Source organism: Scleropages formosus, chromosome 4 (genome assembly GCF_900964775.1).
Source record: "Scleropages formosus chromosome 4, fSclFor1.1, whole genome shotgun sequence".
In the NCBI taxonomy this organism is placed as follows: domain Eukaryota; kingdom Metazoa; phylum Chordata; class Actinopteri; order Osteoglossiformes; family Osteoglossidae; genus Scleropages; species Scleropages formosus.
Window position 1 is genome coordinate 34,549,277 of NC_041809.1, and position 55,570 is coordinate 34,604,846.

General features: G+C 45.2%; 2 protein-coding genes across 7 annotated transcripts; both read right to left on the reverse strand.

The window, feature by feature from the left end:
- Positions 1–17,607: 17,607 nt before the first annotated feature.
- On the reverse strand, positions 17,608–22,925 carry timd4 (T cell immunoglobulin and mucin domain containing 4). The gene is made up of 7 exons (XM_018751835.2): positions 22,486–22,925; positions 21,617–21,955; positions 19,942–20,007; positions 19,178–19,254; positions 18,962–19,073; positions 18,771–18,804; positions 17,608–18,686 (listed from the first exon to the last, which is right to left on the reverse strand). Exons 1-7 carry the CDS (start codon positions 22,541–22,543, stop codon positions 18,602–18,604), a joined length of 771 nt encoding a protein of 256 aa, XP_018607351.2. The 5' UTR covers positions 22,544–22,925; the 3' UTR covers positions 17,608–18,601.
- A 673-nt stretch (positions 22,926–23,598) lies between these two features.
- havcr1 (hepatitis A virus cellular receptor 1) lies at positions 23,599–27,673 on the reverse strand. 6 transcript variants are annotated; one of them, XM_018751640.2, is made up of 7 exons: positions 27,559–27,673; positions 26,655–26,996; positions 25,810–25,902; positions 25,434–25,492; positions 24,882–24,966; positions 24,695–24,731; positions 23,599–24,187 (listed from the first exon to the last, which is right to left on the reverse strand). In XM_018751640.2, the coding sequence occupies exons 1-7, from the start codon at positions 27,611–27,613 to the stop codon at positions 24,058–24,060; spliced, it is 801 nt and encodes a 266-aa protein (XP_018607156.2). In that variant the 5' UTR covers positions 27,614–27,673; the 3' UTR covers positions 23,599–24,057. The 6 variants fall into 6 exon arrangements, with proteins under 6 accessions (XP_018607156.2, XP_018607155.2, XP_018607154.2 ...); XM_018751642.2 differs by having other exon boundaries at positions 24,085–24,187; positions 24,882–25,021; XM_018751639.2 differs by lacking the exon at positions 24,695–24,731 and having other exon boundaries at positions 24,882–25,021; positions 25,810–25,899.
- Positions 27,674–55,570: the final 27,897 nt, after the last annotated feature.

A 55,570-nucleotide genomic window follows, 5' to 3' on the forward strand; every position in this document is an offset into this window, starting at 1 on the left:
GCGCGGTGCCGAGGTAAGAGATTGCCATGGCAACTAGATAGAAATTCAAAGGCTTACACGGCATAGTACCGATACAGAAGAGAATTAACAGAGCACTTGAAACAGAATGCAGTGATACACACTGAGGCAGCACAGTCCAATGCAGCCTGACACAGTTTGGCACAGCTCAGCTCAGCTCAGCTGACCCCTGGTGGCCAGTATGATTCAAGTAGATTAGCACACATCCAGCTCCCTTACTATGTGCCTATTCACATTTACATTTATTTTCCAGGCTCTTTTCTCCAAAGCAACTGCCAATGAACTCTATGTAGGGTTATCAGCCCACACACCTTATTCACCGTGATGACTTACACTGCTAGGTACACTACTTACAATGGGTCACTCATCCATACATCAGTGGAGCGCACACACACACTCTCTCTGTCACTCACACACTATGGGTGAACCTGAACAGCATATCTTTGGAGTGTGGGAGGAAACCAGAGCACCCAGAAGGAAGCCACGTAGACACAGGGAGAACATGCAAACTCCACACGGACTGGGCAGGGACTGAACCCATATCCTCTTGCACCACCCAAGTGCTGTGAAACAACAATGCTACTTGCTGTGCCACTGTGCCACCCGGTATAGCATGCTAAATCCATCCATCCATCCATCCATCCATCCATCCATCCATCCATCCATCCATCCATCCATCCATTCAATAACGCTTTACCTGGTCAGAGCCTATCCCAGAATCACTGTATGCAAGACAGTTAGGTATACCCTGGATGAGTATAAACTGAATCCTTACCTCATTATTTTATCTTCTGAAAAATATGCTGATGATGGTAGAAAGACACAGTAAAATCTAGGCATGTATGGAAGACAAACAGAAGCGAACTACTCTGTGTAAAAGGGGATGTATTTTTGCAAAATAATTCTCCTTTTACCCAAAGTTGATGAGAACAAATGTTAATTCTTTCAAAAATCTTAATGTTAATGCTTTCAAAAAAGTCACTTCCATACTGATTTCTGCATGTTAGTGTCTGGAATTAAAAAAATGGTTAAAGCCAACACTTTAACAGAGCTTTTACATTTGTTCAAAATACTTTCAAGGCAAAAGCTCGTATTAACAGTGTTCATTTATTTGAAATGGCTCTATCTATCTATCTATCTATCTATAAATACAGTGCTGCTTGACAGTATGTAATGCCCTTGTGTCCCGTAGTTTTACCAAAAAATCATTGTTTAACAAGATGCTGTCTTTTTTTAATCTAAGATAATGTGTGTAATGACCATTTCCATATGTTGCTTTAGAGGAGCTCATGGGTGTAGTAGAAACACACAAGTAGTGCAAGTGTAGAAATAAGCGAAGCCCAAGTTGCATTGATTACACCAAGTAGGTAAGTAGAATCATGTGTATAAATCATAATAATGTATTCCATTTATAAGATTTTAATATGGCATTACCATCCCTATAGGGTTCACATACTTTCAAGCAACACTGTACATGTATGTGTATATATACACTATATATACTGTATATACACAAACACACGCACACACATATATATACATGCATATATACATATACGTATATAGATAGGGGTCACGGGGAACCGGAGCCTGTGTGTGTGTGTGTGTATATAGATAGGTGTTCAAAGTCAGACTAACATTACAAACACACTCTCCAACAACAACACACACACACACACACAAAGAAGGCAATAATCGCTACATTTTAGAAACTCCACTACAATTTACATTTACATGTGTTCATTTGTCAGACGCTTTTCTCTGAAACGACGCACATCTCATAGAAAATACGTGTTCATTACATGAGCAGGAAGAGACACTTGGATGCAGATGTGTGATTCTAAAGTGCACTTAGTTTGTTTCTTTCCATCAAATGAACTAATGTTCATCACACGAGTAGCTGCATAAAATTTTATCCGAATATCCACTATTCCAAATCATCTTCCGAGTAATTTTTTATGTTTTTTTGAGATATATAAACATTTATGTTACATTACAGGAGTAGCTGCGTAAAGGTTTATCCGGCATCATCTTAAAGTTATGGTGCATGAACATTTACACCTTACATGAACTTAAGAGATGATGGGCAAAGTGAGTCTGGAAGAGGTGAGTTTTAAGACCCTTTTTAAATGTGGACAGAGATTCAGCAGTTCTGAGTGAGAGGGGGAGGTCGTTCCACCACAAAGGAGACAGAATTGAGAACCGAGAAAATATGTTTTATCTGGTTTTCTAATTTAATGAAATGATTCTGATGATTAAAACTAGCTGGACTTTGAGTGTAACAGCTATTAGTACACTATATCAGGATACTGTTTTAAAAGTTCCAGCCATGTGCTTTTACTGCTTATGGGGTATTTTAGGGTCGTGGTGGTGATGAGAAAATCTCAGAAGGTGTAAAGTTTAAGGCAGGATTTGCGCCGTGGATCTAATCCCAATGCAGTGAGCACATTGCACTCACATTTACACTGCTGATGACACACACTCACACACTAAGCCCTACGCAGAGTCATTGATTCCCTTGAACAGCGTGTGTTTGGAACAGGGGAGGAAATGTGAGTAGCAGGAGGACAGCCAGCTGGACTCAGCAAGAAAATGCCAAATTCACACAGAAAGAAATGGGAGAAAAGCCTGTGAACTACAAGGGAAGGTTTTTTTTTCTTTGCCCATCGAGCCACTATTTTCATCCTGCTGTATCATGTTTAATTCAATCATTTTGAAAGGGACTGAGTGTGTGCATGTGTGGCTGCCATGTGATGGACTGGCATCCCGTCCAGGGCGTACCCTCTCTCACCCTTGCAGCCAACGCTTCCCGAACAGACTACGGTTCACCGCACCCCGGCTCAGGACAAGCGGTTTTTGAAACTGGTTGGATGGATCTAATATTAAAAGGTGTTTTCCTAGCTGGTGGGTACAGACCCAACTGCACGATGCCACAGACATGAATGACTAAGACCAATAAAACAAAATCATCATAAAATACTTTTTTTCGTGAAGCGAGTGAAATAATGCAACAACAACCGAAGCGTCTGAGCCACTGCGACCTCATGGCATTCAGATGTGCCTAACCCAAGTACTTGAGGCGGGAGTGGAGCTGTGTGGTGGGGTTCACCGTGGGCCGTTCTTCACCATGAACGCATGTTGTTTCTCTGGTAGGGAGAATTCTAATGAAACCGGGCTGCGGACCAGGATGGGTGTTTGTTCCACTTTTGGTTTGACTGGTGGAGACAGGATGGGTGTGTGAGAAGGGGGCACGTTGGCAGCCCCCGGGGCTTTCCAGGGCTCGGTTACCCAACATCCAGCAGCGTGGTCACTCTCGGCCCACTGACTCAGCCGCCTGGCATCTCTCCAGGTCGGACCGAGGGGGGAAAACATCTGAGGGAAGGCCAGGGGATTTCTGTAGAAGAAAAACTAACATAACATTTAAAGTTAGAGATTCCATTAGAAACGGGTACAGATAAGTAACGGAGTCCGATCGAACACTCCGGTGTTCTATACACACAACTGCAGTTGGAAACCACTTGTCCCAAGCAGGGTTACAGCGAACCGGAGCCTAACTTGGTAATGCAGGGCGCAAGGAGGAGACACACTCAGGATGGGACGCCAGTCCATCGCAAGGCACCCCAAGCGGGACTCAAACCCCAGACCTACCGGAGAGCAGGACCCGGCCAAACCCGCTGCACCACCACACCCCCTACTCTTCTGTAATACAATACAATATAATATGTTTATGTTTACAGTTACATGTACATGTATTCCTTTAACACACTTTTCTCCAAAGCGACATGTGTGGACAGAGATTCAGCAGTTCTGAGTGAGAGGGGGAGGTCGTTCCACCACAACGAAGCAAGAAATGAGAACTTCCGCGCTTTACCTTTTGTGTGTGGGACCACCAAGCGGGCAGATGTGTCAGATTTGGTTTTTTTTTCTGTTGTTTCTACGCACGGAGAAGATGGCAGGAAGATAAATTGACATGAACTCTGGCTGCAGTAAAAAAGTTCACAAGGATGTTGTTCATTCAGAGTAGAGCATTTTATACCACAGGGAACTTTTTTTTCACCAGTTTCATTAGAATTTATTCTCTGTATGGAACTCAATTTGCATCTGTATGAGATAAGGATCTAAATTGGTTTTTCAAAAGTGGCACTTTCTTTATTCCGATCAGTCCTGAAAGAGCGTTGTTCGCAAAATGACATGACATGAACCATTTATCGATGAATCCCACGCATTTTGGCAGCTTCGATGCATTGCACGGCACAGATTATTCCATTGTGTCTGCCATAAGTGGCGAAGGAGATGGGCTTGAGTTAAACTATCGCAGTCTGGAACAAAGTTCTTGAAATGTAGCAAATCAATCACTGTTAGACGGGGATCATTGAACACACACACACACACACACACACACACACACTGACCGAAAGCGCTTGTCCTGAGCGGGGGTCGTGGCGAGCCGGAGCCTAACCCGGCGCGTAAGGCTGGAGGGGGAGGGGACACACCCAGAATGGGATGTCCATCTGTTGCAAGGCACCCCAAGCAGGACTCGAACCCCAGACCCACTAGAGAGCAGGTACAGGCCAAACCCCCTGCACCACCGCAATCATCAAGCAGACCACTTTAATTCCTTGTGTACAAAAGCATGATATTTTCAGCCATGATGCAAGATTTCAGGTATGTAATACAATTCTTATGTCTCAGTAAAAATATTTGTTGATTCCAGCGCAGTGATAGGAAAGGCGTGTCACGACTGCTCACATCATGACATGTTGAGGCTCAACAGGCTGAACTGAAAGCGCAACCAATTCAATTCGCGATACAGGTGCGCTTTTATTAAATGCACGTATTTATCTCGCCTTCCTCTTTTTTGCTCTGCTTTCCTCTATTTATTCTATTTTCACGACATGCCCCTGGCTTTTCAAAGTACTGGCTCTCTCTTTATTTAACATTTTGTTTTTACATCACATTTATTGATCAGACACTTCTCACCAAAGTGACTTCCAATGAACTCTATGTAGTGTTGTCAGCCCACACACCTTATTCACCGCGGTGACTTACACTGCTAGATACACTACTTACACTGGGTCACTCATCCATACGTCAGTGGAACACACACACTCTCTCTGTCACTCACACACTGTGGGTAAACCTGAACAGCATGTCTTTGGACTGTGGGAGGAAACCAGAGCACCCGGACAAAACAAAGACACAGGGAGAACATGTAAACTCCACACAGACTGAGCAGGGAACGAACTCACATTCTCTCGCACCGCCCAGGCACCGTGAGCCAGTTCAGAGTATTTTCAGTGTGAGTGTGGGAATTCTGAAGCTCCTGGCCCTTTTAGCAGCACATTGAGACTCAATCCATACCGTGGGAAACAAGGAAAAGTGGACATGAAATAATGTCACCTAGTGAACAGATTGAAGGGTTGGCTGCACAAGATGTGTATTTGGCTGAGGCAGGGCTCCAAACCCACAGATGACAGCCTTAAGGCATGAATAAAAGGCCTTTTTCAGTCATGGAGAAGAACAAATTGGCCTTTGTGCTCATAGAGCCTTCGCACTTGCAGGATCTTACCACTACATTTACGTTTATGTGTGTGTTCGTTTAGCAGACACTCGTCTTGAGAACGACTGACAATTCAGAGCGTAAAAGTGGGCCTCCAGCAACAAAGAGCTCTAGACACACACACACACACACACACACACACACACACACACATACTACTATGGAGGCACAGCTTGTTTTGTTGATTCCACACATTCCTGCTGTGCTGCTTTTGCATATTTAGCTGCTGCTTTCTCTAGATTCACCTCTTTATACAACTGGGCAACTTCAGGGAAGTACCTTGCTCAAGGGTACTAGAGCTGCAGGTGGGATTCAAACCTGCAACCTTCGGGAGTAGAAAGGTAGCAGCTCTTACCTCATTGCTACCTGCCGCCTTGGTGCAAACTTGACTGCCGCATGTCGTTTTAGACACCTTTCTTCGAAGCTGGGAGGGGTTCGGTGGTTCTGAAGGAGAGATGCTCCTCATTCCATCATACTGGGACGAAAACTAAGAACCTCGTGGCTCTGCGTGTGCAATCCCTCATGAGTAGGAGCACCACGTAAATAGAGGTGGAGGAGCATAGCATTCTTCCAGGGGCTAAGGCGTGATCAAGCCCTGTCGGTGGCAAAGTGGTAGGTGTCCTTTGACCACCTTATAGACCACAACTAGAGTTTTGAACAACGTTCCCTGTAATAAATACATAAATAAATAAACTTTGTGAGTAATAAACCATTTTTGTGCAAGAAGTTAAATGATCAGATGTTCAGACTGCAAAAGGAAAGAATGGATTGGCAAGAAGAGGGAGACAAAGTAACAGTAACGGTACAGATATACCGACTTATATGCTATGTATGAGATATTGACTCAGCCAATGGGTACTTGCAGGGTAATTTACACTGATTGTCTTTGCAGCGATTGTAGACGCACCATTTATAACCGGAAAACGGATATTTTATCCGCGCTCAGTGTTTCGCCATGTGTGCTCAGTTGACAAGGTGTGTGTGCTCGCAAGCGCACGAATTACATTTACATTCACGCTTTATATTTATCTATGAGATGCTTTTCTCCAAAGCGACTTCCAATGAACTCTATGTAGTGTTATGAGACCCCACACTGCTAGATACACTACTTACACTGGGTCACTCATCCATACAGCAGTGGAACACACACACTGTGAGTCAACCTGAACAGTATGTCTTTGGACTGTGTGAGGAAACCAGAGCACCCAGAAGAAACCCACACAAACATAGGGAGAACATGCAAACTCCCTTAGAGGGAACACTGCTGCGGAGTGTGACACTACTCCTAAACTGGTCGCTGGGTTTGCTTTAGACCATCAGCCATGTCAAAAGGCACACGCACATTTTCTGAACCGCTTGTCCCATATGGGGTCGCGGGGAACCAGAGCCCACCCGGCAACACAGGGCGTAAGGCCGGAGGGGGAGGGGACACACCCAGGGCAGGATCCCAGTCTGTCGCAAGGCACCCCAAGTGGGACTCGAACCCCAGACCCACTGGAGAGCAGGACCCGGTCCAAGCCACTGCGCCACCACATCCCCCCCCTCACGGAATACATTCATCCTTATTTCTCTTTCCCTGCTCTTTTAATTCCTGTAGTGGGACATTTATTTTTATCTCAAAAGCGCTTTTAAAAAGGAGAAGCAGACACAAGATTACTGTCTTTTTACCGTTATAATTTCACTACGCCTCATTGCGCAATCTTACAGTGTTTCCTGGGCACGGCAAAACATTTTAAACAAATTAAGGATTTTTTTTTCTTCATAATCAAAAACATCTATTTCAGTTGGCCTGAACTGGACTGTCCTTTAAAAAACAAACTTACATAAGTTGTTTTAGTTGTCAGAGTGTAAATTATGGTTTAAACAGAATGCACAAGACATGTGAAGCGTGTTTGTTAGTCCAACGAGCCCAAATTTAACAGCCTTGCCAGACAGACAGACACAAGCACGCCTCGGATTTTGTTAGTGTGGGCAATTTGGGTGAACCGCACTAAACACTGCAGCTATTTTTAGCGCTGTATAAATAAAGGTCCCTGAGTAGAATTCCATGTTGCTTGGTCAGGCGACATTTCTGTGCAATGGGAGAGTGAATACACAAGGGTGTGTGTGTGTGTGTGTCTGCATAGGAGCATAGTGGTTACAGCTACTGGTTAACCTACACCTGAATGTTGCAGGTTTGATCCCCACCTCTGGCTGTTGTACCCTTGAGCAAGGTACTTACCCTAAATTGCTCCAGTAAAATTACCCAGCTGCATAAATGGGTAAAAAATTGTAACCTTAACATTATAAGTCGCTTTGGAGAAAAGCATCAGCTACATGAATAAGTGTGTGTGTGTGTGCGTGTGTGTGTGTGAGACTCTCCACAATGTCTGTGAGCATTTCTATTCCAATCCTATCAGTGACAGTGTCAGCCAGAGTGTAAGTCCTCTCTTTATCCCTCTGGGCAGACACACACACACACACACACACACACACACACACACACACACACACACACGTGCTGTTATTTCCCTGTGGTGCTGGGCTTCTGCACCAAACTGGCTGGTTCTGGTTCTGGTTCTGGCTCTGGCTGCGTGGGCAGGCCCGCTCTCCCTCTCTCTCTCTCTCTCTCTCTCTCTCTCTCTCTCCCTGTGTGTGCGTGTGTGTGTGTCGCCCACTTTCTCCCTCTGATGTTTCTGGGACCTTGGAAGCGGCGCAGGGGGAAGTCCAGGGAAACTGGATCCACGCTCAAGGCAGCTATTCCACCTCCGTCCCCCTATCCTGCACAGGAGGACACGTCTCCCGCGGAATGCGCGCAAACAAAAGGTCGGCGGAGACGCCTTTCTTTGATACGCTGATGACACACGGTGTGTGGTGAGTCACACCTAATCTGAGCTCGTTGTTCCACGCGCTGCCATTTCTGCAAGCCGGTAGTTATGGGAGAGGAATTTGGTTTTGTTTGGCTCTGGGAAGACGGGGCAACAGAGTCCTCTGGAAAGACCAAATACCAAGTAATGAAAGTAAATCATTGAACAAATAGTACAAGGCTCTCCTTCAAAGGAAAGGAAATGTAATGGCATTTTTAAGTCTCTGTTATCGGACTCGATAAGCCACCCGACTCCTTTGCCGATACCCCCAAACCCCCCGCCACTCACGAGGGACCCTGTACACCTCCCTCCACGTTGTTAAATACAGCGAACCTAATCAGCACATCAAGATCCATCATCGCCACCACCCATGAAGACTCATTTTTTCCTAATTAACCAACAAGTCGTGAGAATCCACGTCAAAATGGGATTTCCTTCTAACATACATTTACTCATTTAGCTGACACTTTTCTCCAAAGCGGCTTACAATTATTTACCTGTTTATACAGCTGGGTAATTTTACTGGAGCAATTCAGGGTAAGTACCTTGCTCAAGGGTATTACAGCCAGAGGTGAGGCTCAAATCTGCAACCTTTAGGGCCAAAGGCAATCATTCTAACCACTACGCTACCAGCAGACTGAACTCACGTGGGATTCATTTCATATTTTGTGTTTGAATTATGGCACAATTTATTATTATTATTTGTACAAGACTGATTGTGCTACGTGATGCAGTGGGTTACGCCGGTGCCTCCCAGCTGCTGTGCTTTGGGTTCAGATTCTGCTTGGTCTGTTTCCACGTTCCCTAAGCGTTTGGGTGAGTGTCTTCTACGTGCTCTGGTTTCCTCCCGCTGTCTGATGATGTGTTTCGGCTGAAGTGGTGACTCTAACTTGCTTGCAGTGTGTGTCTATGTGTGTTGCTTTCAGGTGTGCTGCCCAGGGTCCACCCTGCCTCTCGCCCCATAGTCCTGATACAGGCTGCGGACCCCGATGGACAGAAAATTTCTTTACAAGGCAGCCTTCACATGCATGCTTTGCCTCCAGAAGCTCTATATTGTTGTATATTGTTTTGCTGCAAGCCGGACAATAATATCCTTGTCACACACACACACATTTTCAGAACCGCTTGTCCCATACGGGGTCACAGGGAACCGGAGCCTACCCGGTAACACAGGGCATAAGGCCGGAAGGGGAAGGGACACACCCAGGACGGGACGCCAGTCCATCGCAAGGCACCCCAAGTGGGACTCGAACCCCAGACCCACTAGAGAGCAGGACCGTGGTCCAACCCACTGCACCACCACACCCCCGTCACACATTCCATTATTTAAAAAACTTTTTCAGTGGGTGAGTTCAATAGCATTCACACACACACACACACACACACACACACACACACACACAATGTCTACAAGTGCCTGTCCCACTTGGGGTCATGGCAAACTGGAGCCAAACCCAGGAGCACAGGGCACAAGGCTGGAGGGGGAGGGGAGACACCCAGGACGCGACACCAGTCCACCGCAAGGCACCCCAAGCAGGACTCGAACCCCAGACCCTCACACAGCAGGCCCTGGTCAAACCCACTGCGCCACCACACCCCCTTTCAATAGCCTTCAGCTCCAAATGAAAATTTTTCACATTTAAATTAATTTTAATTTATGAGAACTTGATTTACAAACAGTTTTCTGGGACATTTGCATGGGTGTAGTTTATTTGTGGAAGGTCTGTGTCCCATTTGTGCTGGCAGGAAATACTTCATTACCATGTTGCTGCTCAGCCAGCAGTTTTATTTGAGAGGACTTTCAGTTTCAGTCATTTGTACATCTGGGTTTTGAACTAAACCAGTTGGGGTGAAGCAAAGGGCCCCATGAGCAGAGTTCACCTTCCAGCTCTTACCTACCTGCTGGGAAGATTGGCTCTGAACCCATGAAGCCATCTCTCTCATACTTATGGTGACCGCGTAATGGTAATATATATTAAATATATCATTTTGAGTATTTATTGATCTCCTGCCCACTTTAAAGAGACAATGCTGGGTGGTCCTCTACCCTCTGAAGATTAATCTGGTGTTAGACAAGGAGGAACTGTTTGTACAGACCCCACCTAGTGACTTACAGGGACAACTGGTAGCATAGTGGTTCTAGCAGCTGCCTTTAGATCCAGAGTTTGCAGCTTGGAGCTCCAGCTCCATGTTTCTCCAAAGCAACTTGGAATGTTAAGGTTACACTTATTTATTAGCTGGGTGATTTTTACCGGAGCAATTATGGGTAAGTACCTTGGTTAGGGGGTACTACTGCCAGAGGTAAGGCTCAAGCCTGTGACTCTCGGGTTCAAAGGCAGTTGGTCTTACCACTACACTAGAGGCTGTCCCCAGCTGTAGTACCTTGGAGTAAGGTACTTACCCTAGAATTGCTCCAGCAACCCTAACCCAGTAGTCTGAATGGGTAAATGACTGTAAGATGCTTTGGAGAAAATCATCACATAAATAAACGTGAACATTTACTCCTCTGAGCAGCCAGTGCTCATATTTACATAGGATACATCATTCTCACTGCGTATCCCAAACACGCTACTTAACACGATGATGTCACTAACCAGGGTCGTATGCAATGAAAATTATGGCGAAACGTCAAAAAAGCAACAAACTTGTCCTGAAGCTGCCCAGAGTTATTCAGTATCACAGATTATTTTACAAATTAAAAGGAAAAGAAAGAAACCAGACAGGAAGGAAGGCGTGAAGAACCGTCGTCTGAGGTTAATGTTCCAGACTTGAGAGTCGAAGCCCAGTTAATTTAAGTTTAATCGTGGCAATAAATTTTTTAATGCAATTGTTTTCAGCGGAGCTTCAGCAGAGACCCTGACAAACGACAGCCTGGGTGTGAAAGAGGAAAAGCTGCAGTAATGATTGCCACTACCCAGTCCTGATAGGTACCCGAGATCCTTTTTATCCGTCTTCCATCGTCTAATTGAGACCAGCATAATTTCACTCCGCAGATTTCCACTCGTGAGATGTGCAAAGAGCATAAAAGCGGAGAAGTGGAAATGAGAGAAGGCAAGAGCGGCGGCCGCGCGGTCTCTCCCCATGATCAAAGCGTCCTTCGCGTCTCACCCGCAGGTGCCGGGAGAACACAAAGCCGCGGTGCTCGGAGGACGAGTTCCGCCCGTGAAGAAAAGAAAAGAGGCGAACGGAACTTGTGAATACTTCGGTTTGATCCATATTCAAGTGGATCATAAAAGGTCTCGTTTTCATCGGGCCCTTGTACCTCGGCCCTGCTGCGGGAGGGGAAGAGGTCGGTCCGGGAGGCCCGTCTCCGGCCGGACATGTCCTCACGTCTGCCGTCAGCTGGGGGTCCCAGGTAGAGACCCGCACAGCCGTTGTCGCTCGAGTCACGTGCAGCTGCTTGGACCTCTTCACATCTGTCTGGACCGGGAGCTCCTTGGGGGGGGGGGGGGGGGGTTTGCTGAGTGAAAAGACAAAGTGCCGAGATCCCGACTGTATGGACGTCTCAACCGCCGAGACGCTCATCCTGCAGATAATCTAACCGCTGAGATGCTCGCTGTGCAGAACATTGATCGACAGAAATCCGATCCTAAACACCGGCTGCTCCCCGAGACCCTCAACGTCAATGTCTTTCATATGATTGCCACCCTGTAACCAACAAGCACCGCGGCGTGTCCTCGGACGAAGCTGTCGGCTAAATAGATAAACAAGTAATCGACAGCCTGAATCTGGACACCTTTTGAGCCGAGACTATTTCAAGTCAAGCCAAACAGCTTTTATTGTCGTTTCAAGCATATACAGCTGGTGCAGTGTACAGTGAGACGAAACAACGCTCCTCCAGGACTGTGGTGTAGAAACAACACAAGGTGCCCACAGAGGAGTACATAAAGTGCACGTGTGCAAGACGTGTGCAAACAGCACAAGACAGTGCAGTAATTAATAAACACAGTAAAAACAAAAGATATTACACACACACACACGTTTTCGGAACTGCTTGTCCTATATGGGGTTGCAGAGAACCAGAGCCTACCCAGCAACACAGGGCGTAAGGCCGGAGGGGGAAGGGACACACCCAGGACAGGACGCCAGTCCATTGCAAGGCACCCCAAGCGGGACTCGAACCCCAGACCCCCTGCAGAGCAGGATCCAGTCCAACCCACTGCACCACCACACCCCCCAAAGATATTACAATATAATAATTAATACTACAGATTTAAATATACTAATTAGCAGCAAAAAAATACAGTTGGTCGGTACAGTATAGTGGAATGGTGTTCAGTTGAGTGTGTGTGTGTGTGTGTGTGTGTCCGTGCATATATGTGTGCGTGGCTTGGTATCAGTTTGGGATTCCAGAGGTTTGGTGTCATCCTCTTTCCATAGATCAGAACCATTTGCACAGAAGCAAGACGGCACCTCGGATAAAGACGTCAGCTAAGTAAAGTATTAATAGGATTCTCGGATCTGGACACCTGAAAGAGATACCCTTCACCCTCATAAAGTCGCAGCACACAGACCTTTAAATATTAGAGTTTCTGTGATCCAGTAATTTATATCACATGAAGAAAATATATTTCTGCAAAGCCTAACATAAAGAACGTGATGTCGCGTGGTGTGGTGTGGCGTGACATGACGTGGTGTGACGTGGTGTGGCCGGGGCCTTTTCTGTGGTGGGTCTAGGGTTCGAGTCCAGCTTGGGGTGCCCTGTGACGGGCTGGCATCCTATCCTAGGTGTGTCCCCTCCTCCTTTGACCTTGTGCCCTGTGTTGCCAGGTTAGACTGCAACCCTGCTTGGGACAAGCGCTTGTAGACTGTGCGTGTATTAGCATAAAGAATAATAAAATCCCATATTTAAAAAAAAAAGAAAAAAAAGATTATTCTCATCATGTTTGCAAGTGGCACAGCGAATAGCGCTACTGTCTCACAGTGCCTGAGAGGATGTAGGTTCGATCCCCACTCAGCTTGTGTGGAGTTTGCATGTTCTCCCCGTGTCTGCATGGGTTTCCTCGGGGTGCTCTGGTTTCCTCCCACAGTCCAAAGACATGCTGTTCAGGTTCACCCATAGTGTGTGTGTGTGTGTGTGTGTGTTCCACTGATGTATGGATGAGTGACCCAGTGTAAGTAGTGTATCTAGCAGTGTAAGTCATCGCGGTGAATAAGGTGTGTGGGCTCATAACACTACATAGATGGAAGTTGCTTTGGAGAAAAGCGTCTGCTAAATAAATAAATGTAAATAACAGTTGCTCTAACCACTACACTACCAGCTGTTCTCAGTGCCTACAGTCTGAGTGAGAATTTCTGGGAAAAAGAAGTGTAACATACAGTGTGAACCATAAGGGTTAAATACTTGATTTGGATTTCACCACACAATGTCTTTCCCACATGTGGTGTGTGCAGTTCCAAATATATTTGTGTGTAGAAATAGATGGTCTAATGAGAGTTTTGCTGCTCTGTTGCCTTTGCTGCTTTATTACGTTTTGTTGCACTTAGACGTATGTCGTAGCCCTGACCTTTCAGAAGGGGTAACAAAGAACTGCTATTAGACGGAGTACAATAAAGGAGTGGAGTCACTTCCTCCTCGTTCCGAGGCCCGTTGTGGGCTGGAAGGGTTCGAGGTAAACAGAGAGAGAGCGGGTGACATCACCTCGACTGTGATGTTGACATAAAAACACAAGAGCTGCGGAAATATGCGCCGGGACGATCCCTTGGCACAGCGGCCCTCGTCGAAAAAAACGAATGACTCTGTTTTAGTGTGACTAAGGAATGAGTCACTTATTTCGAACGCGGGAAGGTAAATCAGGCGTAGCCTTGAAGCGCTTTCGTTCCTTGAAATTAAAAACAACAGCCGAGGACAGAGCGAATGAAAAGTGTCAGATGCGCCGAGGAACAAAGCTGTAACTGTACAATATACATTTCTTTGCAGATTAAACGTCAGTCGTGCTGCACAATGCATTGTCAGTGTCTTCATCTGCATTGCTGTGTTTGTTCTCGACATACCTGTCTGCGGCAAATTAATTCATGGGCGCATATGACTTTACATATTTCCATTTCCGTTTACATGTTCTCATTTAGCAGATGCTTTTCTCCAAAGGGACGTACATCTCATAGAAAATACAATGTGTTCATTACATTAGCAGGAAGAGACAGACACTTAGATGCAGCTCCGTTGTGCTGGAACGACGTCCCCCTCTCACTCAGAACTGCTGAATCCCTGTCCACATTTACAAAGGGTCTTAAAACTCACCTCTTCCAGACTCACTTCATCCATCATCTCTTAAGTTCACGTAAGGTGTAAACGTTCATGCAGTATAAATTTAAGATGATGCCCGGATAAACCTTTACGCAGCTACTCCTGTAATGTAACGCAAATGTTTATATGTATCTCAAAAAAAAATTACTAAGAAGGTGATCAGGAATCGTTGATATTCAGATAAAGTTTTATGCAGCTACTCGTGTGATGGACATCAGTTCAAATGATGGACAGAAACAAACTAAGTGCACTTAAGAATCACACGTCTGCATCTAAGTGTCTCTTTCTGCTCATGTAATGAACACTTTGTATTTTCTATGAGATGTTCGTCGCTTCGGAGAAAAGTGTCTGATGAATGAATACATGTATATATAAATGTATGTACAGCAGACTGAATCCGGGGTTCATTTCATATTTATTGGTCTTAAGGGGAAGATCTGCAACATGTATAGTCTGTATACAACTCCATATCGCTGTTTCTGAGACGGAGATGAACCATTCAAAGTGAACGATGCAGTTTCGGTTTTAGTGACAAATTATCTTTTACATATTTTACATCAGGAAGCTGTTCTGACCTGTGCACAAGTTTTAAGGAAATGCTGACACCGCAGCGTAGAGTTCAGGCAAAGGTGATGCCTCCTTACAGCATGTCCATTGAATGGAGGAGTGAATAAACACACGTTGTCCATTTACGCTGATTATTTTGCAATGCGTCTCAGTCATGGTAGTTTTTCAATACAGACAAAGCAGGTGGAATCATGAGATGTATAAAAACATGAATTCAGCAGAAGTGTTAAATGCTGTGATTCCTATTTTCTGTGACCAGGTTTACATGGTTTTTTTTTTTTTAACAAGCAAAAATGTTCTTCAAAGATCAGCAACATGTTCAATACCCCAGTTTCAATGATTGAGAACCTTATCAAATTTTGTGAACTAGAAAAGAAAAGAATTGGGTTGGTTTAGCAACTGGATTGATTTGTAGCATGTTGGTCTGCATAAAAGATGAGTGTAAATCACAGGGCCGTGAACACAGACCCCCCACCGTGTGCGGATTTGGCAAATTGTGCTTTTCCTTTTCTGTTACAAAAATACTCTTTTATATATGCAATACAAAACATCTATGAAGAGATTCAGCGGCTTATCTTTACAGACATTAGATACAGACTTGCTGTTTCAGGTTTTGGTCTGAGACATGAGGCAGGTTCTCCTGTGAGATGTTAAGAGCACTGTCTCCATCCACTGTCTGTAGCGCTGCACTGCAACAGTGGCGAAGCCAGTGTGTGTCTAACTGGGGCGCCACCAGCGTGTGTGTGTGTGTGTGGCGTGTCCCGTGACGCTCGACGCTTTCTATCGGACTCTTTTATGTCGCTGGACTGGTTACGGGACTCTGTGACACACGTTACCGGTGATGCCGAAGGCTACGAAGAAATAGTCTGAATGTGTAGAGCAGGTGAGAGTAATAACAGAGGGAGGGCGCTTCTTCGATTGAAGGAGTCAGCACCTTGTTTGTGTGGCATGGTGGCACAGCAAATAGCACGGCTGGGTGGCGCGAGAGGACATGGGTTTGATGCCCACCCAGTCTGTGTGGAGTTTTCATGATCTCCTTGTGTGTTCTCCGATTGCTCTGGTTTCCTCCCACAGTCCAAAGACATGCTGTTCAGGTTTCCCCACAGTGTGTGAGTGACAGAGAGAGTGTGTGTGTTCCACTGATGTATGGATGAGTGACCCAGTGTAAGTAGTGTATCTAGCAGTGTAAATCACCGCAGTGAATAAGGTGTGTGGGCTGGTAACACTACATAGAGTTCATTGGAAGTCGCTTTGGAGAAAACACACACACACACACGTCTACCATCGCTTCTCCCGAGCGGGGTTGCGGCAAGCCGGAGCCTAACCAGGTAAAGCAAGGCGGAAGGCCGAGGGGGGAGGGGACACACCCAGGACGGTGCGCCGGTCCATCACAAGGCACTCCAAGTAGGGCTCAAACCCAAGACCCGCCACATAGCGGGCACCAGCTGAATCTGCCATACCCCCCAAAACAAAACAAAACAACAACCCCCAACGTAAATCTCTTCAACAAGCATTTTTGGTTACAAGAGCATAGCAGTGTTAAATTGATTCAACTGTGAAATTGTTATAAATTGCTCCAGAGGATCTGCTATTGCTCTGCGTAGCTGTTAATTCCGCAAGGTTGAGATATTTCTGTATTCTTCCTAAATACAGATCATTAGTCTTGTACACGACGCTCAAAACGCTCGTGACGGCGGTGATGTCTCAGTGTCACTATTTGTCTGTTTTCATACATCCGTCAATTATCAATAATCACTTGTTCAGTGCAGTGGGGTGTAGGGTGCGAGGCAGCGTACAAGCTGTCTTTGGACTGTGGGAGGAAACCAGAGCAGCCAGAGGAAACCAGCACAGACACAGGGAGAACACACAAACTCCATACAGGCTGAGATGGATTCGAGCCCAAGTCGGCACCCGCAGCCCAGGAACCGTGAGGCGCCAGCGCTACACACTGCAGTGATGTGTGTTTTTTTTTTCCAAAGTTTTTGCACAAAAAAAATAGTTCATCTGCCTCATTAGTTATTTATTTCTTTTCTTCTTTTACGAACCTCTAACAAATATATATCTTTGAGAGCAAAAAGACTGAATGCCATCATTAAGCGAAGAAAATTAAGTGCAAACAGCTTCATGGCCGTTTGAACCTTCAGCACTCAGTGTCATATATCCGCGTTTGTTTTCAAATGTGTTGCTTGCAGTTTCCGTGTTTCGCAATTGGAACAAATTGGGGAAAAATAGCCGATGTATTTATAGCTTCTTGTGGTCTTGCAATCCTTGCTATTCTTAGTCTTTATGTCTCGGCTGGTTATTTTCGCATCAGATACATTTATTATAAGGGAACAAGCGCCGAAACCTGCGGAACAAACGGTCTGAAATCACCTACAGGAGGCTGAATCGGATGCTTTCAAAATTGCTGTAGAGGTCAGTGTCTCCACGAAGTGTTAGAATTGCACCAACAACCACGTGAAAAATGGTTTTATTATAATGTACACTGTTAATTATGCGGAAAAGAATTTCTTTGAGTAAGACAACATTATTTGCTCGTCATCCTGTGTCTGTTATTGTCTCCTGCTCACATCAAGCTTTCATTCATAGTGTTTGATCCACAGAAGTGTGTTTTTGGAGCTGAACAAACACTACATTCAAGGATGCAGCAGCAGTAGCGCAGAGCGGGCCTTGAATCAACAACCTTCTGGTTCCTTAACCACCGCACCACCTGCTGCTCCTTTGGGTGTTGACACAGTGTTGTCTGTGAGCTGACATAGCGATTCCTTTGCCCAGGACAGGGGTTCGATTATAAGCAATCTGACTTTACAGTTATGTGATCGCAGTCGTTAAGAAGATGCGTTTTATCCAAAGTTACTTAAAGAGCTTCGGAATTTCACAGTAATATTTACACTCCTGTTTATTTATAGTTCGGGCAAAGATCCTTTTTCAAAGGTGCCGCAGGAAATTTAGTGGGACTGATAGCCTTTTGATTCAAGGCTGCATCCTGAGCACGTTTGTTACCTGCTGCATTCCCTCTCGTCTCGCTTCCAGAACTTTCCAGAAAACGTATGTTAATTCAAAATAACAACGAGTAATGTTACTGGTCAGTGCACGCACGCGCACACACACACACACACAAACACACAGTTCCTAATAATTAGACGACACTCATGAGGGTTTAAACGCTAACAGACTTTTCTGGGAAAACGAGAAACTTTGGTTTCCATGATTATTCTTCCTCCTGATCAAACACATTTTTGGACGGGAAGATGTGAGTCGACCTTCGGGATTTCGTTTTCCAGAATGTAGGGTCATGCAGACAAACTCAGGCACCGTCCACCCCGAAGCCTTCTGTCCGGAGGAGTGACGGTCCGTGCCGACTCAGTCTAGGGTGTAGATGTTCTCCTCCACCGGCTTTCTGGTCTGGATCTCATGGATGATGTGAGGTGGCTCCACAGGTGTCTGGCTACAGATACGCAGAGCGACGTCACGCGTCGAGCGTGTGTGTGCAGTGCAGGAATGAGAGCGCACGATCTTCCACGCTGCTTACCTTCCCTTTCCGAGGCGTCTTTTCTGCACCTCCCCTGGAGCAGTGACACAGATGAGAGTTCAGTCATTCGCCCAAAGCCAAGTGCGGCTTTCACACACGTTACACACTCTGATTCACAGCTGCGGTGACATTGCGGTGTGTGTTTCTCCACAGGCTAGTGGAGGAGAGGGATGAGAGAGCGAGTCACCTACGTTTGACTGCCAGCAGCCCCAGGAGGGCCAGCAGCAGCAGGAGGACACTGAGGGAGAACGAGAGCACAGAGACGTTGATCCGGAGAGAAGGTTCCGGAAGGGGGTCCTCCTCCTGGGTGTGAGGAAAGCAGGGAGGTGAGGGGAGCGAGACCGAACAAAAGTCGACGTCCATAACTCAGAACACAGTAACGAGTGATCGGTGCGACGAACGCTCACAATCACTCCAGACGCGGAAGGGCTGGAGTTCCATTTTTTGGCCTCCGGAAGCGACGACTCCATTCCCAGCCGCCCTTCTGCGGAGACAGACCTCAAAGACATGGGCGATGGCGGTGGGCTGTGTTGCCACGCTACCTGCAGTAGAGACTCTGACCCATGTTTTCCTTTCCGTGGAGCTACTCTACCTGCTCGCTTCTATCTGGCACTTGAGCAGTTCTTCATAAATAACAGCATCATGCATGTGTCATGCAGAAGCGGCGGGGACGGGGTGGGGGGGAGTTGATTCACCGTGTTTTCGGCAATCGAGAGCGAACCATTGATGTGAACCGAAACTCTGGGTACGGCCGAGGCGCTCTTGCCAAAAGCCGCTTCACCTCAGCTCTGCCAGGCGACCCGTGATGCAGTTTTTGCACCCGCAGTCAGGCTCACTAGTCACCAGAAACTAGAGAAGTGGAAGGACCCCCCGCCCCCCGACCACAGGCTCGATCAGACTTCCTGTGAGCCGTCTGGAATGCGAAGTGGTGACTTTTTACATCTGTGACTCTCCCGTTGCTTCTGTGCACAGAAAACGTTTGAGTTGTAAAACAGAAAGGCGCTCCGGCCGGGGAAAATGCCGCACAAATTTCCCTGGCGCCTTCCTTCGGAAACGATTTGTGCGCAAAAGAGAGACCCGAGATGGTCCAGCTGACGGCAAAAGGCATGTCTTTGGTGAAATGCAGAGCGGCAGGCATGGCTGTAGAGAAAAACAGAGCTTTTACACTGACCTGTGGGAGGAGCTCGTTCTGTCACATAGGCATCGGTGGCCACAGAGAGCGCCGTCACTACCGGAGCTGGAAAAAAATGATGACCTTAAAAAAACATCAATTCAGGAGGAAACACTTCCTCAGACCAATTAGAAATCATCCTTTATTACTGTACATCACAAGTTGTTGGTAGTGCGGTGGTTATAGCAGCTGCCTTTTTCACCCAACGGCGATAGGTTTGAATCCCACCCCTAGCTGTCATGCCCTTGAGTAAGGTACTTACCTCAATTTGCTCCCGTAAAAATGGCTCAGCTATGTGAACGGGTGAATACCTGTAGGTACCTACAGGACATGTAACTGTCAACAAATGTCTTGTTCGTAGGGATAGCTGGTAGCGTACTCGTCCGAGCTGTTCCTTTGAAACCAAAGGTCACAGGTTTGAATCCCTCTGTAGCTCTACAGAGGTCACCTTCTGTTGAGCAACATGAGCCATTGTCCATGTGTTGAACTCTGAACACACATTAGACCAAAGACCTCAACAGTGTCCCTCTGACTGTACATCCTGCCTCCGGGTCCCCTTACCTGGTCAACTGGGACACTTTGTCTAGTTGTTAAAGCTGAATTTTTCCTGCAGCAAGGAAGGCAAAGCACAGTGAAGCTGGTCCAGCTCACGAGCTAAAACTGATGCTGTCACTTTTCACCCAACTGAGAGCATTTGAAATAATCCCTCATGGATTATCATCTATGTGGCAAATCACTTGGGGCAAAGTAAACCGCTGAAAGACGTTAATGAATCCATCAGCTCCATGGGACGTTATCCGTATCCAGGTGACAGTATACAGTGCAACACTGGTTGGTTACAGTCGCAGTGAGAACAATGAACCCCTTCGTCATTTTCCAAGCAGTTCACCTCCTTTACCTCCTTTGCTTACATCCTAGATCTCATTTCTTCTTCATCATGGAAGAAGGGAGAAAGACGGAAGCTTCTTAGAACTCACTTCAGTAGGTTGTTCCTCAGCTCAAAGATACTGTAGCTAGTGGTACATTTAGGCTACCATGGGAAATATAAAAGTTGCCATTTACATTTTACTTATTACAGTATCAGATAATGATTGTCGGGTAAGTGTGCGTCTTCTATAATGGGCCAAAGTCCTCAGGGTACCCTGAGTCTATCCTAAAGGTGTCCTGATGGTATCCCAAGAGTGTCTTGAGGGTACCTGAGGGTATCCCGAGAGCATCCAGGTGTATCTTGAGGGTACCTGATGGTATCCCGACAGTATCCTGAGGGTACCTGAGGGTATCCGAGGGTATTCCGAGCATATCTGAGGGTGCCTGAGGGTATCCTGTTTCCAGGACTGGCCCCAGATCACTGCAGCCCTAATCGAACTACCGAAAATAGACCACTGACAGGATGGATTGATTTTCTGTATTTTATGTTACCTTAATTGAGGCTTCATGTGCCACGACAGCACTAGTTTTGTATTATTAATATTCTAGTAATTTTATGTGATTTAGGATGACACAGATGTTAATCTATTTTCCTTACGACAAATTCTTCAAGATCATTTTTTGGCTCATTGTCTATTCTTGATCAGAAGTAAACCTCAGTGATGGCCCTGCTCTCTGATGTGTGAAAAATTACATTTATATTTGACCCCGTATTAGAAGCAACTGCAAGAAATTGAATTCCACTTGCCTTTCACAACTCTCAGTGTGTAGGATACCTTCTTGTCATTGAAGTAGCCATCAATGTCCACCCTGCAGCAGTACTGTCCACTGTCCCTGAGGGTCACTTTCGGTATGTGGAGGTCCATTTCTCCAGCAAGGACGTCACCAGCAAAGCGGTAGTGGTCTGAAACCTTGGAGATGACACCGCTGCCGTCGGCCTGAGCCAGGATCCCGTTGCACCAGAGCGTCCCGCAGCTACGCCCCCAGCACACGTTGCTCACACCGTATCGCTTCACCGAGTAGCGGCAAGACAGCAGGACAGAGTCTCCCTCTGTCACCGTTTCGGACTTCGCCACTGACCGGGTCACTGTCGGAAAGAAGGACAGTTAGGGCCTTGAATCACTTCTTATTGTCTGGACACCTCATTGTCTAGCTTCTTCAGATACCCCTCGAGCTTCGTTCTGGAGGAGACAAGATACCTCTAGAAACGAAATGGGAAAACGGAAAAGTGGAACCATAAAGAGACGAAAATTCAACAGCAATGATGAGTATAGTTAACGGTCTTTTTGTTGAGAAATAAATGCCTCCAAAGCCAACGAGTTTAGTAGGAAGAACGATGCATTCTGAGCCTTCCTTATGATCATGGCAGCCTTTGTGATTAGTTCATTTCATCGTCTTGTACGGCTTTCACGACGACTGTTTCCTGCTGAGAAATCGTGAGGAAATAACACCTGCAGTCGTGGTAAAACCCAAGCGGCTGCATCAGGTTCGGTCGTACGGTCCTCAGCGCGACAGTGCTGCTGTGCAATTGTGTGATGATGTACGGAGCACATGTCCGAACTGTGTAACCACGACTACAGATAAGCCTGGTGGGCCAGCTTCGTCTGTTTTCCTTGCCTGCCATCGCACAGAAGAGGGTCCAGCGCAGCCGAAGCAGAGTTGCGCTGACAGCCATCCCGTCGAGGAAGCAGATCTGCGGTGCGGACAGCCCTGCCTGGTGGCTCGCTGCGCTCACTCCTCCTCAGCCGCGCTCGGGCCTCAATAGGCCACTGTTTTACCGCCCATGACTGTGACATTGTTAGTCAGAGCATCCGAGGGGAGCTCTTTAACCCTTCCCGTAACTCGGCGGGGGGGCTCGGAGAAAGGAGCCTTTGTTAACGGAGCGAGCCTGGTGGGTTTTCTTGTGTTTACCATCTGTCACTGTTAACAGAATGTCACCGTGGGTCAAGATCCCACGAGAGCTGGTCTTTTCACTCAGCTTTCTGCTAGTAGAGCTGAGAAGCACGGGAGTCAGTCCCATAGTCCTGCAGTTCTTTACATTAAACACCAGCATTCATTCACTTATACATCTTTACATGAATTTACATTTATTTATTTAGCAGATGCTTTTTTCCAAAGCAACTTACACTGTTTACCTGCTTACAACTATTTACCTATTTATACAGTTGGGTTAATTTACTGGGGAAATTTAGGGCAAGCACATTGCTGAATGGTGCTATAGTCAGAGATGAGATCTGAACCTATGACCTTTGAGTTCAAAAGTAGCAGCTCTTACCACTACACTACCAGCTGTTCCCTAGCTGCCTCATATATGCATTACATAAAAATGTAATAAATGTATAAATATATGTATACATACACATGTAACTGTGATGATAAAAAAAACGTGTATAAAATAATGCATTTTTATCTTTTGTCATAACAAGTGTATGTATATGAATTTATTTCTGTGTATGTAATTATATATTTATTCAGATCATGTATATATATATTTATATATTATATATCTATATGGAGAAATACATATAAAACATTATATATACATATATCGTTTGAAATTTTAGTCTCACAAGTTGAAATTGTATACAAGTCACTACCTTGCTATCTATGTTGTTATTTTGTACGTGTAGTAATTATGCAGTTGCCTACTTGCCTGAATATAGCACTACTGTATACAGCAGATGTATGTAATGCTGCATGTAAAAATGAAAAAAAAATGCAAACGGCCTCGTGAAATTTTTATGAATTCATAAAGTGTTTATCTGGAAACTTTGCAAGTCATTCACTCAATTGTTTTCCAGTTACTCCATGACTTTCTGCAATTTTGCAAGTGCCCTCTGCCTCAACAACGTACAAAATTTTACACCGTTTTAATTTTGGCATGGCTTCAAAATTGCTCACCAGCATTTCTGCACATAAACACTGCTCTCAGTAACGAGAGGCGACGGACACGCGTCTCCCGATATGCGGTAAAACGCAGTAAGAGAAGTCCATCAATGACAACATTCAGTGGACACGGAGAGGTGGGCGCCGTGAAAGAAGCTTCTGTCCTATTGTCCAGCCTCTCCGGCCTCCCTCATTTTCATACACATTCCAGTCACCATAAAGTGCAGTGTCTCAGTCCAAAAAAGACTTTAGGATCATCCGGGCACTTTCGAGTTGTGGCTGCACCCCCTGCGTGGTGGGATCTCAGGGACAGAACTCGTACTGGTTGGAGCTGTCGCACTCGTAGATGTTTTCGACGGTCATCTCCTCGATGTTCAACCCAAGACTGGTGCCCAGGTTCACGTAGACGGACGTATTGTCATACTGCTCGGTCCTGGTAGAAGGACAGATTGAAAGATGAATGTAGGACCAGAGGACCGGGAAAGGCACCCAAGCCGTGTCTCGGCGACTCCTGCTTTCATTCCGGAGAAGTTTCCGTCGTATCGCCGATTGAGACGAACTCGACCGCTCTGCTCACGCCCACATGTGCAAAGAGCGTAAAACTGCGAAACGACTAATAAGACAGCAGCTGAGTGATTCAATGAAATGTTGAAATCTGAAGGGAGAAAACCAAGAAAAACCACAAAGGAATCCCTGCAACGTGTATCTAACCGTCTGCGTTAAGCAGAAGGGACACCATATGTGTGCGAGAAAACGTTGAGTGATGAGTCAGAGTTTGGAAACAGCGAGTCACTCGTGGAGAACCGCTTCGACATTTCAGGACCCTCGCAAGGCCTCGGCAGACAGCGCGCACACCCCGAGCGTGTCCAGAGCGGAGACGATCTGTTTATTCGTTTTTGGGGACATAAAAGCGAAAGCGTGGAAACCTCATGATACTTACACTCCAGAAGCCGTTCCTCTTTTTCGACATCGGTTCCCTTATGGAACGAGAAGGAATCAGAAGACATTCAGAGAAGAATGGATTTGCCGGAAAAAGCAGAACACAGCGTTGCACTGATTTTTGCTCTGTGTTTTCGTGTAGCTGCAACGGTTTTCTCCTCCCGCAGGGTACATCGTCGAGGACTTACACGTAAGGAGCAGGAGGAGCACGGCGGCCGCCGCCACGAGCAACACCGCGGTTATCGCTATCACAACAGGATGGAGCCTGATCATCTGCACACACAAGTGAGAGCTGTAAGCATCTGAGAACTTCCAAGGGATGTAGAAGCTGCAGGAAAAAAAAAAACGCAGATACGTTCATTTACAATATTGTGTGCGGCACCACACGAGCGTGTGGGGACGTCCGCCGGAAACGAGGCCTTCGGCGAACGGATCCGAGCCGGGAAACCGCCCGCACGTCCTCCAGGCTCGTCCGCAGCAGTTCCCAGAGGCGTGGAACCCATGCGGGCTGCTCCGCTTTCACACTTCTGCCCAGTTCATCCCGCACCAGAGTCGCCCCCCCCCGTACTCAAACTTTTGACTGGTGCTATACATGGACAAATTGCTACAACAATTTCCGTAACTATTCTCACGTAGGGCTTTTGTGTCATAGCAACGGACGACGTGATGTCAACAAACGTCAAAAGTCTCGTCTTGCTTTTATGTTACTTATGTTATTGTGTCGGGTTTTGTTCACTCACGACATTTTCTCCATTTTTCTTGCCGTCGCTGATTTCTGTTACATTAACGTCCTCATGACCTGCAGAGAGGTTAAACATGTGTTACACTGCTAATAAGTATAGAAAATGTATTTAATAAATATGAACAAAATAAAAAAATAACTTTTATATATATAAATAACTTTTATGTATATATAAACTGTATATATACAGATCAGTTATTTATTTACAGCCGAAGGAAGGAATTTATGTATGTATATCTATATATGTATATATATATGTTCCTTCCTTCGGTTATGTGTTTATTTAATATATAAATAACTGAGTTTCAAAAATTTGTATTTTAAATACTACATGAATTGCCCAAGAATGGTGTGATGAGAACATAGGTTTGTACACTGTGTTGGAGCACTTGTGGTCCGTTGCGTCGTCACTGCTGCACACGTGGTGGATGGCGAACCGGTCGTCGTCGTCGTCGTGGGCTCCTCTGCTGGTCACACGCGGTCGAATTGCAGCAACGGGGGACAGAAAGGAACAACAGGGCAGCGTTGGTGCCGTTTATACGAAAACTGAGCTTCTGTTAGTATGGAGTTCTGTCCATGACACCCTTCATGGATCAGAACCTGTATTTTTGTAAAAAAAAAAAAAAAAAAAAAAAATGTGCTCAAAATAACCAGGTGACATGAATTGAAAGGGCGGGGAGTGTTTGCTCTGGGGTTTGTGGCGTTGCGGCTCGGCGGGGCTCAACCGCTGCGGACACACTGTCACCCCCGTCAGTTCACATCCTCCCAATGAGTGCAGGATTATTACATGATGAGCTGCGTTTGCAGGTGGCACAGTGGTGCAGCGGGCAGCACTGCTGTTTGGGCGGTACGAGTAGGTGCAGGTCCTGCCCGGTCTGTGTGCTCAGCTCAGTTTCCCTCCACACTGGTGGTTCGGAGCCTCTTCCAGAAACACGGGGCAACGAGGCCGCCCACAGCACAACCTGGACAGGACACCGCTCCACCGCATAGACGTACACAAACGCACTTTGCCACGTGCAAAAAAGCAGTTTTGATTCCCAGTTCACCTGAAATGCATGTGGGAGGAAACCAGAGCACCCGGAGGAAACCCACAGAAACACAAGGAGGGCGCGGAAACTCCGCACGGACTGAGCCGGATTCGAACCCGCACCCAAGCGAAGAGAGAAGTTTGCATTTGGTGCCGAGGAAAGGACTTTAGTAGAAAATATGTGTCACTTACTCTTCTCAACTATCAGGTCAACAGTTTTTTTCTCATCGTTGAACAATCCATGTATTTCTACGCGGCAACCGTATTTCCCGCCGTCTCTCTCGTTAGCATCGACAATGGTTAAGGAGACGTCGCCCTTCGCCAGGTCCCCGAAAAGCTGGTATCGGTCCGATACTCTCCGCTTCACTTTATACCCGTCTGTCTCGATGATCTGATGGTTACAGCCGTTGATGGGTATTTCACCTCTCCCCCAGCAGATGTGCAGCGGCCCGTGGTACGCTACGTCGTAGGAACACGGCAGCGTGACGCTCTGTCCAACAAGCGTGCGGACCGTCACTGCATGGCCGCTGCTTGCTGGGAACGTGAAAGTGGGGGAGGGAGGGAGAGATGAGCGAAAATGAGCTCTTTGGCCACATGTTCTGATCCAGTCCAGGTCGTGGAACTTCTCTTTTAATGTGAGCTTTGAGACAAGAAACCAGCTGTTAGCTCACGTATTCATCCCTCGACACATGTTCTCGGAATAAAGCCGTTGTGAAACAATTTGAATCATCTCTGCGGTGTGTGACAGAACACACGTTTGCACTGTTTACGACCTTCGACATATCAGTTACACTTATCTATTTAGCTGACACTTTCCTCCAAGGAGCCTTACGACTTAGCTGTTTGTAGAGCTTTTCCAGTTGGAGATCAGATTCAAACCTGCAGCCTTCAAGCCCAGAGGTAGCGGCTCCAGTCACGACGCTACCGAGCGCCCTCGGTTCACCCCAGTGCCACTAGTTCCATAGCCAGGTTTGGTTTACAATGTGAGTACAGTCAAAAACATTTTCACTCTAAAGACATCTGTTTCCATCAGTGTTCAAGATTAGATGATCTTTTTGATTTCTTATTGACAGTGATCATTGAGGAAATATCTTACCCCAAGTGCAGCAGAAGAGAGACCAGAGCGAGATGTACCTGTGGTACGTGATCATGGTGCAGCGATGCACACATACAGGAGTCCAGCGCAACTGCGCAGGGACCTGCAGCCTCACACACACACACACACACACACACACACACACACACACACACACACACACACACACGCAGACAGAGCGAGCGCACCATCGTCACACTTCTTGTGCGCACGTGACTTCCTCCGGCTTCCTTTCGCGTCTCTCGCTGCCCGTTCAGCTTCAGCTCTCCTTGTGTTCCAGCTGGTTTCACTTCCCACACTGGATAAGTAAGTTTTTTCCTTAACAAATAATATGACACAGTTGTCATGCTGATAAGCAAGTGCATGTAACAGATTCCTCTTTTTTCATTCCGAAATTGACTTGCTCATTGATTTATTCGTTTAGCAAACACTCTTCTCCAAAGTGACGCCCAATGAACGCTGTGCAGTAATATCTTATTTGTAAGGAATCACTCGTCCATGTACCAGTGAAACACACTATGGGTGATTCCAGAGTCACCAATCCACCGAACAGCAAGTCTTTGGATTGTGGGAGGAAACCAGAGCACCCGGTGGAAACCCACGTAGACATGGGGAGAACATGCCAACTGCACACACACTGAGCAGGGGGTCGAACCCAAGTCCTCTGGTAACCCCCAGGTGCTGCAATACAGCAACGCTACTCACTGTAATGAGTAAAGGTCAACGTGCCGACTTTCAAAATGCTGAGACGCCATCAGTCCTCAGTTTATTAAGCCACAGCCTGCATTTCAGAGAAACACGTCCAGCGTGACGCGCAACTTAAGTCCAAATGTAATACTTACACCTCATGTAACAGTTGGGTCTTTAAACACGGTACATGTTACTGTCTCTGGGTGTTTTAGGGTTTGGGTCGCAGTGATGAAAAATATTTGTGAAGTATCGTTAGACGTCAATGCCGAGAAAATGACAAACCCCATCGCAGATGTTCTTGGTCTGTTTGTACATGAGGAAAAAGAAGATTTGGGATGATAACTAACTGGAGGGAAAAAATGGAAGTAAGTAAAACCTGGTGTAAATTTCCACAACATTAAACTAACAAAACAAACTATTATGGTTTTGCGTCTTTATTACGAAAAGAGTGCAATACATGTTTTTACCGGATCAGAAAAGAGATCCATCCATCCATCCATCCATCCATCATCCACTCAGCCATCCATCCATGATCTTTAACCACTTCTCCAGTGAGGGTCCAGGGTCTATCCCATGAGCAGAGGACGGCTCCAGCACACACAAGGTGCCAGTCCTTTACAGGGATCAGAAACTATATGTCACTAGCAGCCTTTCAGACTGAAATCACAGGTCTGCCACCACCGACCGAGTGCCCCGTCCACAGAGCATGACGGGAGATGATGTAGATGATGTCACTTCCGCAGGTCGACAGTCTCGGTCTCAGTACGAGGAGGTCAGAAGGACTCGGGAGGAAAGCCGTCCATGGCGCCACAACTTGAGAGCCTCCCTTCACCGCGGTGAATCACTCTAATGTGTTACAGTAAAGGAGCACAGCAGTAGCAGAACCCTTGTTGTGACACATTTTACTTCAATCCTGTCTTTTTTTACCATGATGAGAAAGTCTAAGGGAGTTTCAGCCGAGACTCCGGAAAACACATCCATGTCGTCCAGGCTGGAACGCAAAGGTATTTAATGGTCCATCACACCTCCCTCCTTCTCACGTGGAAGAATAAATTAATAATATACCTTTCCTTAGGTGCAAACTCAGAATAAAACCAGCTAATTCCAACCTCTTTATTTATCAAGCAGTTTTTCATAAAAATTCCAGGTAAACAGGCACCGTTGCCTTTACTATGGTAGAACGCTGACATGTTGAGCCTTAATGATAAAGAACGTAAAAGCTGCCGTGGATGATGGGTAACGGTCCTGTTCCGCCTGTAAACCTCTTACCCTTTTGGTCATGAGTCACATTTCTGACTCAGGGCCTTCAGTCGTTTTCCGCTCGACATTTTGTGACCCCGCAGGGGGCATTGCGAAAGCGGGCTCAAAAAACCACAGTGATGTAGCGAGCCGCAGCGTGCGCATATGTGTATTAGTTTATGGCGAGAAGTGTTACATCATGAGTGCCAAACTCAGATCTGCATGGCGCTCATGCGTTTCTCCAAAGTGACTGACAGTGTTCGGTTACCTACAGTTATTTACCCATTTGTACAACAGGGCAACTTTACTGGAGTAATTTAGGGTAAGTAACTTGCTCCAGGGCACTACAGCTGGAGGTGGGATTTGAACCTGCAACCTTTGGGTCTACATTTGCATTTACATTCATTCATTTATCGGACACTTTTCTCCAAAGCGATGTACATGTCATAGAAAATGCAATGTGTTCATTGCTTTAGGAGAAAGAGAGACATAGTTGCAGATGTGTGATTCTTAAGAAAATTTTGCTTGTTTCTTTCCACTTTATGCTAAAGGAGGCAACTTAAATCACAGCAGCACCATCTGTTAGATCCTCAGAAAAGCAAAAAGACCTGAATTGCCTTGCATGATGAGGCACTGAATTATTTTCTCAGGCCCTTTCAGTCATATTTAGCGAATTTACCTTGTTTTGCGGGGCTGAAAACTGTAGAAAAAATGGTAGAACAACCCACTCAGTTCTCAGAGACAGCGACTGCTGTTCTTGACACATCCTTCGTTTCCTTCTTCTTTCTCTGGAGGACATTAACCAAAAATAAATCAATAGCGAAAAAGGCCCAATAAAAGTAACATGATAAATTATTTCGTTTTAATCATTTATCTATTAGACAGTTATAATATTCATAATATTATATTATTGTATATAAAATATTGTAATATTATATTTCATATATAATATTTCTTTTTTATGTTATGGGCTACCATCCAATACACTGAGTAACCCCTCCTTTGCGAACACACAATGATTCCAGGATGGGCTCCAGACCACTGTGACCCTGGCAAGGACGAGCGTTTAATGACAGTGATTGTAAGTGATTTTTTTTCATTCTTATTAGTGTACAGTAATTAGCTGTGATGTTCAGTGTCCAGCGCTGACCCTTGTCCCACTGAGTGACAGGGCCGTTCATTGTAGCTTTCATGATTTAATCGGGCATTTTTCAACTCTTTCTGGCAAAATTATCTTATAATCCCAAGAAAACATCATAACGTCCCTGCGGGTTTTATGCTGTTTTTATTTTTAGTCATTTGAGCAACGTCTTTAGCCGTTTAATTGAGCGCTCCCAGTCCGTCTGTGTAATGAAGGGTGAGACTATTGCCCATTTTCTGCAATTTCACTCTTTGCTTGTGCGCAGTTTCCCACTTTAGAGCCATGTACTGTATATATGTGTGACTAGCAGAGGCATTTTCAGTAGCAATGGCGAAAAATAAAACAAAAGGCCTGCAAACAAACGGGCGAAGCTCTCGGTTTCTGCTCAGTTCCTGCTGAAGGGTTCGCTGTACATTTCGCTGCTGGAGTATTAAAGAGGTCAGGCTGGAGAGCCGACTCGACTGTTGACATCACCGCAACTTTGCAGATCACATCTCGGTCTTCTTCACGTGTCCATTACATCCATTCCTTCAGCAGCTGCATCTCGTGCACCTTTGGGCATTGGGCACTAGGTGGTTAGAGCTGATGCCATCAACCCCAAAGGTCACAGGTCTGATTCCACCTCCAGCTGTAGTACCCTCGAGAAAGGTACTTGCCCTGCATTGCTCTAGTAAAATTACCCAGATGTGTAAAATGGGTAAGTAGATGTTGGTAGGTCGGCAGTGTAAGCTGCTTCGGAGAAAAGCGTGAGATGAATGTTGATGTGCACGCAGATGAAAAACAGGAGAATTTGTCAAAGGCCTAAAAACTTTGCTCGCATCCCTCACAGTTCTCATGGTGAAAGGAAGAGCAAGCAAAACTTGTCCAATGTTGTCCAGTCCTGTTTTCATTTGTTTCTGATTGAGGACTCAGTTCCCTTTTGCGGAGCGCTCCTGCGTGCAGCTGCTCTAGTGGCCACCAGGGGGCAGCACCATTACAGACAGAGTACACGCAGTGTACCATGGTGCGATTCCAGTACTGTACCATGGGCTGTACAATGAACAGAAAGAAGCATTTTTGAAGACGCGGGTGTTCAAAAATTTCTGTCAATAAAGATTGCAACTTCATCTTCCTAATTACATTTTAATTACTTTTATTGTAGTAATAATAAAAGGGTGGCATAGCAAATAGTGCTGCTGTGGGTTTGACCCCCGTTCAGTCTGTGTGGAGTTTGCATGTTCTCCCAAATGATTTCTTTAAGAGCTGCATCATTACTTTCAGAAAACGTTCACTTTTTACGTCACTGCACCATAATAATTGTCATTTAAGTAATGTAATAAAAGGCCAAAGAAGAATAAAATGTGCAGAGGCTGGTTTTGACTTGAGAACCATAAATTCTCCTTTGTGCTTTGAAATGAGCTATATTTTCAGCAAATTGGACTAATTACACCACTGAAGAGTTCGGTGAAGCCCATTTATTTATTAATTTCTATAGCGCTGTGATCATTTCCAAAGTGCTACTATATATATATCTATGATACAGGGTGGCACAGCAAGTAGCGCTGCTATCTCACAGCACCTGGGTGGTGCAAGAGGATGTGGGTTTGAATCCCACTCAGTGTGTGTGGAGTTTGCATGTTCTCCCTGTGTTTGCAGGGGTTTCTGCTGGGTGCTCTGGTTTCCTCCCACAGTCCACAGACATGCTGGTCAGGTTCACCCACAGTGTGTGAGTGACAGAGAGAGAGAGTGTGTGTTCCACTGATGTATGGATGAGTGACCCAGTGTAAGTAGTGTATCTAGCAGTGTAAGTCACCGCGGTGAATAAGGTGTGTGGGCTCATAACGTTACATAGAGTTCATTGGAAGTCGCTTTGGAGGAAAGTGTCTGATAAATAAATGTAAATAATAATAATCCAATAATTCCAAAAAAACTTTGAAATCCAATACACCAACAATCAAACACCTCTCACAATATGCTCCTTTTCTTCAAACTGTGTTTTCACATCCTGCATGATCTCTTTGAACTTTTAACCGTTGTAGTAACTTGTGATTTCTTGCAACTGAACCCAAATCTTACACCCTGGCTGCGTCGGGCCGAGTTAAACCCGTTTAAGACACAGAAGCAAGCAAAGCCGATTATGTTTTGTAAACATAATAAACGTTTCATAGTTAAACAGTTGCGTTCAGCGAAGCGATGAATTAAAAAGTAAAACTAAGTGGCTGTCTGAGCATTTTAATAAAAGAAAAGCACGCTTGGAAAAACAAGGCACAACAGGCTCGACGCCCCCATTCTTATTCAGAGGTGAAGAACAAGCCAACATACACTTGCCATAGCAGGTGGTGGAGCGGAATGTGCTAGAAAGCTTTATATACCAACTGCCTGCCAAAGCATTAGTGAGTAAGCAGTCTTATGGGAATTTTCCATCTTTTTCACCTTTTGTCCTAATTCTGTTTAAAATCCAAGTTGCGCTCAGTGGTTTATAGAGATGAGAAATGCGATTTGCTCCAGGGCGTTTCATTAGGAGAGCATGAAACTGGGCTGCGCATCTCCTTGTTGGAGAAGAATTCAGACTATGGCCACTCGTCTATGAAAAGGGAAGCCGCGGTGAAAGCAAAGTGCCGCACCGCAGCAAAGAAGCCATTAATGCGGACCCTCGTAGACCAAGTTGCATCGTGCCGAAGGCCGTCTCTGTTTACGGATGTGTACAGAGAAGTTGAAACTGCTCTCTCCTCTCCCAGAGCTACGTTTTATTAAATCAGTTAGAGATACTTTGTAATGGAAACGTAAAATGTTCCAGGGCCAAAGGTTAATGGGTTAAAACTCCTCCCTTTTCTTCTCTAATTGTCTCTGTCCCCCCACCCCCCACCCCTCACCGTTCCTCCCCAAAGGTCAGTCGTAAATTCAAGTCACTTGTGTCAAAAGAAGATTGTTAGTGAAATGATGCACTTCATCATTTTCAACCCAGCAAAATCACATTGATGGGTTGAAATCACTTACTTCACTGCAATGAAATTATTGTACCTCACTGAGATAAAATCCCTTCACTGGGATAAGATCACTTGCCACAAAATCACTTCACTGGGATGAAATCATTGCACTGGGATGAAATCACTGCACTGGCTTGAAATCAGTACGCTGGGATGAAATCACTTCACTGAGACCAAATCACTTCACTGGGATGAAATCACTACACTGGGATGAAATCACTTCACTGAGACCAAATCACTACACTGGGATGAAATCACTTCACTGAGACCAAATCACTACACTGGGATGAAATCACTTCACTGAGACCAAATCACTTCACTGGGATGAAATCATTGCACTGGGATGAATTCACTGCACTGGGATGAAATCACTTCACTGAGACCAAATCACTTCACTGAGACCAAATCACTACACTGGGATGAAATCACTTCACTGAGACCAAATCACTGCACTGGGACGAAATCACTTCACTTGGATGAAATCATTCACTGAGACAAAATCACTGCACTGGGATGAAATCACTTCACTGAGACCAAATCACTGCACTGGGATGAATTCACTGCGCTGGGATGAAATCACTTCACTGAGACCAAATCACTACAGTGGGATGAAATCACTTCACTGAGAACAAATCACTGCACTGGGCTGAAATCATTTCACTGGGATGCTGCACACAGATCCTGAGGAGTTTTGAACGGATAATGCCATCAAATGTGTTTAGCTAGAAACCCTGTCAAAAATTTTGGGGGAAGTTTGTTTTAATTTAGAGTTTGGTTCATTCCAGTTAACAAATTAAGTAATGTCTACTCTCTCTGGGCAAAGTTATGATTTGGGGTTATCTCACATTTTAAGTTTTCTTCTCTTGAAATAAGAGCCATTAATAAGAGCAAAAATATTGTGCTATTTTTGTGAATAATGACACCATATTTTTTGAAAATACTGTACCTGCACATGTTTAAATTCATAATGAAGTATATAACAGATTTTTTTATACTGGTTTTATAGACAGCACAGGGTCAAAACATCATACATGCCACGCCCACACCATCGGCATAACCAGCTACACCTGGGACCGGGCAGGATATAAGGCAGAAGCGAACGTAGAAGGATGCGGAACCTTATTCGCCAACTGCTCACTCATCCCGAGTCGGCTTATCCGTCGCTCCTGCTCCTCGTTCCACCTCCCGAAACCCCTTCCCTTTCCGTGACCTGATCAGTTTACTCGTGTTTTGACCTATCGCCTGTGTTCACCGACCACGATTCTGGATTTCCTGTTGTACGACGTTTGCGGTCCGAAGACCCAAGCCTGTCCCTGACTACGGCTCCTGTCTAGCCCCTGAATAAATTCCTGCGCGCTCCGCAATTGAGTCCGCCTTCTCCTTCCCAGACGAAACCATGGCAATACAACTGGAACACCAAGAAAAATCGATAAGTCCACATAGATAAAGCGAGGGCTCAGGGTCAAAAGGTTACAGTTTATCACAGGTATGATCATGCAGCACATTCTCATGATCACATATTCCAGCATTCGTCAGAATTGACATGCAAATTAAATCTCAGTTTTTCCAGTGGGAGAAATGTAAACACTTCAGACATCCACAAGTTTAGAGAAGAAACTTCAGGTCTCGACCACAGCAGTAAAAAGAAATTTTTTTCGCCAAATATGTCAGAGCGGATGTTCTATGTACCATAACGTCATCAAGAAAGGAGTTTGGGCTGTAATTTAACAAAAGAATAGTTGGGGAGAAATCAAACTTTTTCTTCAAGGTTTTTTTGGATCGTTGCGTGTAACCCGTTCCATTGAGCTTGTTTCTATAGCAACTGAAATTCACCGCAATCTCTGTCTCTTACACATGACATAATAGTGAAAAGTCCTGAATTCCTCCTGCTAACAGAACGGGCACAGCGGGCAGGTTTTCCAAGTGCTGCGCTGAGTATATGTGCTACAACCTTCCGAAACACTTAAAAACTTGACACAGAAGGCTCATCTGTCAGATTTACGCAGTTCAAGCCTCTACGTAAATGTTTGTGTTTAGAAACAAATGTTCAAACGACGAAACCCAGTCGATTTCACATTCCGTCCCCAGCGGGAGCAATTTAGCACTTAATGAGTCCACTTAATTCCCACTAATGGACTTGCTGGCAGGGCCTTACTACCGAGAACCCAAAGTGAAGCGCTGACTGTTTGCACACACACACACACACACACACACACACACACACACACACACGCTAGTCACTCCAGTTCGATTAAGTGAAATCACAAAGTGCAGTAAACATATACAGGTATTAAGAGTAAATAGCAAACTTAGCACTACAGCTGACACACTGCTCTTGCTCCTCTAAACACACATGATGATAGACAAATTTACGTCTATTTATCAGACGCTTTTGTCCAAAGCGACTTCCAATGAGCTCTGCGTTGTGTTATCAGCCCACACACCTTATTCACCGTGGTGACTTACACTGCTAGATGCACTACTTACACTGGGTCACTCATCCACATCACACTCTCTCTGTCACTCACACACTATGGGTGAACCTGAATAGTATGTCTTTGGACTGTGAGAGGAAACCAGAGCACCCAGGGGAAACCCACACAGACACAGGTAGAACATGCAAACTCCACACAGACTGAACGGGGATCACACCACCAAAGGAGTTTGAGAAAGCAGTGCTTCTTGCTGTGCCGCCAAAATAATCATTCATAGATAGATACTTTATTAATTCCCAGGGGAAATTGAGTTTCATACAGCAGCCGATACATACACACACCAAACACTTACACAGAACAAAGACTCAGGACAAGGTGCACAGATAATATAAATAACATCATAAGTTCAGTATTACACACACATTTTCGGAACCGCTCGTCCCATACGGGGTCGCGGGGAACCGGAGCCTACCCGGTAACACAGGGCATAAGGCCGGAGGGGGAGGGGACACACCCAGGACAGGACGCCAGTCCGTCGCAAGGCACCCCAAATGGGACTCGAACCCCAGACCCACTGGAGAGCAGGACCTGGTCCAACCCACTGCACCACCGCACCCCCTAAGTTCAGTATTAATTAAGTTAAATTAATTAAAGTATTAGCAAGTTAGGGGATGCGGTGGCGCAGTGGGTTGGACCGCAGTCCTGCTCTTTGGTGGGTCTGGGGTTCGAGTCCCGCTTGGGGTGCCTTGCGACGGACTGGCGTCCCGTCCTGGGTGTGTCCCCTTCCCCCTCCGGCCTTACGCCCTGTGTTGCCGGGTAGGCTCCGGTTTCCCGTGACCCCGTGAGGGACAAGCGGTTCTGAAAGTGTGTGTGTGTGTATTAGCAAGTTCACTATACCATTAACTGGAATTAGCAACATCTGAAAAACTGTCCTGGATTCAGTTGTGTCTGGGATGATGGATGGATGGACGGACGGACGGACGGCATCGTATTTCCTGGTGGCAACTGGCAGAAAACACACATGAAACACACACATTTTGATAGGTAATAACGATGATGTACTGTGCCGGTGGGGTTCGGACCGAGCTGAGCACAATGCTGAGGTCTGGCGTGGGGCTGCTCCGCTGCTACCAGTGCCATTGCAAGGTCTCATTTCCGCTCACATTAAATCACTTGTGCTCCTCTCTGAATTGCTCTCATGCGGGCCACGGACGGGAGGCAAAGGGCTTCGAAAGACGGCTTTTCCTCGACCGTGTTGCAAAGACGGCGCCGTTTTACAGCAAACACAATAGTCGTGTTCTTCGGGCTCCCGACAACGCGCGCCGTCTGTTCTCCTCGAGGAAGCATATGCGCAGCGGAGATGTTCTCCAAAGGGAGTCGCACCGCAAGGTGAAGAACAGACTGCCACGTGAGATGATTCACGGTGTTATTAGCGAAGCCGTTCGTCACCCCTCGATGCGTATGGGAGCACATCTATGGGGCTCCAAGCGGCCCTCAATACCGCGGTGCTGCATGTGCCGTGGGAGAACGCGACACGCTGCCTCAGCCTGCTATAGCTTGATTTTCAGCTATAAAACTTCTCAGTACAAATAGAAAATCCTTTTCGAACAACCGATAAGTAAATATTTATCGGTTACTCGTCTCAGACCGTATCTGTTAATACCTTGTAAATCTGGTAAGGCCTTGGCTTACGCACAGCGTAAGGTATGTGTTTGTCAAACACAAGTATAAAGATGAGTCCGTGCGAACATTTTGTGCACCGGTTAGACAAACTGAACGGGAAAAGGTACAAAATGCTCTCGCGGACAGTTTCGGTTCCTGTCCTTGGTGTGGATAAGAGTTGAAGTCACATCTGGACTCTTAAAGCTCTTCATTTAACTTCACTTTTCTCCATCTTACAATGTTTTACCCATTTATACAACTGGGTAACTTTTTTTTACTGGAGCGGTTGAGGATGATATGGGGGTGCAGTGGTGCAGCGGTGCAGCAGGTTGGACCGGGTCCCGCTCTCTGGTGGGTCTGGGGTTTGAGTCCCACTTGGGGTGCCTTGCAACGGACTGGCATTCTATCCTGGGTGCGTCCCCTCCCCTTCCAGCCCTACACCCTGTGTTAGGCTCCGATTCGCTGGGACCCCAGTTGGGACAAGCAGTTTCAGTCTTTGTGTGTGGGTTGAGGATGAGTTCCTTGCTCAGGGATACTACAGCTGGAGGTGGGACTTGAACCTGCAACCTTGCTGTCAAAAAGTAACAGCTTTAATCGCTACACCGCCAGCTGTGCTTTGCCTCCTTTATAACACATAGCTTTACATTTATTTGCATTTATATATATTAAAGTGGGGTGTGGTGGTGCAGCGGGTTTGAGCAGGTCCTGCTCTCCGGTGGGTCTGGGGTTCGAGTCCCGCTTGGGGTGCCTTGCGACGGACTGGAATGCTGTCCTGGGTGTGTCCCCTCCCCCTCCCTTGCTCCCTGTGTTTCTGGGTTAGGCTCCAGTTCACCACGACCCCGAATAGGACAAGCGGTTCAGGAAATGTGTGTATGCGAATGTATATTATTTATTAAATTTTTTTATTAAGATATGGATGCGTTCATACTTTTCCAATACTTAATATTTTTCTGATACTTGTATAAAAGACACACTTTAATAAGCATAATCTGAGCTACTCCCACTCAGCACAGAAACTCAATGTAATTTGAAGACACATCTTATGCATCTCATAACGCACTCCTCTGCTCGCCATGCCTGAAATAGTCTCTGTAATTAAATTGCTGGCAAGATCTGTTGATAAATGATTTCTGTAGGAGTCGAGTGTTTTGTGATATGCTTTATATTTTGATGTTTATATCCCAAGACTGTCAAGTATTTGTCACAAAGTCCATAGCAGGGAGAGAGAGAAGAACGGGCACAGCGTGGCTGGCATGTTGGCACAATGAATAGGGCTGTTATCTCACAGACCCTGGGTGGTATGAGAGGATGTGGGTTTGATCCCTGCTCAGTCTGTGTGGAGTTTGCATGTTCTCTGGGTGCTCTGGTTTCCTCCCACAGACCAAAGACATGTTGTGCAGGTTCCCCCATAGTGTGTGAGTGACAAAGAGAGTGTGTGTGTGTTCCACTGATGTATGCATGAGTGACCCAGTGTAAGTAGTGTATCTAGCAGTGTAAGTCACTGCGGTGAATAAGGTGTGTGGGTTGATAACACTACATAGAGTTCATTGGAAGTCACTTTGGAGAAAAGCATCTGCTGAATAAATAAATGTAAGAAACATGGGCAGGATGTCTCAGTCCAACCGGAATGGGGTCCAGCGCACCCTGCAAATAAACCTACTGTTAGCTTTAGTTTGAATATGATGGAAAGGTAGACACTGTACCTATGGGAAGCTCCAGCCATCAGTTTGTTTTTTCCATCCTATTAGCAATTGTGAAGGATGCTTGATTTTGTTAGTACAACACATTTACACGCTTTACTCCAAAGTGACTTCTGATGTCAGGCCATTTATGAAAGTGGACAATTTAGGGTAAGTACCTTGCTCAGTGATACCATAGCTAAAGGTAGGATTGGAACCTCTGACCAGCAGATTCAAAGGCAGCAGTAACAACCACTACGTTACTATCTTCTCCAAAATGCAGTGCTGTGAATGATGAAGAACATCTGCATGATTTTTTTTTTTTTTTAATATTTATTACTGTTATTTGACATTTCAAACACACACACACATTTTCAGAACTGCTTGTCCCATACGGGGTCACGGGGGAACCGGAGCCTACCCGGTAACACAGGGCGTAAGGCCGGAGGGGGAGGAGACACACCCAGGACGGGACGCCAGTCCGTCGCAAGGCACCCCAAGCGGGACTCGAACCCCAGACCCACTGGAGAGCAGGACTGCGGTCCAACCCACTGCACCACCGCACCCCCCGTTTCAAACATATTTACATAAAAATTTGATAAGACTTTCCGGAATCAGTAAATCCAAGCAATTTTACTGCATTCAGGATCATTTGAGAAAGAAGCACTTTGCTAAAAAAAACAACACGATTAAAAAAGTAAAATGATGCACAGAAGCATTATGAGCATGGATGCCGGATGCAAAAATCTGTTTTATAAGGGAAACTTCAGCCGTGGTATGAATTCGTAGCAGTGGCTGATGGAGAGACAAGTTTTACCACACTTCTCTAACCAGCATTTACTAGAGTAATAAAAGGCAGGTAGTTATAACCTGAAGGCTCTGGGTTCAAGTCTCAGATGGCTTATGAGTGTTGCATGTTTAAGTTCATTTGACCTGTGTGTGTTACCTAAGGCAGATTTCCAGAAAAATCTCTCTTTTTTAGCATTTCCTTTGCTTATAGAGGGTATTTATAGTTGGTGGGTGTGTTATAGTGTGTCTATTGTGTGTGTGTGTGTGTTTGTGTTATTTGTTCTGATACAGAGCTTAACGCATGACTCATCTTTCCCTCTCCTTGAGGATGACTCTTCATCTCCTCAGCACTGAATGCTGTTTCTCACCCACCATCCATCTCTCCAGATTTAGAGCCCCCAACCCCCCCGCGCCGAATTTTTGTAGTTCGGATCCTGGCTCCTCCGCATGATCTCTGCTCTCGATTTGCTCATGATGGGCACAATTCAGAGATGCCATTATATAATCTTTCCCGGGTCTTTTCTTTCACTGTTACATCACTTTCCAGCTCATGGAAAAGGTTGCAAAGATAATCATAACTTAGAACAATTTATTATATGTGTTAATATCTGATCTATCTAGTTGAAAATGTAAAGAAGAGCGTTTTGCATGTTGTTCTGTCTTTTGACAACTATGTATATCAACATTCATCACACTTTTCTCCAAAGCATCTTCCAATGAACTCTATGTAGCGTCATCAGCTGACACACCTTTTTCACCGCGGTGACTTACACTGTTAGATACACTACTTACACTGGGTCACTCATCCATACATCAGTGGAACACACACACACACACTCTCTCTGTCACTCACACACTATGAGTGAACCTGAAGAGCATGTCTTTGGACTGTGGGAGGAAACCAGAGCACCCAGCAGAAACCCCTGCAAACACAGGGAGAACATGCAAACTCCACACAGACTGAGTGGGATTCAAACCCACATCCTCTTGCACCATCCAGGTGCTGTGAGATAGCAGCGCTACTCGCTGTGCCACCCTGTATCATAGATATATATATAGTAGCACTTTGGAAATGATCACAGCTCTATAGAAATTAATTAATAAATTGGCTTCACCAAACTCTTCAGTGGTGTAATTAGTCCAATTTGCTGAAAATATAGCTCATTTCAAACCACAAAGGAGAATTTATGGTTCTCAAGTCAAAACCAGCCTCTGCACATTTTATTCTTCTTTGGCCTTTTATTACATTACTTAAATGACAATTATTATGGTGCAGTGACATAAAAAGTGAACGTTTCCTGAAAGTAATGATGCAGCTCTTAAAGAAATCATTCGAAAGTGCAGTGGTGTAAAACTGACCACTATTTACCACATTCCTGTTTCCCCCAAGTAGTATGAACAGGACTAATCCAACAGGGTAAAAAATAAATAGCAAAACCTCTTGTGGATGAATGTAATACTGATTTTATTAAAATGATTAGATTTTATGTAGATGAGACTGGGAATGAAGCAGAATACTTGTCATTCTCAGGGGAATGAACCAGAACACCTGTTGTTCTTAGGGGAATGAACCAAAACACCTATTGTGCTCATGGGAATGAATCAGAACACATGTGGTTCTCATATGTCCTGGACCTGCTGACCCTTGGTCTGGTCGTTGAGGTGAAAGATAAAATGTATTGACTGCAATTTATCAAACATTCTTTGAACGTATGTCCTGACTGTAAATCCACTGGAAACCCTCCGAAGTCCTCCAGCGTTTGTACGAACAAAGTCCGACGTCTCCTCCTCGTCAAGCCCCCCATCTTCGGAAAGCTCTGAGAAGGGGGTCCATGCAGAGACGCCGCCCTCACTAAATGTTCTCTGCCGATCTAAAGCAAACGGTTTCACGTGTGGAACGAACCCAGAACCCAGACCGATGGCCCAGAAATTTCCGTCAATCAGCCCATCGCGACCCGCCGCTGAACGTGGCCCCGCAGGAAGGACGGAGCCCGAGCAGGACGAGTAGAACGGCACCACCTCTCTGCCTCCCCGACACCCCCATCTGCCCCCTCCCACTCACTCCCTGCAGACACCAGACCACAGTAACCAAATGCAATCGTGTTAAAGAGTCTTCAGGAGCATCTCAACTACGCAGCCCCTTCGCTTCGGGGGGGGTGGGAGGATCATGGCACCGGAACATAAATCACAACCTCCTCGCCCCCCCGCCGACTGAAGGATGCATCTGCAGTCATTATCACTTTTTTATCTGTCCGACAGAAGTGAGTTAAAGCGCGTAGGAGGAGCCAGATGGGATGAGTGCGGGGGAGGGGGGGGGCAAGCTGACAGCAGGGCGATGATTTAAAACGTGTCCTTCCTGCTCGGGTGGCTCCGGGACGACACTGCGGCGGCCGAGGGCAGCGGCGCAGCACTTTCTCGCGAACGTCCAAATGCGATTAAAGGCCTCTGCGTACTTCACCCCCACCCCCCCCCCCCCCCCCCCCCAACCACCTGCAGCACGAATCCGCATTCTAATTTTGCCAGAGACCCCGCAGAAACTGCTGCATCCGCACAGTCGCTCAGCTGATCGATACACGTCCAGTTCCTGGCAAACCCCCCCCCGAGCTAATTTTTGCTCCTTTTTCTCCCTCCCATAAAGCAAATTGAGTAAGAAGTGCTGCTGCTGAGCGGAACGGAGATGCTGATTAATATTCGGCTGGCGCGGCTCTCCGTTGCGCAGTGATTCAGGCCCTGGAACAAGTGCTGTGTCACTGAGCCAGCGGCCCACATCACGGCCCCGCTGCAGGGCTCTGGCAGCTTCCTTACCTCCGAGGCGGTTCGAAAGTAAGAAGCAGGGCATCGCCGACTATGGGATGTGAGCTGGCAGGAAGACAAATTGTGCACAAAGAGTCAAACTCAGCTCTGGGTAACAGGAGCAACATGACGGTTCGCTGCAAGGAACAATATACAGGTATCCCCTGTCATACGGACATTGTTGCGGCACAGCGAGCAGCTCTGCTGTCTCAGGGTGCCCGGGTGGTGTGAGAGGACATGGGTTTGATCCCCGCTCAGTGCATGTGGAGTTTGCATGTTCTCCCCATGTCTGCGTGGGTTTCCCTTGGGTGCTCTGGTTTCCTCCCACATGCTGTTCAGGTTCGCCCATAGTGTGTGAGTGACAGAGAGAGTGTGTCCCACTGATGTATGGATGAGTGACCCAGTGGAAGTAGTGTATCTAGCAGGGTAAGTCACCACAGCAAATAAGGTGTGTGGGCTGATGACACTGCATAGAGTTCATTGGAAGTTGCTTTGGAGAAAAGTGTTGGCTAAATAAGTAAAGGTAAATATCGAACATGGGTTATACAGGGGTACTTCACCTGTATTTGACTCTTGTCTAGTGGCCAAAGTGTCCCAAAAACAAACAGGTATTGTGCACCGTTATCACCTCTTCTGGCACTGCCTTTCAAGAGACGAGGTTGTGTGTTTGTGTTACAGTGGTGTGTGTTGTGTGTCTGAGCTGCTCAGATCAGTTCTGATGCAAAAACTTTAGTTCAAAGGAAAAATGGTACAAATGTATCCAATGAGGATCACACACACACTTTCTGAACCACTTGTCCCATTTGGGGTCACGGGGAGCCGGAGCCTAACCTGGCAACACAGGGCGTAAGGCTGGAGGAGGAGGGGACACACCCAGGAAGGGACGCCAGTCCGTCGCAAGGCACCCCAAGCGGGACTTGAACCGCAGACCCACCGGAGAGCAGAACCTGGTCCAACCCACCGTGCCCCCCCCCCACTGAGGATCAACTAATTGTAATAATGGGGAGTGTGGTGGTGCAGCGGGTTTGGCCAGGTTCTGCTCTCCGGTGCGTCTGGGGTTGAGTCCTGCTTGGGGTGCCTTGTGACAGACTGGTGTCCCGTCCCCCCTCCAGCCCTACACCCTGTGTTGCCGGGTTAGGCTCCGGTTTGCTGTGACCCCACTTAGGACAAGCAGGTTCAGTCAATGTGTGTGTGTGTGTGTGTGTGTGTGTGTGTGTGTAATTCTAATAACGCCGGACCCAAGTTCCCAACAGATTTTGAACTCTGGCTCGATTCCAAATAAAAAGCGTCTGCCAAATGAATAAATGTAAATAAGATCTTAAGTATCGTCATAAGAAATTAATGTGAGCCAATCTGTATGTGTTCAATTTTTTTTCCCTTCAGATGGAAGAATCCATTTGCAGAAACAGTAATTAATTCTAAATTCTGGCACTGGAAACGGTGCGGTTAAGTTGTTCTCCGTCTTGTCGTTATTCTGGTCTTTGGCAGTAAGTCGAAGAGAGTGGGAGCAGGACACACACCAAGTCGCATCCTCAGCCCCTCACACGACTTACTTTACAAGTTAAACTTTTCAGACGTACGTCACGTTGGTGCTTTTCAGCGCCGCGATGTTCAGGTATCGCCGCGGTAACACCGCACGCGGACGCGTAAACGCGGCGCGACAGTCGCTTTACAAGCTGCGTGCCGACGACAGCCAGGACGTTCTGTCTCCGGGCTCCTCGGTGCCAGGAGGACGTTCGCGCCGCATGTGTGGATGGAGAGGAGCGAGGGAAGACGGTGTGCTCATTCCCACAGCGACAGGCCTCTGAAGCCGGAAGAAAGTGCAACGGGGGTTTAATGTGTCCAGGAGGACGAAGGATCCGGAGGATGGGAGGAGGGTCTCCGATGTCTGTTCTTCTCAGGCTTCGAGAGCTTTCCAGCGTGCTGCCGTTTCCATGGCAAATGTCTCTGTCAAGTGTCCCGATGAAGAAGATGCGAGGAGACAACTTGACCCTTCTAATAGATATTATGTATACATCATACATTGTCTGTCTGAACCGCTTGTTCCATAGGGGGTCGCGGGGAGCCGGAGCCTACCCGGCAACACAGGGCGTAGGGCCGGAGGGGGAGGGGACACACCCAGGAAGGGACGCCAGTCCGTCGCAAGGCACCCCAAGTGGGACTCGAACCCCAGACCCACCGGAGAGCAGGACGCGAGCCAACCCACCGCACCCCCCATCTATACATCATATATATATAATCATACTTGTATATACTTTTATACATGATTTACTCAGTCTTGCCAAAATCCATTTAAGGTGTCATAGAATTTTCCAGAAGACCTATCCCTTTGCTTAAGAGGGTTCACACCTGAAATTAGCCTATCAGACAAAAATAATTTCTCATAGAAAAAAGGTCTCTGAAAAATAATCAAGTAACTCAAAATTAATTATAAAACCAAAATAAACGGCATTTTAATGGCTGATAATGACAATACCCACATACGTTATATTTATAACAAAAAGCTTTATTTCCTGCCTTTCTTTTGTTCATTCATTTGCTGTCAATCAATGCAGAGCGACGAAGATCCAGAGCGTGAGTCGCAAGCACAGGGTGTGAAACAGTACAAAGTGCATTGGGGAGAGAAATTTTTATTATTTGCTTCATTTGGCTCACAGATGTTTATGATATTACAAAATAACTCATTTTGCAGTCAAAAAAATGTAATGATAATAACAATGATGATGATCATGATGAATCTGCACCATCCCCTGTGATATTAGACTGACCTTTATCAATAGTCATGATTGGTTTACATTGTCCATATAATAACATGATAATAATGAATCTTCTGTTTCAGTTGTGATATTAGACATTTTTACTCATAGTTATGATCAGTTTACATTGTCGATATGACAGGACGTTGTTCTCCCCCGTTGCCTTCTGCTAAGTGTAATTACATTTCCATACATACTTAAATGAATTTATTGCGTTCTGTAATTTTCTGTGTGTGACATTTACGGAAATAGGATGATTCCATAACGGGCCAGAATGCCAAGGCACTGAAGTTATGAGCCTGTTGTATGGAAAAAAAAGCATATATTTTTCCACGGGACATTAGAGCAATTTTTCATTGCGTGGGACCCTGCTGTGCGAAGGATGAGGGCACTTTTAACCGGCAAGAGAGTCACATTATTACATTTCGCTCACACTTTTCTCCAGAGTGACTTGCAATGTGAAGGTTACAGTTATTACAATTACTTACCCAGAGGGGTAATTTTTATTTATTTTTTTTTTTTTTTTTTTTACTGGAGCAATTTAGGGTAAGTACCTCACTCAACACTACTACAGCTGGAGGTGGGAATTAAACCTACAACCTTTGGATCTAAACACTAACTCTAACCACTGCACTACCAGCTGTCCCATTATATAGTCTAGCTATGAAAATACATTAGAACGTTTATTTAAATTTAAATAGACGTTGTGTTTGAAACACCGCAGACTTGCGATGTCCGTACTTTTGTGCCCAGTATTTTGGGTTGGTTTTTGCTCTGTGTGTGTGTGTGTGTGTGTGCGCGCACTAGGCGAGTGTGCGAGTTATGAACTGGCAGGTTTCAGAGCCTGAGTGCATCTGAAGGACAAAGAAGAATCCCTGACTTCCTACATTCTCTCTTCTACGAGAGACCCAACAGTGTGTTTGAGTGATGCAAGCGTTCCCTCCGCCACGTCCGCGATGGCCAAAGCCCCCGGCTGGCCTCGACGTGACCGTTTGTTACGCAAAAATATTGGCTTCATGGCTGAATTCTTCTTTTCTTTTCAGAAGATGCAAAGTCTTCGGTCCGGTCAGCAGGACCGAGGAGCCGACGAAGATGGAGCGCCTCATGCCTTGGAGGTTCGAAGCAGTTCAGACCTTGGCTGTCATTGATCTGCTCTTCATTTATGATCTCCGAGGTGAGCTGTCCCACCTCGATGGCTTAGGGACCAGTAATTGGCTCTTATTGCAGACTGTCCCTCTTGCACCGCCTCGCCACGATACCCCGGGGTGTGGACTGTGCCTGCCGCTTAATGCGGGGCATTTGCGACTCGCCGTTTTGAGAATTTCCACCCGTTTCTTAGTAATAACAAAGATTTTCCCATTTATCCCAGGTGCCTAAAACCGCCGAAGAGGACGAGTAGGGCATCGACGGCTTCGGAGCGGGCAGAATTTTCGGCAACAAATTAATTTAGTGAAGCGCAATGTTCTTCTTCGTGTACTTTAGGTAATGGAAGGTTATTGATCATGACAAAGTGCACCCTTCTCAAATTAAGATCGCTGTCGCGTGTACGATGGAAGTTCTTTGAGATGTTCCAATGAACTATTTTTAGAGCGTCTTTCTCTTCAGGCCAAAGAAATAAGTAGAGAGGTGATGATGACGCTTATGGGGGAAAGAAGTCTTCAGAGTTCCCAGCTGTTTTTACGTTTGCATATTTATCAGACACTTTTCTCCAAAGCGACTTGCAACAAACTCTATGTAGTGTTATGAGCCCACACACCTTTTTCACCGCGGTGACTTACACTGCTAGATACACTACTTCCACTGGGTCACTTATCCATACATCAGTGGCACAAACACACACACTCTCTCTGTCACTCATACACTATGGGTGAAACTGAGCAGCATGTCTTTGGACTGTGGTAGGAAACCAGAGCACCCAGAGGAAACCCATGCAGACACAGGGAGAACATGCAAACTCCACACAGGCTGAGTGGGGGTCAAACACATGACCTCTTGCATCAATAAGGTGCTGCGAGACAGCAGCACTACTTGCTGTACCACCCAGGTAGCATAGTGGTAAGAGCAGTTTTTAGGGTGAGAGGTTGTGGGTTCAAATCCCACCTTTTGCTTTAGTACTCTTGAGCAAGGTACTTACCCTCAATTGCTCCAGTAAAACTATTACCCAGCCTGTAAAAATGGGTAAATACTTATAAGCAGTTTCACATTGTATGTTGCTTTGGAGAAAAGTATCAGCTAAATGAATATATAATAAATATAAGAACCGCTTACTGGTCGTCCTCAGGGCCGTCAGTCCACAGGCTGCACCTTGAAAGACACCGCTTTATAAAACACTACAATACAAAAGAAAAAAATAGTTTAGGGCAGAATATAATACTTTCAAATTCTTGAAGATTTATGAAACCGCAGTAGCTCAGAAATTGTTTTCATTTGTTGCAGGTCACCACCGGGCTTTGGAGACAGAGATGTGTGTCATGACAGGTTGGACTGGTCATGGATCAGGATCCTGTTTCTTTTTATAGCTCAGACTATATTAACACTTGCAATAACAAATGGCCTTGCTTATGCTATCAATCCTTTTTCTGGAATTTTCTAAGAAGACATCTTCTCTGGGAGACTCCTTACACACACACACAGGTGACGTGTCATCAAGTCACACTTCGCAGCTGAACCCTGGAAAAGCAGGCTGATGTAACTTGTTCTGTTACTTTCTATCAATTAGGAAGGGAAATTTAATTATGAAACGGCATACAGCAGCAGGTAACTGTTATTAGGGCTCTGAGTTTTCTAAACAAAGAAGTGTTTTATCAACCCCCCCCACTTCCCAGTGATGGAATTCTGCATATTCTGCGTACCGTCAGACAGGGCGCCGTTTCGGGGGGGGCTGCGTAACATTTTGCTATTGACACAAGGCCGCATACGCACTGAATTTAGTTTTTCGCAGAATGCACTAAGAATAGCGCGGTGCACAATAGTCAAGAAATCACAAGTAACCAATAACAATGGAAAAATGCCCCACAGTCTCTTTCAAACATCAATACATTTGCCAGGTTATGATGTAACACAGTCGCCGCCATAGAGGGACTAATAATAGCCGTCGCCTGGAAATTGTAATTTCCATGTTCCTTTGGCATAAACAGTCTAGACTTGACAGTCTTTATTGTGTAACATTTATTCATTTCGCTGACACTTTTCTCCAAAACAGCTTACAATGTTAAGTTTACTCACCCCTTTATACAGCTGGGTAAATTTACTGGAGCAATTTAGGGTAAATACCTTGGTCAAGGGTGCTACAGCTGAAGGCAGAATTTGGAACTACAACCTTTAGATCCAAAGGCAGAAGCGCTTACCACAATACCATTGGCTGTCTGTAATTAATGCCCCACTCAATTTATAGTGGAGCATCTGTATGAGGGTAGCTGGTAGTACAGGGGCTAGAGTAGCTACTTTGAGAGCAGTAGGTTACTGGTTTGAATCCCCCTTCTAGCTGGAATACCCTTGAGCCAGATAATTGCTCTGATCAAGTTGCCCAGCTGTACAAATGGGTAAACAGCTCTATGTAGCTCACTTTTGGAAGCTGCTTTGGAGAAAAGTTTCAGAAAAATAAAAGACATTAAGCTGCAATATATAGAAATGCTTTCTGAAAATCATATTTCCATCAGTTTTATACTAACCTTGTTTACATACTTTGATGTTCTACTGGTGAAATTTAGGTTCAGTACCTTTCTTAGGTACAACAAAGGGGTCTTTGTAGTTCCCACTATAGTATGATACATAAGTGAAATTTGGTTGTGTGTCATTTGACTATTTTTCAATGCATTGATTATTAGTTGTCAAACTTTTTTTGTCTTCTAGGGCTAATAAAGCATTTAAAAAGTGGTACAAGAGACAAGGCAATATCAGTCTGAAACACCTTAGGTTCATTCCTAATTCCCTGCGCGCAGATGGTCGGTCGGAATTAAAATGTTTTTTCATAAGCGCAAGTTAAAATTTGCATTATTTGATTTTCATTAAAAGGAGTCAATTATGTCTTTGCTTTGCAGAAAAATGGTTTTGTCAAGTTGCTCCTCTGCAATTGCAGCATCTTCCACCCCTAAGAAAACAACAGGCGTTCCTGCAGAACTGACGTGTAAATCTGAGCAGATGGAGAACCGCTGGTCCCGCTGGGCGGCCCAGCGATGGATACCGGGCTCAGCGCTGAGGGATCCTGATACTTCCCTTGTTCTCCTTGCCTTCCTCACCTGTCTTTCAACACACCCATCTCTCTCTCTCTCCACAGCATCACAACGTCCTACAGCAACAACAGCCAAACTTGTCAACTCTCTTTTTCTCCAGGCTTCCAAAAGAAATGAGCACCAATGAGTTTAAAAAAAACTCTCATACACAATTCAGTCAAAAAGTCTCTGTTACACCCCAATCAGACTGTTTCACTCTTCCACATCTGCCCGCTTGGTAGTCTCACTCACAAAAGATAAAGCACAAAGGTTCTCGGTTCTGGCTCTGTTGTGGTGGAACCACCTACCTCTGTCACTCAGAACTGCTGAATCTCTGTCCACATTTAAAAAGGGTCTTAAACTCATCTCTTCCAGACTCACTTCGCCCATCATCTAAGTTCATGTAAAGTGTAAATGTTCATACAGTATAACTTTAAGATCATCCCCGGATAAACCTTTACACAGCTACTCCTGTAATGTAACGTAAATATTTATATGTATCACAAAAAAAAATTAGTGGGAAGGTGATCAGAATTGTCGATATTCAGATACAGTTTTATGCAGCTATTGGTGTGATGAACATTAGTTCATATGGTGGAAAGAAACAAACTAAGTGCACTTAAGAATCACACGTCTGCATCTAAGTGTCTCTTCCTGCTCATGTAATGAACACGTTGTATTTTCTATGAGATATACGTCGCTTCGGAGAAAAGTGTCTGATAAATGAATAAGTGTAAATGTAAGTGTAAAGTTTACATCTGTAAAGCCGCTCATCACATTTTCATGGAAGCTGTATAGAGCACAATATCTATTTGTGAAAACTCTGAAGAAAGGCTATAGACTTACAGTAAATATACAGCAGGAAATATTACGAGTTGAAACAAAAATAATCCCGGATTCACATTTTTTTGGTTTTCTAGTGAAGAATTGCGACTCGTGTCGTTCCCGGTGAGAAAAGAGAAACACTGTACTCTACTGGGGTACAGTACCATGCCGAAAAGCACTAATTTGCTCGGCTCCTGAATGACTGTGGTGTTAATAAGATGTGGGGTGTTGGGACTAACATTTTAAAAAGTGAAGAGTGCATCTCATACAACAGTGAGAATTGAGATAGTTTATGAAAGCGGCTTATATCCCAAAGGGCCGTGATTTACTTTCTAAAAGCGACACAGGATATACCCCAAAGGGAACTATGTATTTTATTAAAAAAAAAAAAAAAAAAAAAGCAACAGGAAATATCCCAAAAGGCAATGATACAGTTAATTTTTTAAAAAATCAATGGGATATTTCCCCAAGAGAGAAGGGAAATAAAAAAATAGAATCACAGCACTTTGACTCATTTTTCAAGCGTTCTCATCCCCCTCATCCCCCCCGATGCTTTATCAACACAACTCAACTGTGCTGGAGTCCAGGGCTTTGGGCTCCTGGAAGGAGTCCAAACAGATAAAATACAGCCACTTTCGTCTAGATTCCATTACACAAGATGCCTCTGGCGAAATTCATAACAATATTGTGCATATTATTAGAGCTTCCTTTTAAATCACGACCGGCTCTGAATTAAAAGCCACAGAAGATCCTCCAAATTGAGTCCATGAATAAAATTCACCTCTGTAATTACTGCGCTTCCACAAGTGCCATGTTACGCGCTTCAATTTCATTAATAAAAAAATACAGGTGCGCAACCCGTAAAGCAGGTATTCATTTGCTGTACTTAAAAATTATGCTCATTAATATAAATGAGTGAGTGACACAGCTGTCTCACGGCGCCTGGGTAGTGCAAGAAAATGTGGGTTCGATCATAGTCTCTGTGAAATCTGTACGTTCTCTCCATGTGTGGGTTTCTTCCGGGTGCTCTGGTTTCCTCCCACAGTCCAAAGACATGCTGTTCAGGTTCCCCCATAGTGTGTGCGTGACAGAGCGAGTGTGTGTGTGTTCCACTGATGTATGGATGAGTGAGCCAGTGTAAGTAGTGTATCTAGCAGTGTAAGTCACCGCGGTGAATAAGGTGTGTGGGCTGGTAACACCACATAGAGTTCATTGGAAGTCGTTTTGGAGAAAAGCAGCTAAGTAAATAGAAACAATATTTGTTAATTTTAATTAGTCCAGGGGAGATTTAAATTAAATGTCATTTTAGTCATTAAATATATTTTCAACATGTGTATTGTACTCCGGCATTTTTTTGAAAATGTATCATTTCAGTGAGACAGTTTTCAGACCGTACTTGTTTTCACTCCACTACATTTCCGGGACCCAGATGAAGCATTATTCGGTCGGTGCCGAATTTTTAACACGATTCTGCAATGACTGTCTGTGACTGTGAAGTGGAAAACAGGATGTTTGGACTGAAGATGCATTTGGGTGGTTTCTGTGCAGCAGTGATATTTTTTAGACTAAGAAAAGTATAAGAAGATGCACAGGACTGTAAAAATGATTAAATATTCAACTCCGATACGCTAGCAATTGCAAAAGAATGCATTGCCATGGAGGGGGTGCGGTGGCGCAGTGGGTTGAACCACGGTCCTGCTCTCCGGTGGGTCTGGGGTTCGAGTCCCGCTTGGGGTGCCTTGCGACGGACTGGCGTCCCGTCCTGGGTGTGTCCCCTCCCCCTCCGGCCTTACGCCCTGTGTTACCGGGTTGGCTCCGGTTCCCCGTGACCCCGTATGGGACAAGCGGTTCTGAAAGTGTGTGTGTGTGCGTGTGCATTGCCATGGGGGGTACGGGGGCACGGTGGGTTTGGCCTGTGCCCTGCTTTCTGGTGGGTTTCAGGTTCAAGCACCTTGCGACGGGTTGGAGTCATGTCCTTGGTGTCCCCCCTACGCCCTGTGTTGTCTGGTTAGGCTCTTGTTCACTGCGACCCTGTATGGGACAAGTGGTTCAGACAGTGTGCGTGTGCGCACTGCCAAAATGTTTTCAATGGATTCTAATCCAAATGTGAGCCTTTTAACCTTTGACTATGTTTAGAAAGCATCACTTTAAAACGTTTACTGGTTGTTTTCTGAACACTGCATCAAGTGCAATTTAGCCTTACAATGCTGAGCTATTTACAATTATTTACTCATTTATACAGCTGGGTAATTTTACTGGAGCAATTTTAGGGTAAGTACCTTGCGTAAGGGTACTGCAGCTGGGATTCAAACCCACAACCTTCAGGTCCAAAGACAGCAGAAGTTCTAACCACTACACTCCCAGCTGCTCCAAGACTTTGTATTCAAGCAAAAAATGAGAATATATATTTTACAGCTCTGGTCATTGGTAGAAAGAGACTTTCTGGCTGCCCCTAGTGCGTCATATATGCTTTTGGGCTTTAACATCAGCAATTATTTCTAAATGGTTGCAATTCAGAATCTCAGTAAAGTCTCTGCTGACGTACCCTTTAAGAAAATGATTTAAGATGATCCTCTTGCAGTTGTTTAAATGTGCAAATGTGCTGTTTTTACCAATGTCTCCTTAGTCGGAGGTTAGCAAGCCACTGCTTGGGGGCACCACCCTCATTGGAAGCTGCTTTGGAGAAAAGTGTCTCCTAAATACATGAATGTACTTTACAAAAGCCATGCAATAAATGTAGTAGCCAGGAGTGGCTGTGATTAAAGTATTTCCCACATCTCATGGCTCAAATCCCACTTTGGTCAGCACTAATTACCATATTCTGCCTCACCTCCAAAACCCTGACCTTTACCTTAGCATTTACAGACACTGATTGATGACACACACACACACACACACACACACACACGTGTGCAATGTCCTGGCTGTGATGGCACGTACTGTATTTAACAAGCAGGCCACCAAAACACCTTTAGTTTTCAGCCCTAACATAGTCTATTAAAGAACAAGCGGCTGAAGTTGAATTTACTTTACTTTAACTTTTTACTTTTACTTGAATACCTATTCAAAGCAAAACTGCAAAAACAGAGGGGCTACAAACTGTCACTTTAGAGACAATGCAGTTTCACTGTGAAGAGGGTGTACACATTTTCAACTGGCACATGACACATCTATCCTCCCACACACTGTCCATAACGCTTGCAGAACCTATTATTTTCATTATGAAAACTATTGAATGAAATTAGAACGAACGGCATGCAGCTAGAAAATAACAATAATTAACTTGTGCTGAGCCCATTCATTCATCGAAAGAAAGGAATTATTTTAATTATAAGGTTTTCAGTGCAAATAGTATTTGTATTGAGGTGCCGAGTTATGTTTGTTGTACAAATACAGAGGCTGATTGTATTAACTCTGCAGGACCCCCTGCAGACCGTGTCTCTTCGCCCCCCTGACTTCAATCTTTACATCGTTCCCTAAAAGGTTCCCGCAGAGCAGCTTAATGCAAATTCTGTGGGTAATTGGGGTACATTTCTTACCCTTTTGTCTCCCACAATTTGATTGCAGGACTGTTTGGTGATAGAAATTAATTTTAAAACAACCACTGAGAAAATGAGGGTAAATCCTGAGTTGATGAAGTGGTTATGAATCTCAGACCATCACAATGAGACTGCTCCTTGGCGTGGTGTGATGGCTCGTGCGCCTCCGTGACCTAATGAGCTATACAGGTCGGTCCTTTCGGACCTGCAGATCCAGTCACACCTGGAAGGTCAAAGGGTAGAGACCAGACAAAGTCCAATCTCCTGTCTAGGCTCGGGAAACCTGACAGTATCCAGCCCACACGCTTATCCATGATTAACGATCATAATTCTTCAATTTGTGATCGCACTCACTTATGGAAGGTGTGGCAGTAAGCAGAGGTTTTTTATGCCCTTGTAACGCTGATGGATGATGATGATGATGATGATTATGAATCTCACAGAGAGTCAGCACATGCCCCTGGCTGCTGAAAAAAGCAGTTAAGAACAGCAGGATAAGACTCATTCTGGCTATTCTGACAATAATTATGTTATTAAATTTACAAAGATGTCAAAGAGACATTGGTATTGAACTCCAAAGTGAAAGGGCAAAAAATTATGTTAATTGTGATAACTGTGATACAGTTATATTGTTTTTATTATGATCTGCCCATCATTTTTGAAAAATTATCACCCAGCTCTTCATTATCGATAACCAATTGTCCACCTGAAAGTTAGAGTGCTCTAAAATTTATGCTGGAATCTGTATGATGTAAAAAAAACTGCTCTGTGGATTGATTTCAGTGACAAGAACACACCTCTTGCCTTAGAATGAAAATGTGAAATTTCTGGCACCCGGCTGACAGTGAGAGGAACAAACTTACTGACCCTTAGAAAACCTGGTATTTGCACATAATACTGGTAATCTACTGTATCCATTCACTCAAATTTCACTTGCAGTAATAAACATTAATATTGCATAACATAAACTATAAACATTTATGCAGACAAGTAAGTTGGGACATTTAAGTTTAAATAGACATAGTAACAGACAATAATGTGTCATCAGTAAGACATCTTTTGGAATGTGATTCTTTACTCTTTGGTTCCCAGTTGTGACAACATGTAATGCACTGCAATCGTGTGTTTATAAAAGCATTATATAATACAGCCTTAATCAACTGTTTCTCTGCTGTATATGTCATAACACTACATAAATACAGAAACAGAATTAAAACTGTAAACATAAATCTTTTTTAATAATGTCACATTATATTTATTCATAGGGGGTGCGGTGGCGCAGTGGGT

Bases quoted from the DNA above. Each gene is read 5' to 3' on its own strand.
- havcr1 (XM_018751638.2), bottom strand. From the start codon at position 27,613: ATGATCACGTACCACAGGTACATCTCGCTCTGGTCTCTCTTCTGCTGC. The intron at 25,903-26,654 runs GTAAGTGACACA...GCGTGTGACCAG, and splicing joins TGACCTGATAGTTGAGAAGA to CAGAGGAGCCCACGACGACG. The intron at 24,188-24,881 runs GTAAGTCCTCGA...TCCTTCTACCAG, and splicing joins GCTCCTCCTGCTCCTTACGT to GACCGAGCAGTATGACAATA.
- timd4 (XM_018751835.2), bottom strand. From the start codon at position 22,543: ATGGCTGTCAGCGCAACTCTGCTTCGGCTGCGCTGGACCCTCTTCTGT. The intron at 20,008-21,616 runs GCAAGTGGAATT...ATTTTTTTCCAG, and splicing joins CACACTGAGAGTTGTGAAAG to CTCCGGTAGTGACGGCGCTC. The intron at 19,074-19,177 runs GTGAGCGTTCGT...CCTCACACCCAG, and splicing joins CTTCCGCGTCTGGAGTGATT to GAGGAGGACCCCCTTCCGGA.